The sequence below is a fragment of the Mus musculus genome, chromosome 5 (assembly GCF_000001635.26).
Source record: "Mus musculus strain C57BL/6J chromosome 5, GRCm38.p6 C57BL/6J".
NCBI lineage: Eukaryota > Metazoa > Chordata > Mammalia > Rodentia > Muridae > Mus > Mus musculus.
In genome coordinates, this window is record NC_000071.6 from 140,444,939 (window position 1) to 140,515,302 (window position 70,364).

The window sequence follows — 70,364 nt, forward strand, 5'->3', positions numbered from 1 at the left end:
TGCTGAACCATCTCTCCCCCTAAGCCTGGCTCTTAGTAGCTCCTGCCACCCAAGGTACTTGAATGGCACTGCGTGTGCAGTCTTCTTGGCTGGGCTGGCACGGTCACAAAGCAGGGCTGTCCCCCAGGGACCCTGTGGAGGAAGTAAATCTACCAGATCTACCCTAAATCCCACTCTGGGTGGACAAATGGCTGGAAATGCCACCAGGCACTTGGTTATCTATGAAAGACCCTGGCAAGGTCACTGATGGCTGAAGTTGTCTCCTTTGGCTTCAGCTGTTGCTGTTTAGTTCCCTCGAGTGAGAAGCCACAAGCACATTGACCTGCTGTTCTGAGGTGGCCCCTGGGTGGGTGATCATTGCTCTTGGACTCCACACTGCAGGGTTCTGTAGGGTAGGTTCAGCTCTAGACCAAAGGGAGCTTAGCTTAGAGACACGCTGAACAGTTCTTGTTGACTCCCGGTCATGATGGCATCTCTGAGATCTGCCTGACTACTCAAACCACAAGGGCTGTGTCCTGGCCAGAGACTGGTAGGGGTGACACCAGGTTAGTAGATGAGCTGAATGCTGGCCCAGCCCCACCTCTGGGGACCCAGCTGATGTCATCAGAGCGAGCCTGGGGAACAAGGCGGGGCTGAGCTGGGAGCATCTCCTTGCCTCCCGGATTCAGCTTGGTTAGCTGGAGCCCCTCTAGTTCTGACTTGGAGGATGCCCTCCCAACAGACCACAGACCACTCTCCTGCCCAGGGCAGCCCAACCCTGAGGGAGATGGAACCCAAGGACCAGCAGCTCATGGTGAGTCCCTTCTCTCATGGCCTCTGCTAACTCCATCCTCTATGCCTGGGTAGAAACCCCAGACCCTATGCTCATAGATCAGGTCTTCTTAGCCTTTAAGGAACAGTGTTGTAGTTCTGGTTTCCATTTTCCTCTCCTGGGATCCAGTCAAACTAAAATACTTTCTCACTGTGGGTCTCTAGACACCTGTAGCCCCTTTCTGAACCTCTGTCGTTAGCCCAGGGTCTGAACTACAACCCCAGCCCTGGGGTAGGCTTCATTCAGGCTACCTGAACCCTCAGCTCATTTGGCCTTGGGGTGAACTTCACATAGAGCTTGCTGGCCACCTGTGACTGGTAAAGAGCTAAGTGGCCTTCTGTGGTACCATCAAAGAGGATACACATAGGCTGGCAGAACTGAGGGACATGCAAAATGCAGGCTCCCTCTCCTGAATACTCAGAGAGGGCAGCTTGCGTTTCTGATTATAGCTAACACTGGCACTTAAGTGACCTTGGGCAAGTTGTTCCTCGTCCCTGTATTCCACGGGAGTGATGTCACCACTGGGTCCTCAGAGCCTCTCTAGGAAGCATGAACAGCTCCATGCAAGTAGAGTCTAGGGGTGAATGGAGGGGAGGTGCTCACTGCCTCACTGAGCACAGGCAGATGGGATGTGGGCGTCTAGCTGAGGGTCTTGGTGCTGCCCTGTCCACAGGTGGCGCTTCGGATCCGCCCACTCAACAGTACAGAACTGGAGGAAGGAGCCACTGTCATCGCCCACAAAGTGGGGGACCAGGTGAGGCTAGAGGACACTAGAGACATTCTTTCTCTCTTAACAGGCACCTGGTGGCTGGGCTCTGTTCTGGGGCAGAGCTGAGCTGACAAGTGCATTTCATACACAGCATTTCAGTGTGTGTGTGTGAGAGAGAGAGAGAGAGAGAGAGAGAGAGAGAGAGAGAGAGAGAGAGAGAGAGAAAGTATGTGTGTGTGAGAAAGTATGTGTATGTATGTGAGTGTGTGTGTGAGAGAGAGAGAGTATGTGAGTGTGTGTGTGAGTATGTGAGTGTTTGTCTGTGTGTTTCTTGGATTTGACAGCAGATAATTTTACCCACTGCTGAGCCATCTCACCAGTCCTGTTCAGTATTTGATAGATTTTCCCTGGGACCTGGGACACACTGGTGAGGTTGGGCTGGATAGACAGTTAGGGTTTTCTTGCTTCTGCTTCCCAAGCAGTGGGACTACAAGTGTGTGCCGCCATGCCCAGCCCTTTGGGTGGGTTCGAACTCATGTCCTCAAGCTTGAATGGCAAGCACTTTACTAACTCTGCTTCTCTTTTTCTTTTTTCTTTCTTTTTTTAATTTATTTATTTTTTTTATTAGGTATTTTCCTCATTTACATTTTCAATGCTATCCCAAAGGTCCCCCATACCCACCCCCCCAATCCCCTACCCACCCTCTTTTTCTCTTTTTTTTTCTGTTTTTCTTTTGAATTTCCCTAGATAGATATAGATAGATAGATAGATAGATAGATAGATAGATAGATAGATAGATGTGTGTGTGTGTGTGTGTGTGTGTGTGTGTGTGTGTGTGTATCTCCCCCAGGTTCACCTAGTACTTTACTATGTATCCCAGGCTAACTAGTCTTGCAGTTACAGCAATCCTCCTGCTTCAGCCTCCCAAATTCTCTTTGTTAACAGAAAATGCATTAGAGGGAGTTCTTTGGGAGCTGTCAGCTCCAACAAAGGTCTCTGCTGGGACGCCAAAGTGAGGGCATGGGGCAGTGGCAGGAGGCTTGGTGGGCAGGGTTAGCATGCCAGGTCTGATTTCAGGAACGAGGTGATTGCTGGCTGCCATTGCCAAGGACTCTCTTTCAAAGAAAGACTTAATACTCAGCTGCCCACACCTCAGAAGCTTTTGTCGTCTTGTGAGATTCTGTCACTTAGAATCTCAAGCCAGGCTCTGTGAGACACACACAGTGTCCCTGTTGGTCACCAGGGAGGTTACTGAGTTGCTTCATAAGACAATGCTCAGGCAGAGTGTTTGTACTTGAACTGACAACCCAAATGGTGGATAGATAAAGATCCCTGCCAAAGGCTGCCCGGTGGGGCTCAGGGCACCCAGGGGAGGGGCACATTGGCAGCGCTGCCTACCATGGGGTGAGTCAGCACTGAGGTCATGGACTGCTAAACAGCGCACACCTGGGCCCAGGGTTCAGGCACAACAATAAGGACACAAGTCAGGTGGAAACGAGGGCTGAGGGCTGAGGGCTGCGTCGGGAAGGCAGTGCCTCCTAAGTGTGGATGTGTGACTGAGCACAGTAGAGAAGACAGTGTGTGGAGCTGGAGAGACAGCTCAGGAGTAAGAGCTCCGGCTGCTCTTCCGGAGAAGCACCCGTGTGGTGTCTCAGCCATCTGTAAACTTGAGTACCGGGTGACTGGACAGCCTCTTAGAGCTTCTGTAGGCAGTAGACATGCATGCGGTGCAAATGCATGCATGCATGCAGGCAAGACTCTCATAAAGTCTTCAAAAGACAGCCCGTGTTAAGACGTCCAGGCAAAGGGCTCTAGGGACAGCTTGGTTAATGTTTGATGTGCATGCAATGAAGACCTGAACTATAAGCCCAGCTCATGGGAAAAGCTGGGTGTGGTGGCAATCTTAGCACTCCGGTAGTGGGGACAGGAGCATCCTTGAGGTTCCATGGTTAGCTAATCTAGTCAAATTCCCAGGAGCCCAAGAATCAGTGAGAAAGCATGTTTTAAAAAAAAAAGGTGAAGCTGGGCGTGGTGGCGCACGCCTTTAATCCCAGCACTCGGGGAGGCAGAGGCAGGCGGATTTCTGAGTTCGAGGCCAGCCTGGTCTACAGAGTGAGTTCCAGGACAGCCAGGGCTATACAGAGAAACCCTGTCTCGAAAAAACCAAAAAAAAAAAAAAAAAAAAAAAAAAGAAAAAAAAAAAAAGGTGGAGGGACTGGGTGTGCCTGGGTGAGATCTTTAGTAATCCAAGCACTCAGGAGGCAGAGACGGGCAGATTTCTAGGCCAGCCTGGATCTACAGAGGGAGTTCCAGGACAGCCAGGGCTATACAGGGAAGCCCTGTCTCAAAAAACCAAACAACAAAAAAAGATGGAGAACAGCTGAGAAGATACCAACCTCTGGTCTTTCTATGCATGTGTGCAGACACACATGAGTGCATACCCAACTATGCACACACAAAATATTAAGGTGAAAACACACCACAGAATTTTTTTTTCTTCTTCTTCTTGAGACAGTGACTCCCCATGTAACCAAGGCTAGTTTTGAACTCCTCCGGCCTCAGCTCCTAAGTGCTTCCATGACAGAGGTATACCACTTCCTGGTTCAAATTTCACCTTTTTCTGTATGTGGGTTTATTATTATTATTTACTTACTCACTTTACATCCCACTCACTGCCCTCCCACAATCCTTTCCCCCACCCCCTTCTCTTCTGAGCAGGTAGGGGCGTCCTTGGATATCCCCCCCACCCTGGCACATCAAGTCTCTGTGAAGCTAGGCTCATCCTCTGCCACTAAGTCCAGACAAGGCAGCCCAGCTACAAGAACATATCCCATGGACAGGCAAAAGCTTTAGGGACAGCCCCCAGTACAGTTGCTTGGGACCCACACGAAAACCAAGCTGCACATCTGCCACATATGAGCAGAGAAGCCTAGGTCCAGCACTTGTATGTTGTTTGGTTGGTGGTTCTGACTCAGAGCCCCAAGGGTTCAGGTTAGTTGACTCTGTTGGTCTTCCTGTGGAGTTCCTGTCCCCTTAGGGGCCGCAATCCTTCCGCCTGTTCTTCCATTAGAGTCCCCAAGCTCCATCCCTGTTTGGCTGTGCGTATCTGCATCTGTCTGAGTCAGCAGCTGGATGGAGCCTCTCAGAGAACAGCCATGCTAGTCTCCTGTGTGCAAGCATAACAGATGATTAATGTATCAGGGATTGGCGCTTGCCCATGGGATAGCCATGAGAGTTGATGGAAATATGAAACTGATGGGGCTGGGGAGGTGGGGAAGTGGGGGGGGGGGCATCTCCAGGAAGAGACAGAGACCAGGTATAAGGGAAGCACTGAAGAATCAGTGGGGATGTCCTTAACTGTGACACAGTATCGGGATATGGAACCTGAAGAGGCCAGCTTTTATAGCCAGGCAGGATCCCCAATAGAGTGATAGGGACACCAACCCACCCACAAAACTTCTGACCTAAAATTATTCCTTGTCTATAAGAATTGCAGGGACAGGGTACATGGAACAGAGACTGAGGGAATGGCCAACCAATAACTGGCCCAACTCACTGTTTGTTTTTTTCCTTAATTAAAATATAATTACATCACTTCCCCCTTCCCATTTCTTCTCTCAAACTCCTGTCATGTTCCCCTAACTCCTCCTTTTCAAGCAAACAATTGAAGGGTATTTAGTCCTTTCACAGCTATACAATCAGCATATATATCCAGAGTTTTTTTTTCTCCCCATGGAAGGCACCCCCACTCCTGTCAGCTGCTACCCCACTTTTGAGTCTGGTTTCTGGGCATTTCATATGTGATTGTCTATGTGTGGCTCAGTGTTTTTCAGGTTCATCTGTGCTGTGGTAAGTTCAATTCTCTTCTTCCTTCTTCCCATCTTCCTCCCCTTCTGCCTCAGGCTGACTGTATACAGATCAGGCTGGCCTCAGACTCAGAGACATCCACTTGTTCCCAAGCGCTGGGATTCAAGGTGTGCCCCACCAAGCCCAGTTACTATTCTTTTAATTCTGAAATAATCTCAAACCAACCAAGAGGTGATAGGGGTACCAGGAAGCTGGGGTGCCAGGAAGCCAGGGTTCCCCCGACTCACATATGTGCCTCACTCTGCCCTCTCCCCTGAGCGCTGACTCCTTCTCTCTGGAGCACTTGGAGTCAATTGGGACACAACACCCCTCCCCACCCAAACCTTCCATCATATACCTCTTTAAAAAAAATGGTGGCGCACGCCTTTAATCCCAGCACTCGGGAGGCAGAGGCAGGCGGATTTCTGAGTTCGAGGCCAGCCTGGTCTACAATGTGAGTTCCAGGACAGCCAGAGCTATACAGAGAAACCCTGTCTCAAAAAAAAACCAAAAAAAAAAAAAAAAAAAAAAAAAAACCTTCCCTTCCGGGTGTGGTAGCTCGTGCCTGTAATTCTGTCACTGGCTGGCCAAGGCAAGGCAAGCCAGCCTGGGCTACATAGCTGGACCCTTTCTCAAACAAACAAACAAACAAACAAAACAAGGGCTAGGGAGACTGTCAGAGAGTCTTGGTTGGAACCCCCAGCACCCGTACTGGCACATCTGTAACCCAAGTGCTGTAGGTAGGGACAGGTTTGCTGGGACCGCTGGTAAACCCAGGGTTAGACAGGGAGAGACCCTGTCTCAAGGGAATAGGGCAGACAAAGCAGGGCACCTGAGGTCCTTATCTATGGGCTCACACTGTACATTAAAAAAATGGTGGTGCACGTCTTTAATCCCACCTAGGAAGCAGAGGCAGGCGGGTCTGTGAGTTCCAGGCCAGCCTGATCTACAGAGTTCCAAGACAGCTAGGGCTACACAGAGAAACCCTGTCTCTGGAAACAAAACAAAACAAAACAAAACAACCAACTAGGACACTGGGGGGATGAAAAAAGACAAACACAGAAGAGCTCTTGGATGCAGAAGCCTACGGGCCTCAGAGCTCAGAGTGCTCATTTTGTGGGGCAGAGCAGGGAGGTGGGGTTACTGCATACCAATAAAGAAGGGAGCCGGAGGAGCAGTCTCTGTAGGAGAAGTCTTCAGGCCATGAGTATCCAGGCAGAGAAACCTATGATAGGTTTGTCTGCCAGCCTTTGAAGGCTAGGCATTGGCTGCACACACTGCCAGCATTTATATTTGGACCAGAGGAAGGCTTTATAATCGCTCTGAGCCTCACCCAGAAGCCTTTGCCACTCCCAAGGACTTGCTGGGGTCCTTGACCTGGCAGTGTCCAAGTCAACAAGACACATTCACTCAGGACTTCGCTTGCTCCCGACACATTCTGGCATCTGGAAGAGCAGCCAGTGCTCTTGACCGCTGTGCCATCTCCCCAGTCCTGGTTTTAGCTTCTTGAGAAACCTCCACTCTGGTTACCAGAACGCCCCTTCCGGTGTGTGTTCCCACCAACAGCGAATAAACATTACTGTTGGTTCATGGTAGCCATTTGACAGGCGTGAGGTGGCATCTTGAAGTAGATTTAATTTGCATTTCTACCATGGCTAAGGATGTTGAACACTTTTTAAAAAAACAGGTATGAGTGTTTTGCCTGCATGTATGTCTGTGCACCACATTCATGCCAGCTGCCCATAGAAGCCAGAAGATGGCATTGAATCCCCTGGAACTGGAGTCACAAGTGGTCTTGAGCTACCCAACATGGGTGATGGGGACCAAATTCAGGTCCTTTGCAAGAGCAACTATTGGGAGGCAGAGGCAGGCAGATCTCTGAGTTTAAGGCCAGTCTGGTCTACAAAATTCCAGGACAGGCAGGGTTACACAGAGAAACATTGTCTCAAAAATTGAATGAATGACGTATGTGTCTAACTTTGTGCCAGTGCAGAGCCATTGGGCTTATGATGTCTCTGTGGTACATGGCCATCCCCCAGTAGTACTCTCTGTACTCAGGTTGGCTTTGACTATCAAAGGTCTTTTTTTTTTTTCTAAGTGAATTTTCAGATTGTTTCTTCTGTGAAGAAGTGTTAGCATTTTGATGGGGATTGCATTGGATCTGTAGACTGCTTTCTGTAAGAGGGCCATTTTCAGTCTTCATGGATGTGGTCTGAGAGTATAGGAGATTGGTCGATCTTCTAGAGTCTTCAGTTTCTCTCAAGGGTTTTAAAGTTCTTGTTATAGAGACCATTCACTCCTTGGTTAGGTCTATTGAAAGCTGTTTTTTTTTTCCCCCTGAAGCAGTTGTGAACGGGAGCACATGTAATTTCTTCCTTAGGTGTTTGTTATTGGTATATAAGAGTGGTCCTCAGCCTTCCTAATGCTGCAACCCTTTAATACAGTTCCCCATGTGGTGACCTCCAGCTGTAAAATTATTTTTGTTGCTTCCTCATAACTATAATTTTGCTACTGCTGTTAATAGTAACATAAATATATGATACTTCTGATGGCCTTAGGCAACCGAAATTCCCTATGAAAGGTTCGTTCAACCCAGACGGTTGCGACCCACAGGTTGAAAAACACTGGTAAATGAAAAGGCTACTTATTGGGCTGGAGAGATGACTCAGCCGTTATGAGCCCTGGTTGTTCTTCCAGAGGTCCTGTGTTCAATTGCCAGCAACCACATGGTGGCCCACAACCATCTATAAAGGGATCCGATGCCCTCTTCTGACATGTGGATGTATATGCAGCAGGGTACTCATATAATAAATAAAGTTTTTAAAAATGGGTACTTATTTATTATTGTTATTTTATTTTTTTTACAAGAATACAAATCCACTTCTTCTTCTTTTTGTCTTTTGTTTTGTTTTGTTTGTTTGTTTCTCAAGACAGGGTTTCTCTGTATAGCCCTGGCTGTCCTGGAACTCACTTTGTAGACCAACCTAGCCTCGAACTCAGAAATCTGCCTGCCTCTGCCTCCCGAGTTCTGGGATTAAAGGCATGTGCCACCATGTCCACCACGTCCGGCTACAAATCCACTTTTTAGAATTTACTTTCCATTAGTTTAAATCCAGGTTGCTTCAGAATTTGGCATGAACCATGATGCTGTTTCCATGGGCCCAAGTTGCTTTACCCCAGTTCCCTCTGGTTTTGTTTGGTTTGCCTCCAGGAATGACCGTATTGTTTTTTGATATATACACATAAGCACATCTCTTACCTAACTAGAACACAGTTTCATCTTGGGCATAAACATCTTCAATTTTTTCAAAAGACATATTTATTTATTGTATGTATATGAGTACGCTGTAGCTGTCTTAAGACACACCAGAAGAGGCATTGGATTCCATTACAGATGGTTGTGAGCCTCCATGTGGTTGCTGGGAATTGAACTCAGGACCTCTGGAAGAGCAGTCAGTGCTCTTAAATGCTGAGCCATCGCTCCAGCCCCAAATACCTACAATTTTAAGACCTGTATGCTCTCTTTTGTTCTGGGAACCTTGCTTGTAGCCAGCAAAACTCATCTTGCACCACAGCCTTCTAAACATACTTGCTGCTTTTAGAAGTTCTGTTCCCAGCAGGCCTCCGCAGGTGCCAAGATGGCAGAAAGACATTATTATTATTATTATTATTATTATTATTATTATTATTATTATTATTATTGGTGGGTGGTTTTGTGTGTGTGTGTGTGTGTGTGTGTGTGTGATATATAGGTTTGCATGCCACAGCACAGAAGTGGACAAGTCTGTGGACTCAGTTCTCTCCTTATATCTTTACAAGTAGCATCAGTTACTTGTCTGCTGCTACCATGACCAAGGCAACTTGAAAAGTTTACTTGGGCTTATGATTCTAAAGAGATAAGAGTCTGTCTGGGTCAGGGTTACGATTGCTGTGATAAAACATGGTCAAAAGCGAGTTGGGGAGGAAAGGGCTTATTTTGCTTACACTTCCACAGCATTGTTCATCACTAAAGGAAGTCGGTACAGGAACTCAAATTGGAGGCAGGAGCTGATGCAGAGGCTATGGAGGGTGCTGCTTACTGTTTTGCTCAGCCTGCTTTCTTACATCCCCCAGGATCACTAACCCAGGGGCTGGCACTGCCCACAACAGGCTGGGCCCTCCTCACTCGATCACTAGTTAAAAAAATGTCCTACTAGCTTGCTTACAGCCTGATCTTATGGAGACATTTTTTTTTTTTCCAATTGAGATTCCCTCCTCTCAGATGACTTTAGCTTGAGTCAAGTTGACATAAAACTAGCCAGGACAGAGTGCATGTGACAGAGTGGAGTTATGACAATGGAGCTGGAAGCTGAGAGCTCATATCTTAAACTGCAAACAGGAAGCAGAGAGAATACATTGGCACTGGTGCATGGCTTTGAAACTTCCAAGCCAGCCCTCCAGGACATACTTCCTCCAGCAAGGCCACACCTCCTAATCCTATTCAAATATCTGAGCCTATGCAGGACATTTCACTCACACAACCACCCATGGGTCCTGGGAATGACACTCAGGCCTGCAAACTTGCATGGTAAGCTCCTTCACCTGCTGAGCCATTCCATTGACCCATTGACCTCAGCTACTATACATATGCAATATATAATATGCAGTATATATTTATACTACACATATGTAATATATAATATGCAGCATATATTTATACTAAACATATATAATATATAATATGCAGTATATATTTATACTATACATATGTAATATATAATATGCAGTATATATTTATATTATATATGTAATATATAACATGCAGCATATATTTATATTATACATATGTAATATATAACATGCAGCATATATTTATATTATACACATGTAATATATAACATGCAGCATATATTTATATTATACATATGCAATATATAATATGCAGCATATATTTATATTATATATTGTATATATATGTATTTATATATATAAATATTCTCTCTGTGTGTAATGTTCACTAATGTTCATTATAACAACAAAATATTTTGCTGAGGCCAACAAGATAGCCTCAGAGAGGCTGTAAGGAGAGGTGCTTTTGGGTCAGCCTGATGATCTAACTTGAGATCTCAAGCTCCCATGGGAGTGCAGGAGGGCCCCAACTCCCAAAAGTTGTCCACACCATGGCATGCACACCCTTACCCTTGAACATCAGTGACTCACAACTCTAAAGTCCCCTCTCAGGCCCTGTTGTTCAGAGGGTCCCAGCTGGAGACCCATCTAAGTCCTCCTGCAGGCCTGTCCTGGCCGCTGTGACACAGGCATCCCCCAGGAGGAAAGAAAGCAAAGAGATTCAGCTTATGTCACAGAGCAAGTACTGGCCAGAAGCCAGGAGAAGCCCTGGCAGAGCCTGGCCTCCCAGAACTGCAGTTTCCAAAGCTAAGAACACAGGAGGGGCAAATAGTGGTCATGTGACAGGACCCCAGAACCACCCAGCTCGCTCCCCACTTCTCAGTTCCTCTCTGATGCTGAGCCTCATGTTGCTATCAGTCAGGTTACAGTTGGCCTCTACCCATTTCCCTGCTCCCTGTTGTCCCTGGGGCAGACTCCTTTAATCCCTTTGCCCCTAAGGATCTTAACTGGCTTGCCTGATAATAATGTTTATAGGGACTGAGGGGCTCTGGGGACTGCCAGGCTCTCAGAGAATGGAGCATGTGGGTGGAGGTTTTGGGATAGACGCTTTACCTTCCCTGTCCTGTGAGGTGAACGCAGTAGTAAAGTGGCCTGTCCAGCACTCTACAGTTTCCACAGCCTCCTGCCTTCTCTAAGGCATTAGTCTATAAGACGGCCCATCAGTATGGGGCCAGAGTGGGTGGGCGGAGGTGTGGTGTGTAGGGTAGGGTTGTTGAAGCATGGCAGGCTGCTTTCCCTTGCCTTGGGGTTGTCTGGGGCCATTTATGTGACTATGGAGCCCACTGGCTGAGGCGGGGTTGTATGGTCATGCCTTGGGTGAGTGACGTCAGGTGACACTGTCCCCCAGTGAGTGAGTGAGACAGGGTAAGGTACTCACTAAGGAGGCACAAGGACCTGAGGTCGGATCTCCAGAACCCACACAAAGGCCAGATGCAGCCGTGTGAGCCTATAACTCTAGACCTAGAGAACAGAGACAGGAAGACCCCAGGAGCTGACAGTCCAGCCAGTCGAGCTGAAATGGCAAACTGCAGGCTCAATGAAGCCCTGCCTCGAAAAAATGGAGACGCAAATGAGAAAGACAACCGGAGGCCTGCAGAGGCAGTGCACATCTTAAACCAGGCACTCGGGAGGCAGAGGCAGGCAGATCTCTGAGTTTGAGGTCAGCCTGGTCTACACAGTGAGCTCCAGGTTAGCCAGAGCTACAGAGTTAGACCCTGTCTGAAAAAAAAAAAAAAGACATTCTAACCTTAGCCTCTGTATACGAACACACATGAAGAGAGGGAGAGAAGGGAAGAGAGGGAGAAAAAAGACTGTACAGACTTACAGCCATTTCTGGCCCTGGTCCTTGCTTCTGGGTGAAGCCACAGGTCTGGGATGCTTACCAGGGTCTGACTGGCCCTCCCCTCACCCCTCTGTCTTACTGTGTCCAGGTGGTTGTGCTCATGGACCCAGGCGAAGACCCGGAGGACACTCTGCGAGCACATCGGTCTCGGGAGCGGACCTTTATATTTGACACCGTGTTCGACCAGCATGCATCTCAGGTGCATACCACGCCCCCTGCCTCTAATCCCAGGAGTGCCCTGCGTCCAGGCGCTGGGATGTCTCATCTCTGTCTTCCTCAGGCTTCCCTGAGAACAAAGGAGGTCGTGGGGAGAAAAACCATCCCAGGGACCAAGCGAATGTGGTCTGCCTGTGGACACAGGGGTCCTGCTGCCTGCTCTGGGGGCTTCTCCTAAGTTTGTTCATCTGTTCCTTCCCTGCACATGCTGTAGGGACACACTGATGTTGGTCAGGGGAAACTGAGCACGGGTGTACTGCTCATTGCAACACGGATGGCCAGCAGGGCCCTCTCCAAGGAGGGACATAGAGGCAGTACATAGAGGCTGGGACCTGTCATGAAGATGGGCAGGGGTCTAGCGAGAGGAGTCCATAGCATGTGCATCTCACAGACAGGGAGTGACAAGGAGCTCACCCAGCAAGGCCATGGTCTCTTCTTTCTCATGCATCGTGTATGTCACTGCCACCGTCTGGAAGGACAGAGGTGGTAACCACACACAACCTAACCAACCTCACAGAGGGGAGCTGGGGCTCATCAGGGGTAGCAATGAAGGCAGGATTTGAAGAAAGGACCCAGAAATCCAATGTCACAGCCACAGGCTAGCAGCATCTGGGGGAGATTTTGGACCCAAGTTCAAGGTGGGATGCCTTGCATCCCTGTCCGTCTGTGAGAGGAAGGCCAGCTGCCCTGTGCTCAACATCAGAGTTCTCACGTCTTTGTTTTTTTAAGATTTAAAAAATTATGTACGTATGTATGTATGCATGCATGCATTCATTCATTCATTCATTCATTCGTTTGTTTGTTTAGGTTTTTCAAGACAAGATTTCTCTGTGTAGCCCTGGCTGTCTGGGAACTTGCTTGGTAGACCAAGCTGGTCTCAAACTCAGAGATCCACCTGTCTCTGCATCCCAAGTGCTGGCATTAAAGACATGCGCCAACATGCCACAATATTTTTCCAAGTGCTTTATTTATTTATTTTTTTTTTTTTTTTGAGACAGGCCTTCTCTGTGTAGCTAAGAACTCACTCTGTAGACCAGGCTGGCCTCAAACTCAGAGATGCACCTGCCTTTTTTTTTTTTTTTAATATTTTTTTTAATTAAAAAAATTTCTTATGTGCATAAATGTTTGCTTGCATGTATACATATGTACTGTGTATATGCCCTGGTACTTACAGAGGCTAAAAGACGGTATCAGCTTCTCTGGAAGTGGAGTTACAGACAGTTGTGAGTCACCAGATAGGTGCTGAGTATTGAACTCAGATCCTCTGTAAGAGCAACCAGTGCTCTTAACCATTGAGCCACCCACCCTGTTCCCCACTTCCTTCTCTCTCTCTCTCTCTCTCCTCTCTCTCTCTCTCTTTCTCTTTCTCTCCCCAACAGAGTCTCATTATGTAGCCCAGGCTAGCTTTGAATTCACTCTGTAGACCAGGTTGGCACAAACTCACATTGTAGCTTAGAATGGTCTTAAACTTCCCTCTCTTGACTTTTATTTTATTTATTTGGTTTTTCGAGACAGGGTTTCTCTGTGTAGCCCTGGCTGTCCTGGAACTCACTTTGCAGACCAGGCTAGCCTCAAACTCAGAAATCTGCCTGCCTCTGCCTCCCAAGTGCTGGGATTAAAGGTGTGTGCCACCACGCCCGGCCCCTCTCTTGGCTTTCACATCCCACAGCCTGATTACAGGTGTGCCACTGCAGATGTGCACCACCCACCCTGCCTAGAAGTCCTTTTGCTTCTAAGAGGCCTGTCCCCAGATGTGTGAACTATCTCCTAGCTTCCAGCTGCTGCAGGACACCACTCCTGTACCAAGTGGCTACACTGCCACTGTCCATGGCTCTGTGAGGGGCACTCATATTAAGATTAGACACTCGAGGGGCTGTGGTTATCGGAGATTCTGTTGATCTGCATGTCCCTGGTTGTGCCGCCTTGTCCCTGCCTGGTCCTCATTGGATTCTGACAGTGGCTTGAGGCTCTGCTGGAGCCGCCAGCTGGGCCTTCTCCCTAGGACACTGGCTTCATTCAGCATGCAATCCTCAGAGCTTCAGCAGGGTCCATGGGAGCCCCTGGGCTAACAAAACCTGGCAAACAGCGGGCACAGCCCCATGCTTCTGTGCTGGCTGTTTAAACAGGACTCCGAGGCTGATTCGCGTTAGGGGTAGGGAGTGCATCCAGCACCTTAGTTAAGTAGCTAAGTGTCCAGGGTCATCCTCCGGAAGCTGTACTTATGCTAGGCTGCGTCCTATGTCTGCCACAGGAGACAATGGGATGGGGACAGCATCTCAATGAGGCTGCTTAACCCAGAATGGCCTGCTGGGGATGGATGCTGGCTATTTATTTATTTATTTATTTATTTATTTATTTATTTATATTTTTGTAGACAGGGTCTGACTATGTATTCTTAGCTGCCCTGGAACTTTATATGTAGACCCAGCTGGTCTTGAACTCACAGAGATCTGCCTGCCTCCCAAGTGCTGGGATTAAAGGCCTATGCTACCAGGCCCATCTGGCCACATTTGGCAGTGCCGCAATCGCCCTCAGTTCAGGACTAAGCCATCACTGTAAAGCAGAGTGGCTTCCCAGATACCTTGAGCAGAGGTCGTGACGGCATTCCACAGAGGGACCTGGTTACTGACAGCCATCAGCGAGCTACTTCATGCCGACTGCCACACTCAGAGCTCCAATGTCCCTCCCAAGCTTCATGGCATCCTTATAGAATGCTCAGAAATATTTCCTCCCCCTAGCTGGGTGTGAAGACACGTACCTGTGACAGCCAGCCATCAAGAGGTAGAGGCAGCCGGGCGTGGTGGCGCACGCCTTTAATCCCAGCACTCGGGAGGCAGAGGCAGGTAGATTTCTGAGTTCGAGGCCAGCCTGGTCTACAGAGTGAGTTCCAGGACAGCCAGGGCTACACAGAGAAACCCTGTCTCCAAAAAAAAAAAAAAAAAAAAAAGAGGTAGAGGCAAGAGGATAAGGAGTTTAAAGTCATCCTTAGCTACATTGCAAGTTTGGCTAGCCTGGACTACATGGAACCCTGTTTACACACACACACTTCCTTGTTCTACATGTGAGGCATTTGTCTGAGGTCACACATCATACAGAAGAGCCCAAATTCAGACTATCCTGTGCCTTTATGTAGCCACAGTGAAAAGACAGGTTGGGTTTGGTGGCTTTCAGCCCAGCTTGAGGAAGCCATTTGTGGTCCGGGCTGCACCAGAGTGGACACTCAGGGGGTGCTGGTGGTCCAGACAGATGAGCCTGTGCCTGACTCACCAGCGCCGAGTGTCTCTCCTTGGGCTTTCATGTGCATATCCCTTGCTGGACATTGCTGCCATTCTTTTACAAGGCTCTGCTCCTTGCCCAGCTTCATACCATGAAAAGGGGTCCTGATGATGTTGTGGGATTCTAAGCCCATCCTCAATCTCTCAGTTCCTGCAGATGCCTCAGGAATGGCTAGGTCCTAGCATGTGTCAGGCCTCCGTCCAAATGCTTGTTTGCTTAATTATGATATGTACTCTCACTTTATAGCCCTTGCTGTCCTGGAACTGGCTGTGTAGACCAGGCTGGCCACAAACTTATAGAGATCCACCTGCCTCTGCCTCCCAAGGGCTGTTCCCTGTCTTCTCTATTTTTGCTGGTTCTTTTTGTTTTTTTCAAGAAAGGGTTCCTCTAATGTAGCTCTGGCTGACCAGGAACTCACTATATAAACCAAGCTGACCTTGGACTCACAGAGCTCCAACTGCCTCTGTCTCCTGGGTGCTGTCATTTCTAAGCAATAGGTCCTCTAACTAGGGCTGGACTGTCCTCTAACTGTCTGTCATCCTGTCTGTCTGCAGGAAACTGTATACTGTGCCACCATCCAGCATTTAGTGGAAGGCGTCATCTCTGGATACAACACGACCATTTTTGCCTATGGCCCCTCAGGTACTGGGTTGGGCATTGTCCCCAGGAGGGTATGTGCAAGGTGCCAGCAGAGACCCCCTGCCCCACTTTTAGAGATAAGGTCGCAGGTACCCCAGGCTGGCCTTAAACTCACTATGTAGTCAAGGATGACCTTGAACTCCTGGCCCTTCTGCTTCCACTTCCCAAGTGCCAGGGTTATTATAAGTGTGTGCCGCTATGCCTGGTTTATGCTGAGCTAGAGATGGAACCCAGGGATCTGTGTATGCTAGGTGAGCATGCTACCAACTCATTTGCAACCCCCCACCACACACACACACACACACACACACACACATTAAAGATTTATTTATCTTATTTATATGAGTACATCATTGCTTTCTTCAGACACCAGAAGAGGGCATCAGATCCCATTACTGATGGTTGTGAGCCACCATGTGGTTGCTGGGAATTGAACTCAGGACCTCTGGAAAAGCAGCTGGTGCTCTTAACTGCTGAACCATCTCTCTAGCCCTATATTTATATATTTTTGGTAGCATTGGGGATCAAACCCAGGGCCTCGTGCACTCTAGCACTGAGCTACACCCCCAGCCTCCTTAGAGACACCAGGGACCTATTCACTGGGCTTTGTCATCCACAGAGCCCTGAAATGTGAGAGTGATTCCCCAGCCACAGAAAAGAGTCCTGGGAATGAGACAGCTGCCCCAGACCACAAAGCCATCAGGGGTGATTCAACCCCTGTGTTTCCTGCTCGGGGGGTGGGGAGCACAGATTCCTTCTCAGAGGCTCTGAATAAAACTCAGTCAGTGGTGGCAAACAGGTGGCGTGGTGCAGCCTTGTCTGTCACCCCAGTTCTTTGAGAAACTAAGGCAGGAAACTTACAAGTTCCAGGCCAGCCTTGGCTATATAACAAGACTTTGTCTCAAAATAAGTAAGAATAAAAAAGGAAAGTGGGGGGCAGGGATCTAGCTGAGAAATAATTGCTTGCCTCATCCTGGGTCTACAGAGTGAAGCCAGTTCTCTTCTCCTTGTGTGGGGACTGGAGCCCTGTCTGTGTGCGGGGACAGGGCTGCTTCATTCAGTCACCCGTCAGTGATGTGATGGGCTTAAGGGAAAGGATGAGCCCCTGTTCTCCTTCTTGGGGGCAAATGGGGATGGGACCTATGAAATGCCCTTATAGAGAGTACCCCCAAACCCTGCAGTGTGTCATGCCTCTTCTTGCACTGCACACTTGCGCCCTGCCCTCCACAGGTGCTGGGAAGACTCACACCATGCTGGGCGTGGATGCGGAGCCTGGCATCTACCTGCAGACCCTCACCGACCTCTTCCAGGCCATCGAGGAGACCCAGGACAACATGGAGTATAGTGTGTCTATGTCTTACCTGGAGGTGAGCCAGCTCTCCTGCCTCAGTTGCATCAACTGCAGAATGGGTACAACACCTATTACCTGTGTAGAACTTATTCTCAGGGTGTGAGTTCTCCAGCAGCTGAGGCTTCTAATTGGTTCTTTCAACTATATTTTAGAGGAATGGAGAGATGGCTCAGCAGTTAGGAGCTTTGGCTGCTTTTCCGGAGGACCTAGGTTCAATTCCCAGCACCCACATGGCAGCTCACAACTGTAACTCCAGTTCTAGGGGATTTGACGCCCTCTTCTGGCCTATGAAGGCACTACGTGCAAGTGATGCACGCACACACACATACACACACACACACACACACACACACACAGAGATGCAGGCAAAGCACCAATACTAATAAAATCATTTAAAAATTATTTAAGCCAGGCATAGTGCTTTTACATAGAAGCTTTTATAGCACTCAGGAGGCAGAGGCAGGAGGATCTTTGAGTTTGAGTCCATCCTGGTCTACTGGGTGAGTTCCAAGACAGATAGGGCTACACAGAGAAACCATGTCTCAAAAAAAAAAAAAGAAAGAAAAAATTTTATTTTATGCATATAGGTATTGAAAGACCTCAGTGGGGAGACCCCCACTCACAAGTCTTGAGATGGTGCGCACACCCAAGGAATCACGAGAGACTGTCTTGATGTAAACACATGCGGTAGTTTAATGACGGAGCTCCTGGCTGACATGTATCTCATGCAGGAGACAGAGGAGTTGACCATGAGGCTCAGAAGCTAGGGGTTAATATATAAAAAAGTTGGGGGCAGGGGAAGGATTGGCGTGGTTACACACAATTGGACAGTTTAAACATCAGCAAATTGTACATGCAGAGTGAGGTAGCAGCAATTCTGAGGGGCAGGTGCTTAACTTGGCTGAGATAGTCTGGACACCCTGCTGAGATAGTCCAGATGTCTCTGTATGCCTCTATCTTTATGGCTAGCCAGTTCCTAGAATGACTTAACAGCAACAGCCTTTGTTCTTTGCCCTTGGCCCAAAAAGCCCTCCTAACTAGCAAGCCGCATGAGTCATGGACCTTGAATTTAATTTTCTGTCATTATGTTTTGCCCTGCACTTGTGTCTGTGAACCGTATGCATGACTGGTAGGCAGCCACAGAGGCCAGAAGAGGGTGATGGAGCCTCTGGAATAGAGTTACAGATTGTTATAATCCACTATGTGGGGTCTTTTGCAAGAGTAGCCAGTGCTCTTAACCTCTGAGCCATCTCTGTGGTCCTTTCTTTGTGATTCTTTGTTACTTTGTCCCAACCTTTCTGTTCTGCTCAGATCTATAACGAAGTGATCCGTGACCTCCTAAATCCATCCTCTGGGTTTCTGGAGCTGAGAGAAGATTCTAGAGGCAGCATCCAGATCGCAGGCATCACGGAAGTATCCACCTCAAATGCTCAAGAGGTGAGAGGCCCAGCGAAGCCCACAAAACCATTCTTGTTCAAGTTTGTGGAACAGAGAGCTGCAGGTAGGTCCAAGCTGACCTGTTTGCCAGCATCTGGACTTGATCTAGGATCTTGAGTCTCGGCAGTCAGCTCTGCCTCCTTGCCAGTGATCCAGGCAGACATCACCTATCGATTCCACATGCTGCCCTTAGCCTCCAGGGACAAACTCGGGCCCTTCTCAGCACAGTCCACTCAGTGAGCCATAGCCCCCCACCCCCACCCGGAGCTGGCTAGGCTTCACATCCACTGGCCAACCTGATGATTGCTCCTCTCAAGGGTAGGCAGCACACGTCCCTGCCCTGTCTCCTCTCCTCTCCTCTCCTCTCCTCTCCTCTCCTCTCCTCTCCTCTCCTCTCCTCTCCTCTCCTCTCCTCTCCTCTCCTCTCCTCTCCTCTCCTCTCCTCTCCTCTCCCCTTCCCACACCCTGTCCTTATCTTTCTTTTTTTTTGAGATAGCATCTCTTTATGTAGTCCTAGCTGGCTTGGAATTTGCTATTAGAACAGGTTGGCCTTGAATTCACGACCTCTGCCGCCCAAAGGAGTTCACCATCACATGGTTTTGTTTTGAGACAGGGTTTCTCTGTCCAGAAGCTCACTCTGTAGATCAGGCGGCTGCAGAATTCAGAGATCCACCTGCCTCTGTCTCCTGAGTGCTAGGATTAAAGGTGTGCGCTACCACCACCTGGCGCTTTCTCCCCTTTAAAGACAGGGTCTCATTTGTAGCCCTTGCTGGTCTAAAAATCAATATATAGACCAAGCTAGTTTTAAAGTTACAGATCTATGCCTGTCTGTACCTCTCGAATGCTGGAATTTAAGGTGTGTATCACTTTCTTTTTAAAAATTTTTATTATTTATAGTGTGTGTGTCAGAGGACAATTTCTTTAAAAAGATTTGTTTTTATTTTGTGTGTATGGGTGTTTTACCTGCATGGATGTCTATGTACCATGTGCATGACCTACAGAGCCTGGAGGAGAGCATATCAGCTCTCCCGCACCTGGAGTTGTAGATAGCTATGAGCTGTCTCGGTTCCCGGCACTGGGATTACAAACGCGTGCCTCTATGTCCGCTTGGATTCTGGGCATCTGGACTCAGGCTGTGCAGTAAGCCCTTTACTGGCTGAGCCGTTTCTCTAGCCCTGGATTTCGTTTTTGTGACAAGATCTCACACTGTAGCTTGCATCAGCCTGCCATTCACTATGTAGTCCAGGCTGGGCTTATACTTAGAGCAATCCCTCTGCCTCAGCCTCTCAAATGTCAGGATGACAGATAAGCATTGTCATGGTCTGAATGGCAGTGAGCATCTGTCTCCTGCCTCATACACACTGTGCTTCCCAGCCTGGGTCTCTACACAGCAGGTGCTCCACAGAGCCTTGCTGCTGCAGATTTGTGGCTGTTCCCATGGCAGCGGAGTTCACGCCCACTGCTAACCCCAACACACCTACAGCTGCCTGGAGCTGTGACCTGGAAAGCATCAGGGGCTGCTCTAGGCTCTGTGGGAAAGGGGTGAGCTGGCCTGGTGGCAAATGTAGCTCAGTTGGTAGAGTGCTTGCCTATCATGCATGAGTCCATAGGTTCCAGTCCCCAGTACCCCAGTACTGCATAAACTGGGCATGGTGGCACACATTTAAAATCCCAGCATTTGGGAGTTGTAGGCAGGAGGATCAGAAATTCAAGGTTATCCTTGGTTACATAGTGAGTTTGCGTTAGCCTGGATGATGTAAGATTTTGTCATTAAAAAGAGATAGGGGCTGGTATGGCACATGCCTTTAATCCTAGCACTCAAGAGGCAGAGGCAGGCCAGTCTTAGTGAGTTCAAGGGCAGCATGGTCTACAAAGCGAGTTCCAGGACATGCAGGACTACACAAGCAAACCTTATCTCAAAAAAGAAAGAAAGAGGGCTGGTGAGATGGCTCAGTTGGTAAGAGCACCCGACTGCTCATCCAAAGGTCTGAAGTTCAAATCCCAGCAACCACATGGTGGCTCACAACCATCCGTAATGAGATCTGACTCCCTCTTCTGGAGTGTTTGAAGACAGCTACAGTGTACTTACATATAATAAAAATAAATAAATCTTTAAAAAAAAAAAAAAAAGAAAGAAAGAAAGAGCCGGGCATGGTGGCACACGCCTTTAATCCCAGCACTTGGGAGGCAGAGACAGGTGGATTTCTGAGTTTGAGGCCAGCCTGGTCTACAAAGTGAGTTCCAGGACAGCCAGAGCTATACAGAGAAACCCTGTCTCAAAAAAACAAAAAAAAAAAGACCTTCCCTTCCGGGTGTGGTGGCTCATGCCTGTAATTCTGTCACTGGCTGGCCAAGGCAAGGCAAGCCAGCCTGGGCTACATAGCTAGACCCTTTCTAAAAAAAAAAAAAAAAAAAAACGAGGGCTAGGGAGACTGTCAGAGAGTCTTGGTTGGAACCCCCAGCACCCATGTAGAAAGGTGGGCATTTCCAGGACTGCCAGGGCTACACAGAGAAACCCTGTCTCGAAAAACAAACAAACAAACAAACAAACAAACAAACAAACAAACAGAAAGAAAAAAGGAAAGGAAAGGAAAGGAAAGGAAAGGAAAGGAAAGGAAAGGAAAGGAAAGGAAAGGAAAGGAAAGGAAAGGAAAGGAAAGGAAAGGAAAAGAGAGATAGGTAATTTGTTAGTAATGTCTGTCAAGGTAGGGAAGGGCAGATGGGTTACACATCAAGAATCTTCAGTTCCACTAGTTGATTAACTAATTACTTTCTGTCCCAAACCAGAAATTGGAAGTTGCTGCTCTGAGTCTGTGTCCCAGAGCTTCCCCTCTCCTTTTCCTTGGATCTTTCCAGAATGGATGTGTGGCCACTCTGGTCTGTGACTTGCCTTCCTCTCGCTCTGTCCTCAGATCATGCAGCTGCTCACCAAAGGCAACCGGCAGCGCACGCAGGAGCCCACAGCTACCAACAAGACCTCATCCCGCTCCCACGCAGTGCTGCAGGTCACTGTGCACCAGAGAAGCCGAGGCGGAGACCTGGCAGAGGAGGTGCGCCTCGGAAGGCTCTTCATGGTGGACCTGGCAGGCTCAGAGCGCGCAGCCCAGGTACTGGCCTCCCTGAAGTGCACCCATTTTCAGGTGTTACTACTACCTTTCACTTGGAAAGTGAAAGTTATCCTGAGTCTGACTGGGGCCTCATCTGGCCTTATTTAGTTGTGCTTCAAAAACCAGAAAAGGTGACTGAGGTAATCTTGCAAGCATTTATAGTAAGGAGGGCAGGGAGCCAACGCTTTCAGAGGCATCCCCTTGTGGCAGGAGGATCATTCTGTACCTACTGAAGGTGTCTGCTTGCTGCCTGGGCTCATCCTGGGCCTTAGATAGTTCTACATATTAAGATGGCATATGTAATTAGATAGCAGTGCCCAGGGAGGCTGGTGCCTTCAGAGTCTACAGAGGCTGTGGCAGGAGTCTTACTGTGGGCAGGTAGGTGGGTGCCTGGGGACCATAGCAGAAAGGCTGCATTGCTAGGGCCCTGTCCCACTTGTGACTTCCTTGCTTTTGTTGCTGTGATCCTGGGATGCCCCCTGTGGCCCACGTAGCCCTTCAGACCAGGAACCTGGCTCAGGGTTGAACTATGGAAGGAGTTGATTTAGACCTTGTCAGACCCAGTGTTACAAGTAAAGGACATTGCCCTGCCCCGCTAGCATACACACCAGGCAGTGAAATGGGTAGTCTCCATAGCCCATAGCTGTCCATGGCCAGTTCAAGCTTGGTACTGTGTCTGCTTTACAATACAGACTTGGAGCCTGGTGTAGTGGTGAGCACCTGTCATCCCAGCACTTGAAACGCAGGAGGGCCATGAAGTTCAGGCTGGCAAGACTCCATTTGGAAACAAAAGGAGGAGCTAGGGAATATAGCTTAGTTGGTAAAGCATTTACCTAGCACACATGAAGCCTTGGGTTCTGTCTTCATCACTATATAGAAGAAGAATGGTACTATATATGTATAGTCCCAGCACTCTGGAGGTGGAGGTGGGAGAATCAGAAGTTCGAAGCCATCCTCAGCCACATCGTAAGCCAGCAATGTTAGATCCAATCTGAACTTTAAACCCAGGAGGTCTGGCTCTAAACTCTGTTCTCCCTGCCGTGTGGTCTGTCTTCTGGTTTGGCTAGTGCTCACAGTTATTTGCTCTTGTTCATTTGCTTATCCGTCTGGGCCTGGCCCTGCCCTTGGAGCACAAACTGCTAAAGCCAGCAGAGCCTGTTCAGTCAGACCATTCTATTTTGTTTTATGTATATAAGGTTTTTTGTTTTTAAGATTTATTTATTTATTTATTACATGTTGTCTTCAGACACACCAGAAGAGTCACAGACCCCATTACAGATGGTTGTGAGCCACCATGTGGTTGCTGGGATTTGAACTCAGGACCTTCAGCAGAGTAGTCAGTGCCCTTAACTGCTGAGCCATCTCTCCAGCCCGTATATAGGTGTTTTACCTGCATCTATGTTCTTGCACCAGTTGCATGCCTGGTGCTGTGGAGGCCAGAAGAGGATGTCTGATGCTCTGGAACTAGAATTTCAGATGGTTGTGAGCCACTACATGGATGCTGGGCTCAGATGTGTTTGCTGGCTTCTGCACACATTTTCACTAGCCTGTTTAGCTCCTGTCATTGAGCACTCGCTGTGGCCAGCTGCCTGCAGGTGTCTAGACTCATGGCCTGCAGTGACAGGTGTGACTTTCCAGAGCTTGCATCCATCCCATGGGGCAGCAACCAAACAAGCCTGGTCACGTGTGGAGGCAGGTGACTGCCTGAGAGTCTGTGAGTTAGAGGAAATACTTGGGGTGGCATTGGGGGGAACAGGTGCAGTGACTGTTGATTCTGAGAGAGCCATCAGGGGGACCTGTAAGATATATGGTAAGTCTCAGGGTAGCGGCGGGGTACTTCCTAGGCAAAACCCGCTCGCTCCCTTACATTTTGTTATAAGCAGTGTGATCTGTTTATTTCAGTTACTCGTTCCCATGTCATTCAGCTCTATATCCCCCAAGGATGGTCGCTTAATATTCTACTAGTGATGTTCTGTCGGGGGTGGGGGGTGGGGGGGGGCAGCTTCCTTCAGTTCTTAGGACTTAGGACCTCGGGTATCAGGGCGGGCAGGGCAATTCCCCGCCACTCTGGACTTCAGTCTCCTCCCTGGGAGTGGGGAAGGGAGGGTATCGGTGGGAAGGGGCTCCAGCTCTGCTCAGCCCGGCCTCTCCCTGCTCAGACCCAGAACCGGGGCAAGAGGATGAAGGAGGGTGCGCACATCAACCGCTCACTGCTGGCCCTGGGCAACTGCATCAACGCACTCAGCGAGAAGGGTGGAAGCCGCGCTCAATATGTGAACTTCCGGGACAGCAAGCTCACGCGCCTGCTGAAGGTAGGACCCCAGCTGGAACTGGGAAGGGCTACCACAGCTGGCGATATCACCGAGGAATTAACTGTCAGCACAGAGCCTCAGGGCCCTGAAGGCATTAGTTTGTAGCAGCTGTATGTGGCCACTGCCTGACTCCCTGTCACCCTTCTGGGTACAGTCCATCCTCACCTTCATGTCCCTAGTAACAGGGAGCTAGCTACTTCCCAAGGATGCCAATCCTGTCATGGGTAGCTGTGACCTGTGAGAACTCTTCTTTATGCTGAACTGAATGCTGCTGAAAAAGCAGTAAGCAAATATCCCTCCATCTGATCTCATCAAAGCAACAGTAAGGAGGAGGCTGGAGTAGATTGCACTGTACCCTGAGTGTCCCCTTCTCAGGTACCAACCCCACTCTGGTTCCTACTATCATCTACCCTTCCCGGACCTCTGGTGGTGCTGGGGGAGGGGCTGGGGCCACGTGGCTCCCGTCAACACAATTCCATGGCTCTCACTGAGCAGGATGCCCTGGGAGGCAACAGCCGCACAGTGATGATCGCCCACATCAGCCCGGCCAGCACCAGCTTTGAGGAGTCCAGAACCACGCTGCTGTACGCCTACAGGGCGAAGAACATCAAGACGAGGGTAAGTGAGCAGGAGGAGGTCGGAGTGTTCCCCAGACCCACATCCGTTAAAAAAGCCAGGTGTGGCGATGTGCATCTGGGACACTTGCGCTGGATAGAAGGACACAGACAGATCCCTGAGGCCGGCTGGTCAGCCACCTGAGCCATTGAGAGACCCCACCTCAGAAGGACAGGCTGAGCTGGGCCTCATGGTGTAGGCAGAGGCAAGTGGATCTCTGTGAGCTCAAGGCTGGACTGATCTACATTGAGGAGATTCAGGCCAGCCAGGGATACATGGCGAGACCCCGCCTCAAAATTAATTAATTAATTAACTAATTAATTAATTGAAATGTAAAAACAAGGCAGATGGAGCCTGAAGAAAGGCACCAGAAGCTGATTTCTGATCTCTAGATGCACGAGAACGTACAAGTACAACCATATGAACATGGCTCTCTCCCTCACACACAATCAATGGGAGTGATAGTTACTGGTGGGAAGATTTATTTTAAAAAATCTGATAAATTATTTTGAAATATTTTATTATGGTAAGATATACATGGGATGGGGCTGGAGAGATAGCTCAGTGGTTAAGGGGTCTTGAGTTCGATTCCCAGCACCCACATGGTGACTGACTACCATCTGTAATGGGATCTGATGCCATCTTCTGTTTGATGCTTTCTTCTGTCAAGCAGGCAAACATGCAAACAGAGCGCTCATATCTATACACCTTTAAAAAGATATACATGGAACCAAACTTTTCATTTAGTAATTCCTTTATTCCATCTTCATGTACTGTATGCACATGTGTGCATAGATGCATGTCACAGCAAACACATGGCTGTCAGAGAACAACATGTGGGAGTCAGCTCTTCTTCCACCAGCAGTTCTGGGTCAACAGGTTTGGTGGCAATCACCTTTACCCACAGAGCCATCCCTTTGGCCACCCAAATTCCATTTTAATCACCGAGAGTCCGCAGCATAGTAGCCTTGGTATAGCTACTGTGTGTGGCTATCAGAACCACTGCTCACCGGCAGAACTTACATGCCTCACCAAACCCAAACTCTGTCTCCATTAAATACCGACTCCCTGCCTCTCGCCAGGCCCTGCCTCTACCACTCTGGTTTTTTACTTCTAAGAATCTGACTCTCCTGGAGGCTGCATAGAGACCAATGACACAGGATATTTCTTTTGTGTCACATTGGATGCACTGAGCCTCATGTTCTCAAAGCTCCCCTATGCTGTGGCAGGTATCAGAATACCCTTCCTTTCTTGAGGATGGATAGTGCTGGCATGTGTCTAACCTGCCCCCTCCCCCACCATGGGCCACACACACATACCAGGATGTGGCCTAACACATTCCGGAGACAGCAATGACACCTGGTGCCCCATCCCTGTGTTCTCATTTCATTTCTGTTGCTGTGATGAAATACCCTGACACAAGCATTTTAGAGGAAAAGGGGGCTCATCTTCACTCACAGTTCCAAGTCAGCATCCATCATTGCGGGAAGAGCAAGGCAAAGAGAGAAATAAATGCATGCATCCTCATTTGCTGGCTTGCTATGCTCAGCTCAGTTTCCCATCCTTATATAGTTCAGTCCCCCTCCCCAACCTAGGGAATGGTGCCGCCCACTCTGGGTACCATCAGTTAATTAAGACAATCCCCCACAGACATACCCATAGCCCAGCCCAGTGTACACAATCCCTCTTTGAGACTGTCTTCCCAGGGTGATTATAAGTTGTGTCCAGTTGACAAAGCTAATGACCCCTGATAGTCTTGAAGTACCATATCATCCCTCAAGTCTGTCCTTCAGGACACTTCTTGCCACACCTGACCTTGGGCCCATGTCCTCACCATCAGGTCAAGCGCAACCTGCTGAACGTCTCCTACCGCATCGCACAGTACACTGATGTCATTTCTGACCTGCGCAGGGAAATTGGGCACCTCAAGTCAAAGATTGAGAAGCAGGATAAGGAGAAGAAAAGTGACCCTGGTGTCCTGGATATCCAAGGTAGCTAAGTGCAGGCCCAGGCCTGTAACTTGAGCAATGTCTTGATGTCTCAGTACCCTCTCCTCCCTAGAACTCCATGTCTGACATCCAGGTTCCATGGGCCCATTGCTTCTCCTGGCCCAAGGGCCTGGCCTTGGCCACTCTGATTATCTACATTCACAGTGAATGCGTGGCCCTGCCAAGGACTTTGTTCTTGTTTCCCTAGGGGCCTCAAGCTGACTCCAGTTACTTGGCTACAAGATATGGAAACTATACTAGTTGTTCTTGTTGTTGTTGTTGTTGTTGTTGTTGAGACAGGGATTCACTCTGTGATTTTGGGTGGTCCAGAATTCACTGTGTAGACCAGGCTGGCTTTGAACTCACAGAAATCCTCCTGCTTCTGCCTCCTGAGTGCTGGAATTAAAGGTGTGTGCCCCCCCCCATCTCTCTCTCTCTCTCTCTCTCTCTCTCTCTCTCTCTCTCTCTCTCTCTCTCTCTCTCTCTCTGGTTTTTTTGTTTTTTTGTTTTTTTTTGGGGGGTTTTTTTTGAGACAGGGTTTCTCTGTGTAGCCCTGGCTGTCCTGGAACTCACTCTGTAGACCAGGCTGGCCTTGATCTCAGAAATCCACCTGCCTCTGCCTCCTAAATGCTGGGATTAAAGTCATGCACCACCACTGCCTGGCTTGTCTCTTATTTTTCAATTGACCTTAATTTTTAAAAATGTATTTTATGTATATGGTATTCTGTCTGCATGTATGTCTGTGCCCCACATGTGTGCAATACCTGAGGTGGCCAGAAGAGGGTGACAGATACCTAGGACCGGAGTGACTGTTGTGAGCCACCTGGAGTGCTGGAAGTCAAATCTGATTCGCTCTGAAGAAGAGCCAGAGATCTTAAACATTGAAACCTCTCTCCTGTCCCCAGACTGCTTTTTTGAGACGGGGTCTCATTCTAGACTTGGAATTTAGCAACAGGGCTATGCTGGCTGGCCAGTGTGCCCTAGGGAGTCACCTGTCCTTGCCCCTCCCATGTTCCAGTGCTAGGATTATGGATTGAGCACTACCATACCCTCACTTTTATGTGGTTTCTAGGGACTAAATTCAGGTTATAGAGAGCTTAAGACCAGCCAAGGAGGAATGACTCTCTCCCCTCCCTCCCTCCCTCCCTCTCTCAAAAAGAAATAAAGAAAAAGAAAGATAAAACTTGCAAAAATCGATGCTAGGGATATCTGTGTGAAGCTGGGAGGTGACCCAGTCACTGCTCACCATGAAGACATGAGGGCCTCTTAGGATCCTCAATGCTCACATAAAAGCCAGGCACAGCAGGGCAGTCATGGTGGCTCATAACTTTAATCCCAGCACTTGGGAGGCAGAGGCAGGCAGATCTCTGTGTGTTCGAGGCCAGCCTGGTCTACAGAGTGAGTTCCAGGAAAGCCAGGGGGTACACAGAGAAACCTTGTCTTATAAAACAAAACAAAACACTGGGTGTCTCTAACCCCAGCTCTGGGTAAAGGAAGAGTCTGGAGGGTTCCTGGGGCGTGACAGCCATCTAGTCTCCAGTTGATGAGCTGCAGGATCAGTAAGAGACACTGTCTCAAATCAAGGTGGGAGAGACTAGGAAAGACACCTAACATTGACCTCTGGCCTCCACAAACGTGGGCACATGTGGCTGCATGCATGCACACACAGACCCACAGCAACATGTACACAGACCATACACCCATAACCTTCCACCCCCAAGGGACCTAAGTCCCAAAGTCAAGTCCGTTAGACATGCACACACATACCACACACACACTCTTGATTTATGAAGATAAGTTTTGCCATAATTTACAAAGGACTTCTAAAAATCAATAAAAATAAGCAAGCAGCCCAATGATGAAGAGTGGGCAAGATGCTTAATAGACAGTTACAGAAGAATTGATTGTATGTTCATCTTATTTTGTTATTGGTGTGTGTGTGTGTGTGTGTGTGTGTGTGTGTGTGTGTAGGTCATAGGACAAGTTGTAGGAATTAGTTTACTCCTTCCGTCATAGGCTCTGGGGAGGGAACTCAGGATATGAGGCTTAGCCGCAGGCACCTTTACCCACTGAGCCATCCTGTCAGTTGTACAGAATTCTTAGTGATGCTAAAGAGATGAGAAATCTCTAAGACTTTAGGAAACATGGATGTAAGCTGAAATTGCTTTCCCTTCTTGGACTAACTAAAAGGATAACGCTGAGGGGTTTGAGATCTGTATTAAGTGGGTAACATATCAGTTGGACAAAAAAAAAATGAAGCCTTTTCAAGGAGAAGTGAGACCATTACATATACCCATCTCTGTATTCCATGTACTCATCTATATATCACCCATCCAACTACTCACCCGTATGCCTTCTCTCCATCCACCTACCCATACCTATCCATCCATCTATTCACTCTCATATACATCCGTCATCTATTTATCCACTCACAATCCATTTATCCACCCACCTATCTCCCATCCATCCATCTGCCCAAATACATATTCATCCACCCACCCATCTCCTCATTTATTCATCCCTCTGCCCACTTATCCATCCATCCATCCATCCATCCATCCATCCATCCATCCATCCATCTGTCCATGCAATCATCCACCCATATATGTATCCATCCATCCATGCATCCACCTATCCATCCATCCATCCACACATCCATCCATCCATCCATCCATCCATCCATCCATCCATCCATCCACACATCCATCCATCCATCCATCCATCCATCCATCCATCTGTCCATGCAATCATCCACCCATATATGCATCCATCCATCCATCCATCCACCTATCCATCCATGCATCCACCTATCCATCCATGCATCCACCTATCCATCCATCCATCCATCCATCCATCCATCCATCCATCCACACATCCACTTCTCCTCACAAAAGTTCATCCATTTATCAATCTATACACCAACACTTACCTATCTATCCATCCACCCCTCTATTCATCCTCTCAACCAGACACCCACCCTTCCCACCCTCCATCCATCCTTCACACATGCCATGGCCCCATGGCCCAATTTGCTGGGTGAGCATGGAGTTCATGCCTGCATGACTGGTAATGCTCCTAGTCGAGCCATCCCTCTTCCCACCTGCAGTCACAATCCCCCATGATGCAGAGGAGGACAGTCGCCTACAGATGAACAGGATCCGGGCACAGCTTATCGGGGCTTTCAAGGAGCAGATGGAGATGCGGCGCAGCCTGGTGGAGCTGGAGAATACCAACATTGAGCTGCACATAGACATGTCTCGCCACCTACTGACCATTGCAGAGTGAGTGTCATGCCGCAGGGCACAGCACAGCCCGGAAGGGAAGCTAAGAAACAGAGTGGCCACTGGTTGCTACCATCTGCCCATCCCCAAGAAGGCAGGTCCACTGTCCATGCCTCTCCTGCCATGACCCTATTGGTAAGCTGGGCCAAGTGTGAGACACTTCTAGATTCTTTGGACTGCTTATGAACAGAGTCCAGAGCCAGCCCATGGGCTCAGTAAATATGAACACAATTTCTCTCCCACTGTGCACTTACCCATAATGCCCCTGCTCTGAAGGCAGAGTGACCCCATGCAGGGAATAGCTGGGGTGCACCTAGAGGTGAAAGGGGGCACTGGCAATTATTATACTAGGGCAGCAGGTGTCCTCTGAAGTCCTGGAAAAACCTGGACACAGGCCATTCACTTAGGGGTGACTTCAGACAGCACTGTCACTTAGATCCTGGCTTTCCCTCACCCTTTCCCTTGCTTCTCCCTCAATTCCTCTCTTCCCCTCCTCCCATTCCCTCCTCTTCTTGTGTTGTCCCCTTCTCCCTTCCCCCTTCCCTCTCTTTGCTTGGAAGAGTCTTGCTATATAACTCAGGCTAGCTAGCCTCGCACTTGCGATCTTCCTGCTTCAGCCTCCTGAGTGCTGGGATGACAAGAGTTCATCACTGCACTTTATCATCGTCACTCTCATCTCCTTTCTCCCCCTTCCTGACTCTGGCAGGGAAATATATGTGGGAAGAGCATGAAGGAGACTCGACTCTCCTCTTTCATTATTTTGTGCCTGTGGGGAGGCTTGTAGGCCTGTAGTGCTCTAGGTGCGACGTGTAGGACTCCCAGCTCACGTACAATTGAGCTCTGAAACCTGTGTCCTGGCTGCAGCTGGGAGCGGGAGAAGACCCACCAGCACGTGGACGTGGACAGTGGTGAGAGGGACAAGGAGCCTGTGGATGCTGATGGAGAGGAAGTCGGGGCTTCTGAGCCCCCGGAGGTAGCTCTGGCCAGAGAGGAGGTGAACTTGCTCTTGGCTGAACAGCAGAAAACAGCAGCCCTCAAGGTGAGGGAGAGGGGGGGTGCTCAGCGCGCAGTCACGGGAATGGCGCTTATGATCTGAGCCAACCCTTGAGAGGACCTGGACTCAGAGACATTGTCCAGGGCTGAGACGAAGCTCAGTTGATAGAGGTTTTCTTAGCAAACACGAGGTGCAGGGTTCCATCCCCAGCCACAGGTGTGGTGCCAGACACTTGGGAAGTAGAGGCAGGAGGGTCAAAAGTTCAAGGTCACTCTTGGTCAGCCTAGATGCACGCGGCACTGTTTTTGGGGCGGGAGGGGGGAACTGGATCTTTATATGAAGCTGTTTATACAACAGCTGGATAGTGAGTAAACTCATTTTAGGAAACTTACAAAACTCTTAGTTGAGGAGGCTTTGGGGGAAGGGCAGTGATGGAGGAACTGGGCAGCTCCTTAGCGGGAGAAGTGTCCCGCAATGTCAGGTTGTTAAAAGCAGGTGCTGAGGTCTCTTAAAGTCTATGTAACCAAAGTAAGCGGCCCTTCATGGTGTCACATCTGCCCACAGCAGTCGGGGGCAGGGGAGCTACAGTCATGGGAACAGATGTAAGTGGGCAGAGGAGGCAGTAGGGAGGGGAATGGAAGAGTGCCTCAGGGGAGTCCAGACAGTTGGGGAGGGCTGAGGGGAGGCTGGATAAAGGGGAGTTAGGAAGGACTTCAGGGGTTGCTAGATGTCAGTGGAGCAGGGAGGACCTGAGGGAGGCCTGAGGGAGGGGAGATGGAGAGGACTTTAGGGAGGATGCCTGGAGAGGGGCTGGGAAGAAGGGAGTGGAATCCATCCCAGATCATAGGAATGGTGGCAGAAAACATTTTTTTTTTTTTGAGACAGGGTTTCTCTGTGTAGCTCTGGCTATCCTGGAACTCACTCTGTAGACCAGGCTAGCCTCGAACTCAGAAATCCGCCTGCCTCTGTCTCCCAAGTGCTGGGATTAAAGGCAAGCGCCACCACGCCCGGCTAGCTTGCATTTCTGGAGAGATATGAACTTAACAGTTGTCTCCAAACTGGAGCAGCCCTGAGAGCTCATGACTCATTCAGGGGCTGCAGATGTGGCTCACTTGGTAGAGCTCTGGTCTAGTCGGCACAAGGCCCTAGGTTCCATCTCCAGCAGTGTATCAACTACAATTTTGGTGGTGCACACCTGTAATCCCAGCACTCGGGAGGCAGGAGAATTGGAGGTTCAAGGCTATCCTCAGCTATACAGTGAGTTTAAGCCTAGCCTAGGCTATGTGAGACTCTGGGTAAAAAGAAGGGGAGAGGAGGAGAAAGACTCGTCTAAGTTCAGCTTGAGCAGTGAAGAGTTTATTCGGGGTTCCTCAGGATGGGGTATGCTACTCAGAGGAGCATATTTTCTATAAAGTTGCCAGCACCCTGCCTACCAAGCTCCTAGTTTATTTTCTTTAGAAAATACTTATTTTTATTTATATGTCTATATGTATGTGTGTGTGTGAGGGTGCATATGCATGTGAGTGCCAGTTTCTGAGGAGACCAGCAGAGGGCATCAGATCCCCTAGAGCTAGAGTTACAGGTGAGTCAGTGGGTATGGGTAAGGAGGACAGAACTTACATCCTCTGTAAGGGCAGTATGTGCTCTTAGCTGCTGGCCCATCTCTCCAGCCCCAGATCTCCTGTATCATATGGCTCTGAGATTATAGCAGAATTCCTGTACATTTGGTTCTTGGCCAAAGCAGCAGAGGTGACCATAGGTTCCGACAGCACACTGCACAGACACGTCAGCTCTAGGAAGGTTCCATGCTTGTATGTACTCTGCCCTTGCCCTTGCTTTTACCAGGGATTCTGCTGGTCTACAGGAAATACTGGCCATCCACAGGAAGGGTGGCTTGTCTTGCTATAGGTTGGTACAAAGAACAGCTAGGCATCTGGTTGTTGCAGGATGGGGCTACAGACTAGGATCCAGAGTACATTCATTGTTCTGTTTGGCACTGTGAGTTCTGGTGCCCCAGCGCTGTTCTTGGATGCCCGGCACTAGCTCAGGGCGATTAGGGCACTGAGTGGTAGCTATGAGTTGTGGGCTCTGCCCCTGAGGAGTGGGCTCTGCACAGATGAGTTTGCACTTTGAAGAACAAGCTCTCGGGCGAGTTGCTTACCGTATCTAGAAGCTGGCTTGGTACCTCCAGTGTATATAGATAGGTTAAAATAGCAGGATTTTGAAGACAGAGGATGTGGTCCTGGGGATGGAGCTAAGTTACTGTTCTTGTGGCTGGGATAAAATGCCTGACAAAGCAACTTCAAGGGTTTGTTTTTGCTCACAGTCTGAGGGTGCGCAATCTATCAAGACGGGGAAGGCATGGCAGAAGGAGCGGGAGATCGCTGGTTACATTGTATCCACAGTCAGGAAGCAGAGAGAGATGGATGCTGGGACTCAGCTCACTTTCTCTTTTTCATTCAGTACAGAACCCCAGTGGGGGTGTGGTGTGGCCCATGTGTAAGGTGGGTTTTCCCACCTCCAATAACCTAATCAATATAATCCCTCATGAGCATGGCCAGAGGGTACCTAGTTTGCATTATTGCTCACGTGTGTCTTCTAGATAATTCTAGGTCCTGTCAAACGGACCTCATCAGTATTAGGCTTATCGCTAGGGCTGATTGCCCCACGTCCCATGAGGATGACTAACTGGCGTCAGTGACGGCCCCGAGCTCTCCTTGTCTTCCCCAGGCTGGGCTAGAGCAGCGCCTGGCCCATGCTAAGCAGAAGGCCTCACAGATGGAAAAGCTGCTACCCAGGCAGGTGACCAGTGAGGAACAGCGGGAGGTCCTGCAGCTGCTGTGCAGGGCTCACGAGCTGGAGGTGGAGAACACGGAGCTTCAAGCTGACAACCTATTCCGCAAGAACTTGCTGTGCCAGAAGGACTTCGTGATCCAGCGCTATCACCAGCACCGGCTGCTGTGTGAACAGGTCATCCAGGGGCAGCGGCAGCTGATGCAGGGTGAGGCCAGCTCGGCGTGTAGGGTCAAGTGATTCTGCAGTCGAGGAAGAGAAACCACAGGGAAATCACAGGCTGGGGAGACAGCTCAGACAGCAAAGTGTTTATTATACAAGTGTGGGGACCCAAGTTCTAGCCCCAGAACTCATTAAAAAGCTGAATGTGGTGGCACATGCTTGTAGTCCCATTGATGGCCAGGTGGGAAGTGGGGACAGGTGGATCCATGGAGCTACTTGGCCATCTAGCTTAGCTTACAGGGCAAAGTCTCAGGCTAATGGGAGCCCTTGTCTTATTTTATGATTTATGTATTTATTTTATGTATATGAATACATTGTAGCTGTACAGATGGTTGTGAGCCATCATGTGGTTGCTGGGAATTGAACTCAGGACCTCTGCTCACTCTGGTCCTACTCACTTCGGCCCAAAGATCTATTGTTATACGTAAGTACATTGTAGCTGTCTTCAGACACACCAGAAGAGGGCGTCAGATCCCATTACAGATGGTTGTGAGCCATCATGTGGTTGCTAGGAATTGAACTCAGGACCTCCAGAAGAGCAGACAGCATTCTTAACTGCTGAGCCATCTCTCCAGCCCCAGGAGCCGGAGCCCTTGTCTTAAACAAAAGGTAGATGGTGCCTGAGGAATGATGCCTGAGGCTGTCCTCTGATTGCTAAGCACATGTAGGCACACACACACACACACACACACACACACACACACACACACACACAGAAGAGACAGAAGAGACAAGGCCTTGGGGGCACAGCTCACTGTTAGAGAGCATACTTAGTGAACATAAAGCCCAGAATTCAGTTCCCAGCACAATAGAGAGACCAATACTTGGTCTGAAAACAGGACAGTCCCTAAGTCCCCAAGCACAAACACTAGCCTGCCACCAGCCAGCTTACTGTGGCTGGCACCCTGCACCCATTCAATCCCTTCCTCCCCTCCCCTCCCCCCACCTCCCCAACCCTCCATCTCTTCTTTAATCTTCCCTTCCTTCCCAGGATGCATTATTTAGCTCAGGCTGTCTTCAAACTCTCCTGTTTTAGTCCCCTTAGGGTCCAGTCCTGGACTTTTTGTTTGTTTCTTTAGTTGTTTTGAGACAGAGTCTCACTATGTAGACCAGGCTGACCTGGGACTCATGTAAACCAGGCTGGCTTTTTGTTTGTCTGTTTGTTTAAAATATTTATTTATTTTATGTGTGTGAGTATACTGTCACTGTCTTCAGACACACCAGAAAAGGGCATCAGATCACATTACAGATGGTTGTGAGCCACCATGTGGTTTCTGGGAATTGAACTCAGGACCTCTGGAAGAGCAGTCAGTGCTCTTAACCACTAAAACATCTCTCCAGGCCCCAGGCTGGCTTTAAAGACACAGAGAAAGAACTGCCTGTGTCTTTTCTCCTGAATGCTGGCATTAAAGGTTTGTGCCACCTTGCACAGCCCTGTCTTCAGTTCTTAGACATATTTTATTTATTTTGCACGTGTGCATATATGTGTGTGTATGTGTTTGTATGTGTTCACATGTGTATATGGGTGCGTGTGTGGAGGTGAGAGGTCTACACTCAGGTGCCTTCTTGTACCACAGACTGCCTTGTTTTTGAGACAGGATCTCACACTGAACCAGGAGCTCACTAAGTAAGTGAGGCTGGCTGGCCAGCAAGCCCCAGGGACCCTCCTGTCTCTGTCTGTCCCTTGCTGGATTTAAGGCCACACACCGCCGCCATGTTCTTCTCTTTTATGTGGGTCCTAGGGACCCAACTGAAGTCCTCAGGCTTGGGCAGCAAGCACTTTACCCACACAAGCATCTTTCCAGCCCTTTCTTTCTCTCTGAGACTGGGTCTCATTATGTAACTCAGGCTGTCCTGACACACCATCCTCCAGCCTCAGGTCCCTCTCTAGAGCAGGGGAGCCAGCCCAGTCATCTTCCTGACTGTGGTAGTACCTGTGTGGGATGGCTCCTGGGAACACAACATACACTACATGACCTTCGCTGGTGACTTCCTTCACTTAGCATAACACCTTTTAGACTCACTCATGACATAGCAGACACAATGTCAATGTCATCCGTTTTGTAGCTGAGTCATATTCCATCCCATGGGCAGCCTGTGTCTATAAGCTCATCTGCTGGTGGTGTTGCCACCTGGGAATGGTATGAATAACACTTTGGAAAACATTCGTGCTTAATTTTTTTTTCCTTCCTTCCTTCCTTCCTTCCTTCCTTCCTTCCTTCCTTCCTTCCTCCCTCCCTCTCTCCCTCTGTCCCTCCCTCTCTCTCTCTCTCTTTCTCTCTCACTTTCTTCCTTTTGGTTTCTCTGTGTTGTCCTAGCTATTCTAGAACTTGCTCTGTAGACCAGGCTAGCCTCAAACTCAGAGACCTGTCTTCCTCTGCCTCCTGAATCCTGGGACTAAAGCTATGCACTACCACCACCTGGGCTATATTCAGTTCTGTGCACTACACTTTTTTTTTTTTCAGTTCTTTTGGGCATACATTCCAGAAGTTGGCCGTTTACTTTTAGCTAAAATTGTATTTGTACTTTAGAATCATTCTCCGCCTTCTCTCCCTCCCTTCCCTTCCTTTCCTGTTTTGGTGATGCTGGAGGCAGAAACCAGGGCATCACCAGTGCCAGGCAAGCGCTCTCCATGGCCAGCCCAATACTATTCTGGTAGGACTGAAAGTGGCATGTCAGCACAGTAGAAAAACATTTTTAAACTTCAGCTGAGGTGTGGCTTGCTCAGTGGTAGAGTGTTGGCTTAGCATGTTCGACATTCTGACTTACCAAGTGTCACCCTGATCTACATAGTAAGTTCTGAGCCAGCTGAGGCTTCTCAGAGAGACTCTACCCACCCATTCCCCAAAGACCCTGAACCCCACCTTTAATATCACACACACACAAATATTATAGTAAATTAAAATAGGGCTTGGGAATTCCAGGACAGCCAGGGCTACACAGAGAAACCCTGTCTCAGAAAACCAAATACATATATACATACATTCACATGTACACATATATACTGTAGGGCTGGGGATGCAACCCAGTTTTTTAGTACAGTGTTTGACTAGCGTTCATCAGACTCTGGGCTCCATTCCCAGCACTGCATAAACCAAGTACGGTGGCTCACATCCGTAATCCCAGCACTTGGCAGGTACACATAGGAAGGTCAGAGGTTCAAGGTTATCCTCAGCTACATAGTAAGTTCGAGACTAGCCTGAACAACATGACACCCTGACTTAGAATATAAGTTTAAATGGGTGGAAATTTAAAAGACAGTTTACTGGAGAAGCAAAGGTCTGCCTAGGAAGTCTCTCCCCTTTAAACATTTCAGACTGGGAGTTGCCCTTCTGGCACATGGTAGTGGTTTTCATGTGCCTGAGGTGGTGTGTTCTAGCGAATTCTGATGGCTGCTCTCTTTGCTTCCGCAGACAATGGCATCTCAGCCCCGGAGCCTCTGGAGCAGCAGTACCGACTCTACTCCCGGGAGCTGGGCGAGGGCACGTTGGACCGACTGCTGCTGCAGCTCTCAGTGATGTCCAGCTCACTCCAAGTGAGTCTCACTTCCCCCACCTCTGGCTAATGCCATGGTCAACAACATCCCAGCATGCTCTGCTCTAGGCCAGCCTGTGTTGGACTGTGCCGGGCACCGAGGGAATGGAGAAGGAAAACAAGACATCCTCGAATCTTGTACACCGGTCAGTTGCACGTGGAGTGCGTGATAAGCCTCAGGCTGCACAGACAGACTGGGTCCAGGACCAGGGGATGAGCTGGGGAGATGGCTCAGCTGGTAAAGTGCTCACTGTGCCACTGTAAGGACCCAGTCCCTGGACGCACTGACAAAAGCTGAGCGAGGCAGGATGTATCTGTCTGTCATCCCAGGCAGGATGGTCTGTCTGTCATTCCAGGCAGGATGTGTCTGTCTGGCATTCCAGGCAGGATGTGTCTGTCTGTCATTCCAGGCAGGATGTGTATGTCTGTCATTCCAGGCAGGATGTGTCTGTCTGGCATCCCAGCGCTGGAGAGGCAGAAATAGGCGGGTCCCTGGGGCTTAGTGAGCAGCCATCCTTTCTGAATCAATGAGTTCCAGGTTCAGTGAGAGACCCTGTCTCAACACAAAACAAAGCACCCAAAGTCTACTTCTGATCTCTACATAGACTGTTCTCCCACATGTGCATGTATACGGGACAAAATTCATAGTGCACACATGTACACACACACACACACACACACACACACACACACACACACACACACTCTAACACTCTAACTAGAGGAGTCTGGCAGGTCTAAAGACCACAGCCTGTCCAGTGAGCAGGGTCCACTGGGGTTCTGAGTGGGTGTGGGTGCTGCTCCCTTAGGTGAGGCCACCACTGCTCCCTCTCCTGTCATGACTCAAGTCCTTGGATATTCCTGAAGAGTCGGAGGTGGGTCAAAGCTGGTGAAGGGAATCCTGGGCATTGGCAGGTCTCTGGGATGCATCCTCCGGGAACTTAGAGAAACACTTGGATTTCTGTCCCCTCCTCTAGGGTCTTTGTGGGTCCTGTTGGGAGGAATGATTTCAAGTTTCATTTTGCTTTTTTAAGTAAAATATTTTTGGGAAAGGGCATTGCAATAGGGTCTTGTTACGTAGCCCAGGCTGCTGTGAGCCGTGATGCCTGGGTCTGATGTTTTACAGCAGTTTTGAACTCATACCATATCAGAGTTTCCAATGACCCCTTCCTCAGTCTATGACTCCTCCATTGCCAACATCCCTCTCCAGAGAGGGTCTGTTTGCTGCGGCCAGTGAGCCTGTATTAGCCCATTGTGTCCCCTTAGGACACAGTTTCACTTCACCTTGATTCCTAATTCTGTGGGTTTGCATCAACTGAGAAGACAAGAATTCACTGTTGTAGAACCACACGAGGCAGCGTACCTGCCCGAAGCATCCCGATGCTCGGCTGGGTTTCCTTGTTGTTTTTGTTGCTTTGCGATGCTGGAAATGAAACCCAGGGCCTTGTGAATGCTAGATAAGCACCCTACGACTGAGCCATGTTCCCAGCCCCTCCCTGGGGGATTCTAGGCAGGGGCTCTACCACTGAGCCACGCCCCCAGCCCCTCACTGGGGGATTCTAGGCAGGGGCTCTACCACTGAGCCACGCCCCCAGCCCCTCACTGGGGGATTCTAGGCAGGGGCTCTACCACTGAGCCACGCCCCCAGCCCCTCACTGGGGGATTCTAGGCAGGGGCTCTACCACTGAGCCACGCCCCCAGCCCCTCACTGGGGGATTCTAGGCAGGGGCTCTACCACTGAGCCACACCCCCAGCCCCTCACTGGGGGATTCTAGGCAGGGGCTCTACCACTGAGCCACACCCCAGCCCCTCACTGGGGGATTCTAGGCAGGTACTTTGTCATGGACCTAATGCCCAGTGATTTTTTGTTGTTGATATTGTTGTTGTTTAGATTGTGTGTATGTATGTATGTATGTATGTATGTATGTATGTATGCCCCTGGCACCAGAGTTACAGGGGATTGTGACCTTCCAGACATAGCTGCTGTGAACCAGACTTGGTCCTCTGTAAGAACAACTAGTGCTCCCAACCTACAAGCCATCTCTACAGCTTTAACCCTCCTGGCCCACATATCTGGGTTTTTTGTTTGTTTGTTTGTTTGGGTTTTGTTTGTTTGTTTGTTTTTTGAGACAGGGTTTCTCTGTATAGCCCTGGCTGTCCTGGAACTCACTCTGTAGACCAGGCTGGCCTCGAACTCAGAAATCCACCTGCCTCTGCCTCCCGAGTGCTGGGATTAAAGGTGTGCGCCACCACCCCTCATATATCTGGTTTTTGTACCCATGTCTTTTTCCAATTTGCAGTCTGGCATGAAATCTGTGTTTCTTTAGCCATCACATCTCCTCAATCTTTTCCATCTGGAAGGGTCTGTAACTTCTCTGTCTCCCGGCCTAACACTTGAGGGTGCTACTGGGCTACTCTGCAGAATGGCCCTTACTTGGGGCTAGCCTGGCATCTCAATGATGAGCTCAATGAGCCCGTTGTCAGGGTTACACATGATGGGAAGAGAGAACACGGAGCCTGAGGAACAAAAGTGTATCCTGTTAACCTTGACGTCTGGTTTACCGTGGTGCTTGATGCTCTCTCTCTCTCTGAGTTTCTGTGTGTGTGTGTGTGTGTGTGTGTGCGTGTGTGTGTGTTCGTGTGTGAGATACGCACGCACGCATATGTGCATGCGTATCTCAGGATGCCAAGGATGAAACTCAGAGCCTTGTAGGTGGCTCTACCATTGAGCCCTGCCCTCAGCCGTACTGTTCTTTTGAAAGAACCATCTTTGGCACATGGAGACCACACAAACATTTGGCTTCTGTGAAAATCTTTGCTCAGCAAGCCCCAGCTGGGGCTCTGGTTCTCAGCAGGGTCCCCTCACACCCCTGGGCATCTCTAGTGTCAGCTTCTTCGAGCAGATGCTCAGCTCAGGAGCAGCCTCTGGAGTTCTCCCCAGTGTGGCTAAGTGGACCTGAGAGGAGACCATTTGTTACACTCATTAGAGTGAACCGTTCCTCCACTCTCTGGTGACATCACATACTTTGACCTTTCTGGTGACAGGTGTGTTGTCAGCGTCTGGGGGTGTCAGTGTCATATCTCCTGAATTACTCAAGGCTCACAGGCAGGCTAAGCCGCCAGCTGCACCTGCAGAGTTCTTCTTTCCATTTTAGTTGGAATGCGAATACCAGAGGGCAGCCTTATAGGCATGATTCCTCAGGTGCTGTCTACCATATACATAGTCACAGGCAGAGAGGGAGCGCTTCCTGGCACTCAGCTCACATGTCCCCTTTTCACAGTCCAGGGCCCAAACCGAGAAACAGTGCTGCCCACTTTGAGGCTGGGTCTTCCCACATCGATGAATTGTAATCACGAAAACCCCACAGACATGCCCACAGGAGCCCCCCCCCCCTCATCTGGACAGTCCCTCATCGATACTCTCTGCCCAGATGATTCTAAATTGTGTCACAAATTGAATTGTCACAATTCAAAGCAACCACCACAGTAACTTCCTTCTGTCTCTTCTTTTTTTTGGGGGGGGGGCCGGGGTGGGGAGACCATGCATAAATTTTATCATTGTTTTTGAGACAGGGCAGTACTGAGGGGTGAACTCGGAGCCTTGAATACTCTTGGCAAGTATTCTACTACCCTTCTGACTATTCTTATTTTATGTACTTTGGTCTGTTTTGAGCCAGGGTGTCACTATATAGCCCTAGCTCCCCTGAAACTCACCTTGTAAACCAGGCTGGCCTTGAACTTACAGAGATCTGCCTGCCTCTGGCTCCTGAGGGCTGGGAGTCAAGGTGTGTGTTACTAGGACTTCCATGCCACCAAACATCACAGCAGTGGGAGGCCTTTTCCATCTTCTAGAACCTTCTCTTCTTCCCAAATCAGAACTTACTCTTACTGAACACCAGCTCCTCTTCCCTCCCCAGCCCCAGGACATTGTCATACAGTGGTGTGTAGCTTGAGTGTTCTAGAATCCTCCTGTGAATGAGAAGAGGGCTTCCCCTGCTCCTTTGATGGAAACAGGTTAAGTAGCCCCCGCCGGGGCTCCCTGGCGCATGGCTTCTTCTGAGCCTCAGTGGAGAGAGTGCACCAGCTTTTCCATGGTCCCTCAGAGACCTTCTGCTTGGTGACAATCTCCAGTGCTGCCACACCCTGACTCTGTCCCTTCCCTTCCAGGATGGCCCCATTATGAACGTGTCACCCCCACCGACTGAGGAGAGCAGCGGAGAGCCTCTGGGTGACAGAAGAGATCTCCCGTGGGGTGCCACGTTTGAGCTGCCTCAGATGCTTCTAGAGAGAGACAGGTGGGCATGGCTCCGACGCTAGAGCCATGGGACAGGTCCCAGGCGGGGCTGACACACGTCCATCCGGGGGCTCGCCTCAGAGCCCAGATCCCTGCTCCAGGGCCCTGACTCAGTTTCCTCCTGAGCTTGTCTCAAATGAAGGAGCTACTGAGGAGATAGCTTACTCAGTGGGGAAAGCGCATGCCTTGTGAGTGCAGTGGTCTGAGTTCAGTCAGTAGAACCTGCATAAGATAAGTGGCAGGGCAGCATATGCGTATGATCATCCTGCTGCCAAGGAGGTGGAGGTGGGCAGTAGTCTTGGAGCTTGCTGGCCCAGACAGCCCCATCTGCTTGGCAAGTTCTGAGCTCCATTTCAAAAAGGCAAGGTGCACAGTACATGGAGGACAGTGGAGCTTGTCCTGAGCATCACATGCCAGAGCACACACATGTTCCTCTGCCCCGTGCATGTGCACAGACATGTGCACACATATATACATCATTAAAGATTAATAAACCTACCACAGGAGGTTCCCCGCTGCTTGGAATAGAGGTGAGGCTCAGGAGTTTGAAGAGTCTGAAGCTGGAGCTCCCTCCTCCCCCTCTTCCCCTCTCCTTCTTTCCCTTCTCTTCCTCCTCTCCCTCCTCCCCTCTCTCCCTCCTCTCCCTCTTCCCCCTCTCCCTCCTCCCCTCTTCTCTCTCCCCCCTCCTCTCCCTTTCCCTTCTCTCCCCCTCCCTCCTCCCCTCCTCCCCCTTCTCCCCCTCCTCTCCTGCTCCCCCTTCTCTCCCTCCTCCCCTCCTGTCTCTCTTCACCTTTTCTTCCTTCTCCTCCTCCTCCCATCCTCTGTCTTCCCCCTCCCCTTCCTCTCCCTCCTCTTCTACCTCTTCCTCCTCCTCTTCTTCTCCCTCTTCCTGCCTCCTCTCTTTCTTCCCCCCTCCTCCTCTTCTTCTGTTCTTTTTCAGCAGCACTTTCCAACAGCCATCAGCAATGTAAATGTCCATAGGCTCTGTCTGTAGATTGTTAACAGTTCCCATCTGACTGATCTACGTGAGTGTCCTGTCGCTCAGGTTGTCATAATGAGTGCCATCTTCTGGGTTAAAAGTTCTCAGCCTAAACAACACGAACTGTCTCACAGTTGTGGAGGCTGGAGGTTCAAGGTCAGCCTGCTAGAGCTGTGTAAGGGCTCCTGCCTGGCCAAGAGATGGCTGCCTTCTTGCTGTGTCCATAAGTGCTGGGCAGGAAAGGGAGACAGACAGATCAGGGAGTCATCATCATCTTTATTCTTTCCTTTCCTTTCCTTTCCTTTCCTTTCCTTTCCTTTCCTTTCCTTTCCTTTCCTTTCCTTTCCTTTCCTTTCCTTTCTCCTTTCCTTTCCTTTCTCCTTTCCTTTCCTTTCCTTTCCTTTCCTTTCCTTTCCTTTCCTTTCCTTTCCTTTCCTTTCCTTCCCTTCCCTTCCCTTTCCTTCTCTCTCTCTCTCTCTCTCTCTCTCTCTCTCTCTCTCTCTCTCTCTTTCTTTCTTTCTTTCTTTCTGAGACAGGGTTTCTCTGTATATCCCTGGCTGCCCTGGAACTCACTCTGTAGACTATTCTGGCTTCAAACTCATGGAGATCCACCTGCCTCTGCCTCCCTAGTGCTGGGATTAAAGGCTTGTGCTATCTTGCCTGTCCTTCAACATCTTTTTTACATTTGTTTTTGTCTATTGACTTCTTTTTTGAGACAGCTCTCATGTAGCCTAGGCTGGCCTTCAGCTCACGTGTGGTTGAGGATAACCTTGAACTTGGAACCCTTCTGCGCCTCCCCAGTGCTAAGATCATAAGCATGTACCTTCATGTTCGGTTTATGCCTATGGAGCCCAGGGCTTTGTGCATGCTGGGCAAGCACTATACTAAGTGGGCTACAGCCCGTGCCTTTCTTCCCTTGCAGTAATTAGGGGCTCTAGTGTTACACTGGAGGACTCCCGACAAGTGCCATGGCATTGAGCCATGGCCCAGTCCCTCACTGGGGGATTCTAGGCAGGTCTTCCTGCCGAGGCCCAGTTTGAGGGTATATTCCCTCAAGACAGAAAAGACATGACTTCTGCCATTAAGGAGCAGAGAACACTGGGTGCTGATAATCAGCTTATGTCCTCCTTTTTATTTAGTCCAGACCCCCGTGGAATGATATCACTCAGACTAGGAGGGTCTCCCTATCTCAGTTTACCCAGTCTAGATAACCCATAACAGATATGCCTAGACATTCATTTGCATGGTCACTCTGCATCCTATTATCTAGACCTCCAAGACTGAAGAGCTTAGCTGCATATATATCCATCTTAATAGAGGGCAGAGCCCAGCACACCAGGACCCTGGTTACCCATAGCAGGTGACCAGCATGGGTGAGCCAGCTTGGCCCCAGCCCCAGCCACATAACATCTTGCCCAGTAATGCGTGGACCACAGTGCTCTGGGCTGAAACAGCAGCTGAGGCTGGATCCTAGCTGGCCAAGCTATGTCAAAGGAGCCAGGCTCTAGAATGTCTCCCGTTTTATCTACAGTGATGGGAACAGGTCCTCAAAAAGCACTCCCTTGCGGAGGCTTGGAAAGCAAGACTCTCTTCTCCCTCCGCCAGCCCTCCGCATCTTGCTGACACCCCCTATGCTTGAGGTTGGTATACAGGGTGCTAGCAACATGGGAGGCCCCATCCCAGCTAGACTGCACGAGGAGGGACTGCTTCTGGGGTCCCGTCGTGGCTGAGGGTAGCCTCTGCTCTTCTTTCACAGAAACCAAATGCCCCAGGCGCCAAGAGCCTGATCTCTAGGCTGCAGCCCACGGCTGCCTTGGAGCTGAGGACCCAACAGCCAGCAGGAGAGATGAGCCCTCTGCTGAGTGCACAGGCCCTCAAGGAGATGGCCCTGGGTACCAAGAGCATCGCTCTCATAGCAGCCAGCCGGCGCTGCAAGGTGTACGACAGGGAGGGCGGCTGTCTGGACTCCAGGGACCCCAGCCCTGCAGACTGGAGGTGGCCTCATGCCAGCCCCAGCAGGGACCGCTCTCTGGACAGGAAGGCAGGGAGGAAGCGGTCACCCTCGTTCACCTGGAGTCTGCAACAAGTACGTAGCTGTCTGTCTGTCTGCTGGGGTATGCCTGGGACAGCAGCAGAAGGCAGGGAGGGCAGATGGCCACTCACATGCCACATGTGGTCAGGATCCCTGCAGTTGAGATAGAAGAAAAGTATATTCACCTCAAATCAATCCTTCACAATGCCTGAGCCCGTTACATGACCCAGACCCACAGTGCCAACTTGTGTTTTGTGCAGTTCTGTGGCCAATCATATCTCCCTTCCCTTCTTTCTTCCTTTTATGATACTCATGATCAAACCCAGGACCTTGCAGGAATTAGGCAAGAACCCTGCTTCTGAGCCCCAGCCCCAGCCCCAGCCCCAGCCCCAACCCCAGCCCCAGCCCCAGCCCCAGCCCCATCCCCTTACTGGGGGATTCTAGGCAGGGGCTCTACCACTGAAAGGAGCCTCCAGACCCTCACTGGGGGATTCTAGGCAGGGGCTCTACCACTGAAAGGAGCCTCCAGACCCTCACTGGGGGATTCTAGGCAGAGGCTCTACAACTAAGTCCTGTCCCCAGTCAGTACTTACATTTTAACTTAAGGAAAGGGTCAATGGTTGGCTTCAGAGCAAGTACCCTAAGTAGCATGTGAGAGTTAATTCATTGTGTCTACCACTACCATCTGTTTCTGTGCTTCTAGTGTTTGGTGTTAGCTAGTAACCGAGGACCTGGCCAGCCTCTATCCTGCCTCTGGTGGCCAAAGCCCCAGCCTCTGCTGAGTGCTGGGTATTTACTGGCTTGAGAGTAATATGAAGGCTGGACATTGTAATACCAGGCCTCTAATACCAGCATTTAGAAAGCTGTGGCTGGAGGATTGTGAGTTCAAGACCAGCCTGGACTACATATTGGGATACTGTACAACTGGACAACTCTTATGAAGGAAAGCATGTAGTTGGGCTGGCTTACAGTTCAGAGGGTCAGGCCATTTTCACCATGGTGGGAAGCACGGCAGCATGCGGGCACATATGATACTGCAGAAGCTACTGCGACCTCAACATCTTGATCTGCAGCCAGCAGAAGGAGACCGTGTGCCACACTAGGCCCAGCTGGAGCATAGGAGACCTCAAAGCCCTCCACCACAGTGACACACTTCCTCCAATAAGGCCACACCTACCCCAACAAGGCCATTCCCCACGAGCCAAGCATTCAAACACCCGAGTCTATGGGAGCCCCACCTGTTCAAGCCATTATTGCCCTCCATAAGGGAAAGGGGGGAGTCAGACTCTTGAGCCATTTGCTCTTTTTCTCAGGCCTGTTCAGTGCTTCTGTTACTCTGGCACACAGTAGGTGTCTAATGAGACTGTCCTCAGCATCCTCATGCTCTGCTTTTCTGTGTTGCAGACGCTAGAGAAACATCAGCCATCTGTGGACCATCCCTCTGAGAGCCAGCTGTCCCCGGCACTCCTCCAGCCACCAAAGCCGGCAGGGAAGGGCCTCTTCCCTGCTGTCCCTGTGGCCTCCAAGACGAAACCCAGCCTCAGTGCTCACACGGGTAATGGGTCAAAGAAAGAGGAGTAATATTTCCTTCTCTCAGGCCAGGCAAACCAAAGGCTGGCGACAGTAACCACCTGCTGTCTGTGGGTTTTGGTTTGAGTTTTGGCTTTTGTTTTTCCTAGTTTGCTTAATTGATTGTTGGGTGGATGGACCGGTGGGCAGGAAAGTTAAGGTCCCTCTGGCCAGCTCCTCAAACCTGGATGCCGAGTTTACATCTGTCTAGATAGAAGCCAGTTGGGAAGGATTTGAACTGGCAGAATGTCTGCCTAGCATGTGTGGTTCCATCCCCAGCACCACGGAGGTGTGTGGTGGTGTGTGCCTGTGATCCCAGCACTTGGGAAGTAGAGACAGATCAGAGGTTCAAGGTTATCTTCAGCTATATGGTGAATTTGAAGCTAGCCTGGGCTATGTGAGACCCTGACTTAAATAAAACAGAGAAACTTTTTTTTGTTTGAGACAGGTATAACCTAGCTGTGAGATACTGTGTAACCCTAGCTGGTCTGGAACATGCTTTGTAGACCAGGTTGGACTTGAACTCACAGAGACCCACTAGCCTCTGCCTCCTGAGTGCTGGAACTAAAGCATGCACTACCATGCCCAGCCCAAAACTCTTTTTCTTTTTCTTTTTTTCCTTCTCTTCCTCCTCTTCCTCCTCCTCCTCCTCCTCTTCCTCCTCCTCCTCCTTCTTCTTCATTTGTTTTGATAAACATTTTGGCATGTAGCCTAGACTCTTCTTCCAATTGGCATCCTCCTGTCTCAGCTTTCTGAGGTCTGGGATCACAGGCAGCATGGTTGTGTTTATAGATGTGGGTTTCTACAATCACAATTAAGTCTGTAAAGTTTCACATAACCTTGGGCAACCGCAGAGAAGCCTAGCACTGTAGTGTGCATCTGCTGCCCCAGTCATGGGGCAGAGACACAAAGCTTCTAGCCAAAGCCATTACTGCTAGGTTCGCTGAGAGACCTGAAAGTGACACCTAATATCAACCTCTGACCTCTGCACCCATGCAAACCCGCATGCACACACAGGACAAAGCACATTAGCACTGGGTAGTCCTTCAGGGATTAAACTCTAAGCCTGTGATCCCAGCACTCAGGAGGCTCACAGGCTAGGATCGGGAGTGGCAGGCTAGCCTGGGCTACATACTGAGACCCTGTCTCCCCAGCAAGCAATCACTGTATGCCTGTACTGCCAACTCTTGGAAGGCTGAGGTGGGAAGATTGAGAATTTGAAGCCAACCCAGACTTCTTAGCAAAATACTTTCTCTAAATAAACCTCATCCTCCTCCCACCTTTTTGGCCTCTTCATCACTCCCTGTTCCTCCCCCTCCCCTCCCCTCCCCTCTCTCCTTCTCAGCCTCCTGTGGAGTCATAGGGAGGGAGGAGCCTCATCTCTTTCCCCAGCCTTGGTTTGATCTCTCAGCCTGGTAGGTAAATAACACCTCCCATTGTCTCCTTCAGATGAAAACACGCTCCAAGTGCCAGAGGTCAGCTTCACCTTCCCCAGCGCCATGTGGCAGAGCAACGCAGCAGCCCCAAGCCGGCCTCCCCTCCTGCCCCGTGACATCCGAGGTCAGTGTCTGACCTCCTGTCCTCCTGTCCCCACTCCACTGTCATCTTGGACACCTGGTCCTCTCTGTGGGAGACTCAGTGGAGGGCCAGCAGCCTCCCACTCTCCAGGACTCTGCCGCTTGTGAACTATGAACTTAGCCCATTTGGGGACGACAATGCTCTCGGAAGTCGGGGTGGGGGACGACCTGGGCAGTGAGTGGACAGCCAGGACTTGACAGAGAGCCCCCTTTCTTCCTCACCCAGCTTGTTCTGGTTGGGAGGAGACATTGAGGAGCAGGTGACTTTCCAAGCTGTCCTTGTCCCAGCAGAGGCTCCCTGACACTCCCTATGGAACACTCCACTTCCCTCTCAAACATTTTAATGTCCCTTAACTTTGACTGAGATGTCTGGTCCAGAGTGGCTGGCTGGAAGCTGAGGGTCAAGGGTCAAGGTGGGCAGGTGAGGGCTGGATAAGGCTGGGAGGAGGAAGGTCAGCAGGCTTCAAGGTTATAGGAGCTGGAGCTGGGGGTGGGATTCTGATAGAACGGGCACCCAGCTCAGTGGAGTCAGTGCGGGTGGGTGGGGGAGCAGGGGGCCGGGGTCAGGATGAGGAGAATGGGGTCTCGGGGCTCTGTCCTGGGGAGGTGGCACCAGGGGACTAATGACAGGGATTAGGTGTCTGGTGGACAGATGGGCACCTAGGTGAGTCCATTCCCTACCCTCTGTGTATGGATCGCCCAAATTCTTTTTTAAAACTGTTCTCACAGGGCTGGGCGTGTACTTAGCTCAGTACCTGCTTGCTTTGCACCTGACACAGACCCTGAAATCCAATCAAAGAAACCCAGCGTAGTGTCCTGTGCATCACTGAATCCCCAGCTATGAGGCTAGCCATGTTAGTGAGCGTGCTTGTGCTATCTTCATCTCACGTGGAGAAACCAGAACTGCCCCAAACCCTTCCTGGGGACAGCAAGCTCCCTCTGGCATCCTTAGGACAATCTTGTCACCCAATGAACCACCTGACCACCAAGCCATTGAAGTCAAGCATCCTTGGGCTGTCCAACTATCAGGATTTTGAGGGGTAGGGAGCAAGTGGGAGGTCCTTCCTGCTGTCTGACCTCAGTTCCTGCTGCTGCATCTTACCTTTCCCCATGCTGCTGTTCTGGGGGAAAAGATTAAAGGGCTCTGCGGGGGAAGGGGTCTTCCAGGTGCTGATTGGTCAGCTAAGCATGTTGAATGATAGCCTATTAATACTGTATCTTTGAGTATGAGGAATAGGGAAGGGGCCATACAGGTGTCCATTTTTGTTGCATTTGGCCAGAGGTGCTGGGCATGTTATCAAACAGAGGGTTCTGAGAGACCTGGGAGCATAAGAGACCAAATCAGCCTGAAGGTTGAGGAGGAAAAGCCATTGGATGAAGCATCCCTGGTCACACATGCTAGCTGGAGGAGAATGTTGGTATTGGTGAAGTCCTGTCCCAAATGTGTGTGTGTTTGTGTGTGTGTGTATGTGCCTGTGTGAGTGTGTGTGTGTATGTGTGTATGTATGTGTATATATATATATTTGTGTGCGTGCATATGTGTATGTGTGTGTATATATATATGCTATATGTGTGTGTGTGTGTGTATATATATATATATATATATATATATATAATATGTGTGGTGTATGTGTATATGTGTGTTGTTTGTGTGTGTATGTGTATATATATATATATATTATATATATATATATATATATTATATGTGTGGTGTATGTATATATGTGTGTTGTTTGTGTGTGTATGTGTATATATATATATATATATGTTATATGTGTGTGTTTGTGTGTATGTGTGTGTGTGTGTAGGGGGAGTTTAGGCTCTGTGAGTGTTGAGCTATGTGGCCACAGATGGAGCTAAAGTCACAGTGTCTGGTGAGTGAGTGCTGTCTCTTCTTGAGTTGACTTGGCCACAAACTAAAGTCTCCCATTCACCCCAGGGTCTACAGACAGCAGAGGCCGGCGACAAAGCCCACTGCCCCCCAACAATCCCTCCAAGCTCCAGGGTGGCAGTGCCAAGAGGCCAAGGCGTCCGAAGTAGATGGCAGCAGAAGACAGCCACCTGGAAGACTGAGAGTCCAGTGAACCCCAACACCCGATGAGAGATGGAGAAGTCACCTCACATGGCTGAGGACCTGTCCAAGACTCCATATTGGGCCTTTCCTGGGTCATTACGGTTGCTGAGGATGCTCCTGGGATGGCTCCACATCTCTGGATTCCGATGATTGACAGCCCATGGCTCACACTCCAGTTGTAGAGGTCCCTGAGGTCTGAGCAGCCTCAGAAAGGGTGGGAGAACGTGTCCCCATTGCCACTAACCTCTGAACAGTCTGCAAGTGGTCATCTGGGGAAGCCAGCACTGGGGGAGGCACGATTGCTCTTTTCCCCGATATCCGTCTCCCCCTACAAGCTTCTACAAGCTTCCCAAGCCCCCAGCCATGCTGATGAGAGGCGGGAGGAACCAGCCAGACCAGTGAGAAATGTGTGCTTGGCTTTCACTGGGACCTACATGGGGAGGACTCAGGGACTTAGTAATTTGGGTTTATTTATTTATTTATTTGTTTATTTATTTATTTGACACAGGGTCTCATGTAGCTCAGGCTGGCCTTGAACTTGCAATGGAGCTGAGGATGACCTTAAACTCTTAATCCTACTACCTTCCTCTCTTAACTTCTGAGATTATAGGCACGGGCCACCACACCTGTCATGTGGTGCTGGGGATGGAAGTCAGGGCCTGAGGCATGCTAGGCCAGCACCCTAACACCTGCCACATTCCCAAGGCCCTTTGTCCCTTCTTTTCCTGTTTCCTCAAGACAGGGTCTCTCTGTGTAGCTCTGGCTGTCCTGAAACTCACTGTATAGATCAGGCTGGCCTCGAATTTACAGAGATCTGCTTGCCCCTGCCTCCTGAGTGCTGGGATTAAAGGCGTGCCCTACTACCACCAGGGTTTTTCTTCTTTTTTTTTTTAAACTGAGGGGTGTGGGGAAAGAGGACACAAAATTGAGTTCTGTGTTCAGCACAACATTGCCTTGTCTGTTTTTTGTGTTTGATTTCTGGGATAGGGGTATGAGGGGTAAGGACTGGGGGCAGGTAAGGACAAGCTGAACAAGGCACTGAGTAGTTTTCCTCCATGGCTCCTGCCTCAGCTCCTGCTTGAGTTCCTGCCCTGGCTTCCTTCAGCGACGGACTGACAGTGAGAAGCTGAAATAAACTGTCTCCTCTCTAAGCTGCTTTTTCCATGGTGTTTATCCCAGCTCCGGAAAGCAGAGTAGGGCATCTCCCTTTATGTTTTGGGAACTGGGAACTGTCAGGGAGACAGGCTGGGTGGATTGTGGCTTTGCCTCCTTAGGTTTGAGACAGGGAGATGGGTGGCAGCCCTTTCACTGACGAGGGAGTAGGTCTTGGACCCATGTGCACCCGGCCTAGAAACATTGGGCAGGAGCTATAATCAGACTCTGGGGTCACCCCCTCCCCTGATCTGTGCTGTGAAACATACTGCCAGGGAGGCCAGCTCAGGGCTTCCTTGAAGCCATTGCCCATTGGACTTCACAAGGTGCCTGAGTGGTAGTTTCTATACCTGAGGGCTTTGCTGTGACTTCTGTGAGCTCTGTTGATGTTTACCTCGATGGTGGTGAGGTGGCTGGAGGTATGTGGTCTTTGAAGTCATCTGGAATTTCTAGCTCCTCGGGCCCCAAGTGCTACACTAAGAACCCTTTACACAGAGTGTAAGATGACTTTAGAACTTTATGGTCATGAGAAAACTATTTTGTTTGTTTGTTTGTTTGAGACAGGGTTTCTCAGTGTAGCCCTGAGTGTCCTAGAACTCTGTAGACCAGGCTGGTCTTGAACTCAGAGATCCACCTGCCTCTGCCTCCCAAGTGCTGGGATTAAAGGTGTGTGCCACCACCGCCTAGCTCCAGCATACTTTTTGTTTGTGAAGATCTTTCCTAATGTGCAATAGGAACTATGTCCCTAGCCCATAGGAGGCTTGGGCTCATCAGTCATGGCTGAACTCCAAAGGACCATGGCGGGGAGATACGGCTCAGTGTGTAAAGTGCTTGCCGTTCAAATGTGAGGACCTGAGTTCAGATTCCCCAGAGCACATGTAAAAGCTGGTAACATGAGATAACGTATGTCCATGATCTCAGTGCTCCAACTACAAGGCTACAAGGTGGAGACAGAATTTCTGGAAATTGTAGGCCAGTTGGCTGGCATACACAAAAGCGAACCAGAAACCCTGCTTCAAACAAAGTAAAAAGCAAGGACTGACACTGGAAAGTTGACCTCTGACCTCCACATGTGCTGCGGCACATGTGTATCTACACTATACACGCATGAAGCTAAAAAACAATAAATGGTCCGGCATGATGGTGCACACCTTTGATCCTAGTATTCAGGAGGCAGAGGCAGGTGGACCCTTGAGTTGCAGGCCAGCCTGGGCTACACAGAGAAACGCTGTCTCAAAATACCAAAATGATAGTAATAGTAATAATAGTAATAGTAGTAGTAGTAGTAGAAAAAGGTATGGGAATGTTGGCTCAGCTGGTAGAGCAGCATCTCCAAATAAGAACAATGACAGTGGGCCTGGAGAGATGCCTCAGTGGTTCAGAGCACTGACTGCTCTTCCAGAGGACTGCGATTCCATCCCTAGTAACTACATTGTAGGCATAAAATTTTCAGCAATCTACTTTTTTTTCCCCTAAGACAGGGTTTCTCTGTGTAGCCCTGGCTGTCCTGGAACTCACTCTGTAGACCAGGCTGACCTTGAACTCAGAAATCTGCCTTCTTCTGCTTCCCAAGTGCTGGGATTAAAGGCGTGCACCACCACTGCCCGGCAGCAATCTACTTTTGTTTTTTTTTTGTGTGTGTGTGTTTTTTGGTTTTTCGAGACAGAGTTTCTCTGTGTAGCCCTGGCTGTCCTGGCACTCACTTTGTAGACCAGGCTGGCCTTGAACTCAGAAATCTGCCTGCTTCTGCCTCCTGAGTGCTGGGATTAAAGGCGTGCACCACCACGCCCGGCAGCAATCTACTTTTAATAAGGGCTCAGCCTCTCCTTAGTCCACCACCCAGCAGAGGTAGTGGGAGAGAATATGGATATGGGGGGAGTGCACCTGTTCAGCAGTAGTTCTTTGGGGGGCGAGCTCCGTCTTCATTGTCAGCACTTCAGTCCTGTAGCAAACACCAAATGTGACTCAGCAGCTGCAGACCAGTTCTGTAGGCAGGCAGACCCCAGGCTTGAACCAGCTTCAATTCTGAAGGAACTCTTAGGCTCAACAACAACTCTCCTGAGGCGAGCGAGGCCACTGAAGTGGCAAGCTGCCACAGGAACCTCACAAGCGGTTCATAGGCAAACTTCCCTCAATGGCTGCATTACACAAGTTGAGCTCAACAAGGTTATGTAAGGTGAACCAATACATGTGTGTCCTTAGCAAAGAATAGTGAGGCAGAGCAAGGCAAACCCGTGCTCAGTGCTCGCCTCCCGCTGTCTGTGGGGTCATATCTATACTCCTTCATCAAGCATCTTTCATGGCTCTATTTTAGCAAGACATCCTTTCACCTGTGTGCCCCAGCAAAACATCATTTGATATAACTGACTTTCCAAGGAACGAGAAGTTTCCACTTCATACGTGGTAGCTCACAGCTGTCTCTAACTCCATTATCTGATGCCCTCACACAGACATGCATGCAGGCAAGACACCAATGCATATAAATATAAATATAAATATAAATATAAATATAAATATAAATATAAATAAAAAGATAAAGATGGTGGGCAGTTCCGGGAGGCTGCGGAGAAGAGGTCAGGGCTGAGATGCAGATGCGTTCCCATGAGACTTGTGTCTGGGTTGCAGACACTCAGGACTTTTTATTGTGGAAGGAGGGTTTGAGAGTCTGTTTATGAGGGCACTGATATCATTCACAAGGGCTGCACTCTCATGACCTCATCACCTCCCAGAGCAATAAACAAGGGAACCGCTTTAAGCTTACCCCTGACTAGCTTACAGATAAATGGGAGTCAGACTATGGTTATTTTATTTGGCTTTGACAATTACTGGGGGGTAACCCCTAATCTCTTCTACCTGCTGGCCAGGCTACCTCCCCAGCGGTGTACCCCAGATACTTGCTGTTTCTCCTGGCCACGTGCTCATGGTCCATCTCCCTCCTCTTCCTCCTGGTCTCTCCTCACTCCTCGGTCTTCTCCACCCCCAACCAGGTAACTCAAAACCCACCTACCTCTAATCCCTCCAGTTACCAATTTTATTTAACCAATACTTTAGAAAGACATTACTTTTATTTATATGAGTACACTGTCGCTGTCTTCAGACACACCAGAAGAAGGCATCAGATCCCATTACAGATGGTTGTGAGCCACCATGTGGTTGCCGGGATTTGAACTCAGGACCTCTGCAAGAGCAGTCAGTACTTTTAACTTCTGAGCCTTCTCTTCAGGCCTTAGTCAAGAGTTTTCAATCAAGAAACAAGGTTTGCATAACAAAAGCGTGTAACTGTGAGAATTCACTCATAGGTTTAGACCTTCAGGTACAGAATTTAGCATTACTGTACAGAGCAACAGACCAAACCTCACCAGTCCTCCTTCCCCCAGTTCTCCTCAGCATTTGTTGCCAGTTCCTTTCTTTAAGATTTAATTTAATTTAATTCATGGGCATTGGGCTTGGCAGTTAAGAACACTGACTGTACTTCCAGAGGACCTGGGATCAATTCCTAGCAACCACGTGGTGGCTCACAACCCTCTGTACCTCCATTCCTTGGGGATCTAGTGTCCTCTTCTGGCCTCCAAAGGCTCTGCGCATACCTAATTCATAGACATACATGCAGGCAAAACACCTGTACACATAAAATTAAAAAAAATAAAATTTCCAAAACAAATTTATGAGCATTTTGCCTGCATGTATGCCTATGTACCATGTGAGCATGTGGTGCCCACAGAGGCCAGACAAAGGTTTCAGATCTGTTGAAACTGAGAGTGTATGCTGCTATTAGGGTTCCAGGGACCAAGTCTGGATCTTCTGCAAGAGCAGCCAGTGCTCTTAACTCCTGAGCCATCTTTCTAGGACCATGTTATCAGATTTCCCCTCTTCTTCCTCCTCCGTTTTCAGATTGGCGGGGGTGGGGGTGGGTGGGTGGGGGGAGCTCTGTGTATCTCTGGCTGTCCTGGAAGTTGTTCTGTAGACCAGGCTGGCCTCGAACTCACAGAGATTCACCTGTCTCTGCCTCCCGGGTGCTAGGATTAAAGGTTTGTGCTACCATACCTGGCCCCAGTTCAGATTTCTTAATGACAGCCATTCTGACTAGAGTGAGTCGGTTAATTAGTAGTTCCAGGAGTGGAAAGCATGTAGAGCCATTTTAAAAATAGTTACTAATTATTTATGTTTTTCTCTTGAACACTTCCTCTTCATTAGACTATGTCCTAATAGGCAGTTGTATTTCCTTACTACTTAATCTCTGCAGTTCTGTGTAATTTTTAGTGATTAGACCCCTGTGTGAGGCATAGCTGCAGATCTCCCATTATTTGTGTGTTCTGCTGTTCTTTAGCTGTGCAGAAACTTTAATTTGGCATGATCCCATCTATTGATAGTTCATTTTCTTTCTTTTTAATACTTATGTATTTACCTGTTTTCTATTAAGACAGGGTTTCTCTGTGTAGCTTTGACTGGAAGTCATTCTGTAGACCAGGCTGCCCTTGAACATACGATAGTCTGCCTACCTTTGTCTTCCAAGAGCTGGGATTAAAGATGTATACCACCACTGAGCCACCTGACGGTTTATTTCTTGTTCTCTCGATCTTCATAGTACCCAAGGTGTGTCAGAACCTCCCAGTGGCCTCTTTGCTGCCAACTGATATTGACTCGTTCACTCTTGCAAGACCCACAGTTACTTATGTTTATCTTCTGTTGCAACCCTGATTATGAAACCAGAGGGCACATGTCCTCTGTCTAAGACGCACTCTAGGTCCTAGGGCGCTCAAAGCCCTTGAGTGAGGCCAGCAGAAGAATAGGCTGGGAGGCCCACCTATGAGAAGGAGCTTAGAGTCTAGGAAACATCATGACATGGGGCTAGGGTCATGACCTGGTGATAGAGCCCCTGCCCAGAATCCCCCAGTGAGGGGCTGGGGCGTGGCTCAGTGGTAGAGCCCCTGCCCAGAATCCCCCAGTGAGGGAATGGAGCATGGCTCAGTGGTAGAGCCCCTGCCTAGAATCCCCCAGAGAGGGGCTGGGGGTGTGGTTCAGTGGTAGAGCCCCTGCCCAGAATCCCCCAGTGAGGGACTGGAGCGTGGCTCAGTAGTAGAGACCCTGCCTAGAATCACCCAGTGAGGGGCTGGGGGTGTGGCTCAGTGGTAGAGCCCCTACCTAGAATCCCCCAGTGAGGGACTGGAGCGTGGCTCAGTAGTAGAGACCCTGCCTAGAATCACCCAGTGAGGGGCTGGGGGTGTGGCTCAGTGGTAGAGCCCCTACCTAGAATCCCCCAGTGAGGGGCTGGGGCATTTTTCAGTGGTAGAGCCCCTGCTCAGAATCCCCCAGGGAGGGGTTGGGGGCGTGGCTCAGTGGCAGAGCATTTACTAGCTATGTCTTAACCCAGAACCATTCATCCATATCACTGACATTAAATACCTCCCACCCAGCACAAACACACAAAACATGTAAAAAAGGCAACCTGTATCATGTTTTCGTGACCCAGGGCACAGCCAGCCCCTTCTGTATCAAGAAACCACCGGACAGTTATGTAGCTCATGCTCTGGAGCCCAGAGTTTGGATTGGGATAAAATTCTGTCACTTACAGGACTGTGTGCCTTCCTTTAGCTAGTCACATTCTGACTGCTGCTGCTTTATCTGTAAATGGCTGGATACTATGTGGCTGTTTCACAGAGAAAGAATGTTGCTTCATGTTGTTACTATAGGAAACAGAGGAGAAATGAACAGAATATGAGCTAAGTATTTCAGGAGCCACGAAGATGGCTTGCAGTTAAAGGCACTGGCTGCCGAGTCTGAGGACCTCAGTTCCATGCCCAGACCCCACATTGTGGACAAGCCAGCTCCAGCAAATTGTCCTCTGTCCTCCATATGCACAACACACACACACACACACACACACACACACACACGCATACATTTTCAAAGGAACAGATCATTCTGGTTGTTTTCTGTTTGAGTCACCTTTGTGTTAGACAAGTATGGTCATTAGACCATGAGGACTGGCTTTGGGTATCCAATGAAAAAAGCATGAGGGTGCTAATTTAGACTCAGGCAGGAAATGGTTCATAGGATCATCAGGAAGGTGTGTGTGTGTGTGTGTGTGTGTGTGTGTGTGTGTGTGTGTGTGACATACTCTAAGACACACTTGGGAAAAGGGAACCTGAACTGAGAGATTGGCCTGTGACAATATAGGGGGGGGGGGGGAGTGGGCATTGTCTTGATGGACAGGCTTGGGAGGGTCCAGCCTGTTGTGGGCGGCGTCACCACTGGCTCAGTCAGTTAGTTCCTCTCTTGTTCTGCTTCAGTTCCCGCCTTCAAGCTGCTGCTTTGATCTCCCTGTACCCAACGCTGACTGTAACCTGTACGCTGAAACACTCTCCTCCTCTGCCGCCAGACCGCTTTTGGTCATTGTTTATCCCAGCAACAGAAAGCAAGCTAGCACAGCACCTGTGTGCTGTGCAGAAGTGCACGTGGCCGGCCATTCCTACACAGGCAAGGGCCTGGAGTGTCACACTCTGCTCTGTCACACTCTGTCTAAGTCCTTTGAGAAAGGGCTCTCCATCTGAAGCTGGAATCCGGCTGATGGCCAGCGAGCTGCATCAGGCCTCCCCTGTCTGCCTCTTCCCGATCTGTTGCGGCCGGCCAGCAGCTCGCAACGTGAACGGTTCGACTGAGATGGCCACTCGAGCTAAGTGAGGAACTAGATGGGGAGAAAGAAGAAACGGAGCCAAGACAAGTTCATCCTGTTCAAAGCTCAATTTTACTAGTTCTGACATTCAGTTATAAAGGAAGAGGGAGGGAACCCGATTCCCGCCAACTGGTCTCGGGGTCCAGTAGCAGGGTGAACACGTGTGTGGCTCCAAGCAGCAAAGCGGCACGGTCCAGCAGTGGGCGTGGCAGAAGGAATGAGCAGGAAACTCCACCCCTGAGCCAGCAGGTTCCAGGCTGGGGGTGGGGAGGCTACACCGATCCTCAGCAGTGATGACATAGGCATGCACGGGGCTGGACCCAGCCTTTTACATGGTCGCTGAGGGTAGGGAGGGTTCAGTCTCAGGTCCTGATGCTTTCTCAGCAAGCATTCTTCCCCACTGGGCCATCTGCCCAGCCCAGGAAAGGGCATGTTTTATATGGCATGTCAGGTGGCTTCTTAAGGAGGCAGCACGACACTGCTGCAGTTCCACCTGCAATGGAGACCACCCGGTTGCTCGGAAGCTTCAGTCGACTTTGGTGTTGTCAGTGATTACATAGGCCTGAGCCATCCCAGCAGGTATGTAACAGAGAATAACATCTAGCTAGCCCAGGATGCCCTCAGACTTGCAATCCTGCCTCCCCTGCCCAAGTTACCAGTGAGCACCACACCTGCCTAAACAAAATGCAATAGGGTTTACTGGCCAGGCATAGTGGTGCATGCCTTTAACCCCAACACTTGGGAGGCAGAGGCAGGCAGAGGCCATGGTGGAGGCAGAGGCAGGTGGATCTCCGTAAATTCTAGGACAGCCCCAGCTATATAGAGAGACCTTGTCTAAAAAAATGTAGTATATAACATTTATGCTTTGTTTGTTCATTTGTTTTGTTGGAGACATTGTCTCATGTAGCCCAGGCTATCTTCAAGCTCACTGTACATCCACAGATGATTTTGTTTTTTGTTTTTTGTTTTTTCGAGACAGGGTTTCTCTGTATAGCCCTTGCTGTCCTGGAGCTCACTTTGTAGACCAGGCTGGCCTCGAACTCAGAAATCCGCCTGCCTCTGCCTCCCGAGTGCTGGGATTAAAGGTGTGCACCGCCACGCCTGGCTCACAGATGATTTTGAACTTCTGATCCTACTGCCTACAATTCCTGAATGCTGGGGTTGCAGATGTGTGGCATCATGCCTTGTTTATACATTGATAGAGATGGAGCCCAGGGCAGAGCAAGCATTCTACCCCCCCTGAACCACACCTGAGCCCTCGAACTTACAGTTATAGATTGAATTGTGTTCTATCTTCCAGCCCCAAAAGGAAAGAGATGTTGGTGCTCTAGCTCCTAGTGCCTTAGAGATGACCTTATTTGGAGACTGAGCCAGGAGAATGGTAATGAAATGAGGTCATGGGATAGTCCTGATCTTGTCTGGCTGTGCCCTTATGAAAATGGAAATCTGGGCTGAAGTACGCAAAAGGGAGGTAAAGAGAAGGGCTGGAAGATGCTCCTGCAGGGCTCTCTGCAAGAACCAGCCTGCTTGCTACCTCAACTCCTGGCATCTGGCCTGCAGAACCCTAGGAAAAGAGCTGTCCATAGTTGAGGCTGGGTCTGTGTTACAGTTAGAGCAGCCTGAGCAGGTCACACGCACACATGGCAACCCAGGGGACTCAGCTGTAGGTTTTGAATCCTAGTTAGTAAGATGGGATCATCTGCCACCAGAATATAATAAATCTTCCTAGGTTCTGTCCTCTGCCATTCTGTGTCATACTGCTACAGAAAGAGGCTTCTAACCCTAGGCACTGGGAGAGCCCGTTGGCTCGGAACCAGTCCCCTGCTTTGGGAAGGCAGCTCAGTGCTGGGATGTTAAGTGTGCGTCACCACGCTAGCTTTCTTTTGCAGGTGCATGTGTGCACCTCATGTGTGATATGTGGGACTCAGAGGACAACCTCAGGCACCTTCCAACTTCTGTTTGAGACAGAGCTTCTCTTTTGTCTGAAACTTCACCATATAGAGAGGGCTAGGGAGCCAGCAAGCTCCAGACTCTCTCTCTGCCTCCCGGTCTTGCCATACAGGCAAGCACCACGGAGCCTGGCTCACGAGCATGGGCTGTTCACAGGTTCTGTGGATCTGACCACAGTTTCTCACCTTTGTGAGGCGAGCACCTCATTTACCCACTGAATCCTCTCCCCATACCTTGTTTGTTTGTTTGTTTGTTTGTTTTTGAGACAGGCTCTCATTAAGTACGGCTAACCTGGAACTTCCTATCCTACTGCCTCAGCCCCTCCCGTTCCTCCCTCCCCCCTGCCAAGTAGCTGCGGTGACAGCTTGCACCATGCCTGGCTCTCACTAAGAGCTTTACCTGCATGGTCTCTCTTAAGCCCCATAAACTCTGACAGGATTGTCAGCTTGCACAGCCCACGTTGCAAGTTCAAACTGCGAGACAGGCAACGCCCCTTGAGATCAGCCACGCCCCCACTCCGGATTGGTTGCTGCAAAAGGGGCGGGACGCTCAGGGATGGTGGGTGGGACCAATCTCTGGCCGTAAATAAGGTGCCACATGGCACTGGCTGGCGAGGGCAGGAACGGGGAGAAGTGCGCAAGCGCATCCAGAACGGGCGTAGTCCCGCTCGTTAGCTCTCGCGAGAGGATGGAGGGAGGTCTGCCTGGGGGCGGAGCCGCGCCTCGGGCGGGGCTGCTAGCGGGAGGAGGCGATTTCGGCTGCAGAATCAGCATCACCAGCAACAGCAGCAGCGGCGGTGACTGTGGCGGGCGCTAGGTGAGGAGCGCAGGCTCGAGCAGAGCGAGGGGTGCGTAGGAGTCCCGAGTCCTAGGGTGGGGCGATGGTCCATGGTTTGGCGATGCAGATTGGTACCTCCTTCTGCCTGGCTTAGGCAGCTCCCACGTGGTCCCGGGTTCGAATCCCAGTTCTGTCCAGCTGGCTGTGTAACCTTAGCCAAGCGTGCACCTTCTCTGAGCCATCTTCTTGTGCAGCCCTGCAGAATGCGTGGAGGAAGGTGTGGCCACTTGGCCGACCTCCTTTGCAGTAGTAGCGGCTGGCTCGGAGGTTGGGAAAACACCTTCCCAGTTTTGCCTCTGGCTGTTTGGGTGTCCAGGCGAGAAAGCAATTGTTCAGAGACTGTTGTGCTGCAGTGTCCCGGCCAGACCTTGCAGGAGGCTGTCTCCGAAGCCAGGTTTTGTACCGAGCAAGCACTGGCCCCACATCTCACCCCAGTCTACTGAGCATCCTCCTGCCCTGTGCATTGCTGCGGGTGCCCCCAGCAGCAGCCTCATGCCTGGTGGGCCACAGGAAGCCGCGCATTAGTGGCTAACAGTAGGACCTATCTTCTCTTTGGGCTTCTGGCCACGAAGACATCGCTGGCAGACCTTGGGTTCCTTCCGCACATCCGCCTAGCTGTCGCACAGAGAGCTGTAATGTTTGCACCCTTCTTAAATTATTTATTTTATAATCCCACGCTGCGCTGGGAGCCCCGGAATTGAGTGGGAATGTCACCCTCGGGGGAGAACGGGGCTGTGAGCCTTCCATTGCTGGGACAGCACCGTGTGGCTCCAGCCTAGGTAACATGAGTTAGGGCCCTGTTTCCGGGTGTGAAGGAGAGAAAAAAGATTGTTGGGAAACTGCTATGTGCTGGGTATGATACTGCAACTTCGCGAGTTGCCTAAGGTGGAGCGAGTTGCCTAAGGTGGAGCGTGGTGCCAGTTCTTGTGAGCTTAGGCAAGAAGATTGCTGTGAGTTTGAGGGCAGCCTGGGCCGCATAGTGAGGTTCAGGCCAGCCTGGGCTACAGGGTAAGACTCAGACTTAAAACAAAACAACACAAAAATTACAAAAGGGCCTGCCTGTACCTTCATGTTTAATTTCCTTGCTAGGATCTGGGGCTGAGCTTGCTTGTACCCGTATTGTCATGTCGCTTTCGTGGGTCTGCATCTTCAGTTTCCTGCTGTAAGGGCAAACCACCATATTGGGTGGAATGCTGGGAACCATGGGCCCTGGGTAGCTCAGGTCGTCCTGGTTCAGGGCCACTTGAGTGCCAAGTGTATGAAAGACGTTTGCGGTATGCAAAGAGAATGCCAGGAAAGGTGGCACGTACCTGTAATCCCCAAGAGGTGAAGGCAGGAGGGTCTACAGTTGAAGTCTAGCCTGGGCTACATAAAACCCTGTCTCAAAGAAACCAAACAAAAGAAACCCTTAGCATTGAAGACTGGAAGCAGCTAATTCAGGAGACGTTGAGTTGCTGTGCTCATGAGGGGTGGGGCCTGTGGGGGAAAGACTAGTTTCTGGAGGGGCGGGCAAGGAGTTGTGTGCATGTCCATGTGTGTATGCAGGTGCATTGGAGGTCAGAGAATAACGTTGGGTGTCGTCCTCAGGAATGCCATGTCCTTGCTCTTAAACAGACTGGCCTAGAGCTCACCAATTGGCAAGGCTGGCTGGCCTAGGGTTTCAGGCACACAGCACTTAATTGGTTCTGGGGATCTGGACTGAGGTCCGTGTGCTTGCGTGGCAAGCACTGTACCGACTCGGCCATTCTCCCAGCTCTGGGAGGACGGATTTCTGCTTGAGAAGAGCCTTATGCCCTGCTGGAGACCAGGTTCCATTGCTGGAGATTGCAGTTGAGGTGTGATGGGAACCAGGACCAGGTCTGTCAGAGGTAAACTCGTGATGCTAGAGGGAAGGGCAGGGAAGCTTGGGGTGTAGGGAGATGCAGTGCATGACATTGTGGGTGTGGCTCAGTGGTTAGGGGAGGTGGTGCAGAGCCAGAGTTCCCCCAGGGCTTCTCTGGGCAGTGAGGCTCTCTGTACGATTCAGTAAGAACTGGGCAGAAGAAAGAAGCAATGCAAGTCTGGGAGCAGCAGCCAGGTTCCTGCTGGTCCCCACCCCCACTGCACTGGGTGGTGGAGGAGACGTGGGAAAGTGTGTGGTTTGTAGACGCTAAGAATCTGTGACATTGAGGACCTCCAGCACAAGGCACGCGTGCTTGGGCTCAGAGTCTGGGAAAACCCGAGAGAAGAGAAGAGAAGAGGGGCAGGCAGAAGGGATGCTCACACTTAGATGCCTGTGGACTCAGTTCATGATCAGTACCACATGATCACCGGAGCTGGGTGGGGCGGTGATTGTGTTCTAGGAAGGCCAGGCCAGAAAGTACTGTGAGGGAAAACAGCCTGGTTACTCATAAGACTGAAATAAATCAGGTGGGAAAACACCACGCACGCACGCACGCACACATCCATATACACACATACACATTCACATGCACACACACACATACACATTCATACACACATGCACACACACATTCACACTTACACACTCACACACATTTTTGTTTGGCTGTCTAGGAGCTTGCTCTATAGTCCAAGCTGGCTTTGAATTCAGAGATCAGCCTGTCTCTGCTTCCCAAGTGCTGGGATTGAAGATGTGCACCACCATGCCTGGACCACTATATAGTTTTTAAAACAGGGTCTCATGTAACCCAGGCTGGCCTCATTTTCCTCTGTAGCTGAGTTGACCCTGCCCTCCTTCCTGATTCTACTGCCTGTGCCTCCCAAGTCCGGGGGTTACTGGCACGAGCCGCTCTGTACCTGGTTTATGTGTGCTAGAGGTAGAACCCAGCATGTGCTAGGTGAGCCAGCTGAGCCGTGCCCTCAGCCCTGGACTACCATTTTCAGCCGCTTAGGTCTTCACTTCACTTAGTAGCCAGAACATGGTGTGTGCCTATAATCCCTGTACTGGAGAGGTGGAGGCAGGAGGAGCTAGAGGAGGAGAAAGAGATGGAAGAGCTGAAGGAGGAGGAGGAGGAGGAGGAGGTAGAAGGAGGAGCTGGAGAAGGAGGAACTGGAGCCGAGGGGCTAGCTGTGAGTTTCACACCCCTTTAGTGTGTAAGCCCCTGCTGATGGCTGTCGCTGGCCCACAGATGTGGCTGGAAATAGCCCGCCCTCTCACATAATACTTCCTGCTGTTAGCCAGTGACGTTGCAAAAACTATTTAGAAACTCTGAAGCAACAGCAGACCCAGTGCCAGTGGGGGAAGGGCTGCCCTCGAGCCTCGAGCTCCCCAGCCTGAGCAGCCCACCCATACTGCTGCCGGCCTTTCCCTTTGGCCAAGAGGATGCATGGCCTTCTCAGAGCTGGAGTAGCCGGAGAGAAAAGACCCACCAGTCACAGTGGCTGGTCCCCAGTTGAAACACTCAATTGGCGAGTTTCTAAAGAAACTCATAAATGAGGCAGGCAGTGGTGACACTCAGGAGGCAGAGGCAGGGGGATCGCTCTGAGTTTGAGGCCAGTCCGGTCTACAGAGTAAGTTCCAGAAGAGCCAGGGCAACACAGAGAAACCCTGTCTTAAAACAAACCAAAAACAAACCTCATAAATAATTAATAACCCTTTACAGGATGAGGTGGGGGCGTGGTGGCACAAGCTGTCTTCTGAGGGAGGAGGCAGGACGTGAGAGCCAGCCTCTGTTACATCCCTGTCTCAATAAACGTCAGTTTGACAGACCCTGGTGGCTCACGCACGTGATCCCGACACCGGGCCGGCTGATTGGTGAGAGGGGAGTGTGAATTTAGGAGGACCTACATGAATATAGGAGTGTGAATAGAGGAAAACCAGAAGCTCAGGGTCATCTGCTTCCTATCAAGTAGTTTGGGGTTAACCTGAGCTACATGAGAACCTGTCTCAAAAAAGAAAAACTCAACGAAAGATTTAGTGGATAGCTCAGTGACTAAGAGGCTGTGCAAGCATGGGGACTTGAGTTTGCACCCACATAAAGCCAAGCGTGGCCACGCATCCCTCCAGGCCCAGTGCTGGCGGAAAGAGGGAATAAGACCAGGAGGGTCCTGGGGCTCACTGGCCAGCCACTCTGACAGAATCAGTGAGAAATTGTCTCAAAAAATACAGCGTCACATGCCAAAACAAAAGTAAATGCGTAAATAGAAAATTCCCGAGGGAAACCCTTGTCCCCCTTGAACTCCATCCTCAGGCAAGAGAGCATAGGCTCGACACTTAATATGCTGCCCAAATTTATCTCTCCTGGACGTGAGGGTGACTGGCCAGCTTGTGTCCCTATATAAGGTGTTGAGCCTGAAAAAAGAAAGACAGTTGCGGGGGGTGGGGGGTGGGGGTGGGGCAACGGGACAGGGTGGGCCCTGGAGATGGGCGAGAAGAGCTGTGCAGGCAGAGGGGGCCAGGGGAAGGGCAGGGACCATGGCCACAGGTGCTCCTGACCTCAGCAGCGCCCAGGGCTATGGGAGGGGATGGACTCACAGCCGATGCGCTGGAACAGCTGCAGGGGACTTGACACAGTTGGCAGAGCTGAGGCTGGGTTAGTTCTAAGAACACAGAAAACAAAGCAAACGAAAACACGAGACTGTTATTAGTTCCCGCGAAAATAAACTGCTGTGCGGGAGGGGAGAGGAAAAATAATTACGGCGTCCTGGTAGTCCCAGCTGCGAAGAGTCTCTCCATTGCGTGGCAGTGTCTGTAAACACGGGCTGCTGCTCTAATTGGAGTCGTGACATGCCTGAGAGGGGTGGCAGGGGAGGGGACACACTGCGATGTCACCTGCTGAGCCGGGTATCAGAGCTAAAGCCAAGGACCCAGTGGCAGCTACTGAGTGCCAGCAGGTGCAACAGAAAGAACCGGCAATCAAAGCCGAATACGAGGCAACACTCAGGAGGTGAATGGATTTCTGAGTTCAAGGCCAGCCTGGGCTACATAGTGAGACCCTATCTGCAGGGTGGGGGGAAGAAAACTGAGGCAGAAGCAGCTGTGAGGATGGGAAAGAGGGAAGGGATACTGGTTGCTAAGGAACTTGGTGGGCTCCGTTCTCATTATAGACAGAAGCAGTCTCCGTTGGCATCGATGTCTTGGGCAAGAGACTTCTCCTACTTGGCTGGCTTGTGTGCAGTGCTTTGGGTTTCCTAAACCCATTTACCCTTATTATGCCTATTGTTTTTTGTATCCTCTCTCAGCTCTGGTCACTGGGTCCTTTGTCAAAGACTCCACGCTGCCCCTTAGAGCCATCTTTGTTTCTTTTTGTTTCTGTCTGTTAGCATGTATTTTTATCCGTGTGTGTGTGTGTGTGTGTGTGTGGTGTGTGGTGTGTGTGGTGTGTGTGTGTGTGTGTGTCCAAGTGCTCACAGAAGTCGGAAGGGGCCATTGCACGGCCTGAGCCTGGAGCTACAGGCGATTGTACGCTACTTCATGTGGGTGCTGAGTATGGACCCCAGGTCCTCTGGAAGAGCCCCCACCCCCACCCGCACCCCCACCTAATTTAACTGCTGGGCCATCTCTCCAGCCCTCACAACCCTGTTTTCTGAGGCAGACAGAGTCTTGCTGGAGCTTGCTGTTTGGGCTTGGCTGGCCAGCAAGGCCTCAGACCCTCTTGTCTCCCACTCACCCCAAGAGCTGAGGGTACAGGTACATGTGTAGACACGTCCAGCTTTTTATACGGATGTGAGGATTCTGATTCACACCCTCATGCAGCAAGGGCTCTTACCCACTGAGCCCTCTCAGTTCCTGCAAAGGGGTTTCTAAAAGTATTTACAAGTGGAGAGAGCAGCAGTGACCCTTCCCCACCTTCAGAATTAAGATGGCAGAGAATGGTGGTAGTCTTCCTGATGCCTACCTCACGTGGGCTGGTGCCCTGAGCCTTGAGGACATGCTGTGGCAAATAAGATGGATCCTCCTTCCCAGCGTTGCTTAGTGCAAGTTCTGCCAGTCTCCACAGTGATGGGTCTGAGATGCAACAGGTCCCGTAGAGAAAAGGTCGAATATGGCCGGTGCTTGCCTAGTGAGCAGAGACAGAGTTGGGGAGCCACGTAGCTGTGGGATTGTGGGTCCCAGCATGATCAGGATGGCCTTAGCACAGAATGAGCTGTGGAGTGCCCCTGTTAATGGACCAGCAGAGGGACGTCGGTAAAGCAAGAGCCTGCCCCACCGGGCCACTGATGAATGACAGGGAACCTCTTTGGCTATACTGAAGTGACCAAGAGGAGAGATGAACGGGCCTGGTCACTACCACGGAAAGGGTTAGAATTAGAAGCCGGAGGACACCATGGATCAAAGGACTAGGGACAGAGATGTGTCCTGATTGGCTTTCGCCACAGCAATGTGGCAGAAAGGGAGGAGGGTAGAAGTGAGAAGAGGGGTCAGGGCATTGAGGAATGCAGTGAGAGCTGAGAGAGGCCTGGATGGGTACAGGAGCCTGGAGCAGGGCGTATGGAGAGACCTCGCAAATAAAGTTGGCATGGTCTACTGTTGTTTTCTGTTCTGGAGATAGAACCTTGACTCTCAAACATATTCTACCATTAAGCTACACCCTAAGACCCTCACTGGGGGATTCTAGGCAGGGGCTCTACCACTGAGCCACGCCCCCAGCCCCTCACTGGGGGATTCTAGGCAGGGGCTCTACCACTGAGCCACGCCCCCAGTCCCTCACTGGGGGATTCTAGGCAAGTTCACTACCACTGAGCCACACCCCCAGCTCCTCACTGGGGGATTCTAGGCAGGGGCTCTACCACTGAGCCACGCTCCCAGCCCCTCTCTGGGGGATTCTAGGCAGGTGCTCTACCACTGAGCCACACCCCAGCCCCTCACTGTGGGATTCTAGGCAAGTGCTCTACCACTGAGCCACACCCCAGCCCCTCACTTGGGGATTCTAGGCAGGGGCTCTACTAAGCTACATTTCTGGCCCTCCTTTCTTGGAGATATGGACTTACTTTGTAATCTTGGTTGGCCTGGAACTGGCTATGTAGACTACTCTGTCCTTGAACTCGTAGAGATCGTTCTGCCTCTGCTGAGATTAAAGGTATGCACTACTGTGCCCTGGCTCCCAACCCCCCTTTTAACTTTTTATTTTGAGACAAAATAAAAACTTGGCCAAGTTATTCAGGCTGTTCTTGAACTCAGGCTGCATTCATGTCCTGTGTATTTGAAAGCTGTAGACTGAGGACTCAGGAGAGAGAAAGATAATGAGGGCTCATAGCCCATGCACCCGAGGCCCAGCTCTGCAGAAGCCTTTTGAGGTCAAAGACTGGATCAGAGCTTAATGTACACACTCCCCCATGTGTGTGTGTGCATGCATGCAAGTGTGTGCATGTGTGCAAGTATGTATGTGTGTGTATACATGCATGTGTGTGTACATGCATGCATGTGTGTGTGCACACGTGTGTGCATGTGCGAGCACCTGAGGGACAACAAGATGACAATCTCAGATATCTCTCCTTAGGTGCTGTCCTCCTTGTTTTTGCTACAGGTCATTTTCTGTATCACTAGCCTGAGGTCATGGATTCAGATAGGCTGGCTGTCATAGAGCCCCTGGTTCTCCTGGTTCAGCTTTCCCGCGATGGGACTACAAACCGTCACCACCACACCTCCTAGCCTTTTATATGTTACTCAGGCTGTTCTTGAACTAGAAGGTTACAACCAAGGCTACATAGTAAGTCCATAGCTCCAAAAAAGGAGGGCCAGAAATGTAGCTTAGTTGAGCCCCTGCCTAGAATCCTCCAGTGAGGGGCTGGGGGCATAAGAGTAGCCTTTTATATGGATGTTAAGGCTCGGACTGGGGTCTGCATGCATGCTGTCCGTTAAGGCTTTTCCTCAGTCTGCCCCATCTCTTTTGAGGTGGACTCTGTAACCCAGGCTGCCTTTGAATTCCTGATGCCCCTGCCTCAGCCTTAGTGTTGTGAGCACCCAATTTGCTCTCCATTGGCAGCATAAACTAATTATCAATGTGAATGTTTGTTGCATAATTTTATTCGCCCATGCTGTCTGACTTAGTGTGGGGGATTAACTGAAAACGAAGGTGTTATGCGTTCACATGGATTCATGTGAGCACGGCTTTGGGGGCCCTAGCAGTGATGTCAAGATTAGAAGATAGTGTTGCATGTCTCTCCTCTCCTTATACCTTAAATTTTTTTTTTAAATTTATGTGTATGGGTGTTTTGCCTGCATTCATGTCTAGGCACCACATCTGTGCACATAGTGCCCAGGGAGGCCAGAATAGTGTTTGACCCCCTGATACTGGAGTTACAGATGCTTGTGAGCTGCCATGTGGGCTCTGGGAACTGAACCTGGGTCCTCTGAAGGAGCTGCCAGCGCTCTACTGAGCTGGCTCTAGACCCAGCCTTCCGACAGTTTTAAGCAGGGTGTCATCATGGTTGCGGTCTGTAAGGTGGCTGACCTTTGACCTCCGGTTGCCTCCTCTTCTCACTTCCTATTTATCTGAGGAGGGCTGGGTTAGAGACTTGTGCTACTGTGTCTGGCGCTGCATGTGTTCTCCTCAGGCCCCCATGCTCCTGTGGCAAGTCCTCGGCCCGCTGAGCCATCTCCGCATCCTCCTAAAGGAAGGATTTTGCTAAATCAGTGAGCCCAAGCCCTGCTGTTTCCAGGTGGCTCCCCTCACAGTGGGACTTGTAGTGCAGCTGTGGTATTAACAGCAGAGCTGAACAGCTTGCTGCCTGCAGAGGGCCCATGCCAACACCACTAATAAAAGGCACTGAAGAGGTGGCTCAGCGGTTAAGAGCATTGACTGCTATTCCATAGGACCAGGGTTCAAGTCCCAGCACCCACATGGCAGCTCACAACTGCCTGTAACTGCAGGCTCTGACACCCTCAAACAGACATACATGACATTCACGCAGGCAGAGGAGCATCAATGCACATAGAAACAAACCAACCTCAGAACCATTTTACCAAGAGAAGCCTACAACAAGGCCTCTGTACTGTATGACTCCATCTGCCATCTAAAAAACGGTGCAGCTCGCCATGGCTGCGCATCAGAGGGTGAGTGTTGGAAGCATCTTATGGTTTTTAAGGCAGGGTCTCGTGTAACGCAAGCTCCTCCTGCTGCCCCCAGCTTCCTAGCGCTGGGAGGACAGACATGTAGCACCACACCCAGCTGGAAATATTAATTGTAGTATACATGTGCCAAACCCCATTCAATTACATATTGAGCTACACATTAAACAAGAAGAGGGTGTTTTATTGCCTGTCAGTCACTTCTCTGTATGCCTGTTACGAAAGCTCAGAGGAGCTGGAGTGACTCAGTTGGGAAGGAATTCCTTCCCGCAGGGCTTCTGTAGCCCCAGGGGCTGCGAGAGAGGACTGTCTTCTGACATACCTGTGTCAGACAGTGGCTGGTTGGGCCTCCTTCCGTCCTTCCTTCTCTCCCTCCCCCCCCTCCCTCCCTCCCTCCCTCCCTCCCTCCCTCCCAGCAAAGCACATTGCTGTCTGTCCCTTCACACTTCCTATGCATTTCCCTTGAAGTTTCTGACTGTATGATTAGACAAAGGAGCAAACCCCCCAGTCCACGTGACAAGGCAAATGCTGGTGGTTAGGTAGCATTCTGCGGACAAACAGCCTGTGCAAGG

The 70,364-nt window shown here is 50.1% G+C and overlaps 2 protein-coding genes and 1 long non-coding RNA gene across 7 annotated transcripts in view; 2 read left to right on the forward strand and 1 right to left on the reverse strand.

Annotated features, from left to right (window-relative positions):
- Positions 1-512: 512 nt before the first annotated feature.
- Gm4869 (predicted gene 4869) lies at positions 513-51,318 on the forward strand. Of its 4 annotated transcripts, NM_001378679.1 has the most exons (20): positions 513-793; positions 1,485-1,565; positions 11,966-12,076; positions 15,924-16,011; positions 17,239-17,375; positions 18,671-18,796; positions 21,709-21,903; positions 24,063-24,215; positions 24,711-24,833; positions 26,671-26,821; positions 29,925-30,099; positions 30,964-31,138; positions 33,824-34,094; positions 37,522-37,643; positions 41,810-41,937; positions 44,447-44,555; positions 44,672-45,001; positions 46,352-46,502; positions 47,966-48,076; positions 50,033-51,318. In NM_001378679.1, the coding sequence occupies exons 1-20, from the start codon at positions 707-709 to the stop codon at positions 50,131-50,133; spliced, it is 2,925 nt and encodes a 974-aa protein (NP_001365608.1). In that variant the 5' UTR covers positions 513-706; the 3' UTR covers positions 50,134-51,318. The 4 variants fall into 4 exon arrangements, with proteins under 4 accessions (NP_001365608.1, XP_017176730.1, XP_017176731.1 ...); XM_017321241.1 differs by lacking the exons at positions 513-793; positions 1,485-1,565 and having other exon boundaries at positions 11,963-12,076; positions 50,033-50,946; XM_017321242.1 differs by lacking the exons at positions 513-793; positions 1,485-1,565; positions 11,966-12,076; ... (1 more) ...; positions 17,239-17,375; positions 18,671-18,796 and adding an exon at positions 19,558-19,652 and having other exon boundaries at positions 50,033-50,946.
- A 6,830-nt stretch (positions 51,319-58,148) lies between these two features.
- Gm38728 overlaps positions 58,149-70,364 on the reverse strand; it is a 14,993-nt gene continuing 2,777 nt past the window's right edge. The window contains exons 2-5 of the long non-coding RNA XR_001785006.2: positions 66,620-66,781; positions 65,257-65,321; positions 63,043-63,141; positions 58,149-58,485 (exon numbers count right to left, since the gene is read on the reverse strand). This is a non-coding gene — a long non-coding RNA (predicted gene, 38728). The remainder of the gene's footprint in view (positions 58,486-63,042; positions 63,142-65,256; positions 65,322-66,619; positions 66,782-70,364) is intronic.
- The window catches only part of Chst12 (carbohydrate sulfotransferase 12), a 19,670-nt gene continuing 9,936 nt past the window's right edge, over positions 60,631-70,364 (forward strand). The window contains exon 1 of one of the 2 annotated variants that reach the window (XM_006504725.3): positions 60,631-60,789. The gene's annotated coding sequence lies outside the window, so the exon portion shown is untranslated. The remainder of the gene's footprint in view (positions 60,790-70,364) is intronic. The other variant, NM_021528.3, reaches the window with a different exon arrangement.

Excerpts from the sequence above, each read along its gene's own strand:
- Gm4869 (NM_001378679.1), top strand. The coding sequence starts at position 707 with ATGCCCTCCCAACAGACCACAGACCACTCTCCTGCCCAGGGCAGCCCA. Across the intron at positions 16,012-17,238 it reads TTTTGCCTATGGCCCCTCAG|GTGCTGGGAAGACTCACACC; the intron begins GTACTGGGTTGG and ends TGCCCTCCACAG. Across the intron at positions 21,904-24,062 it reads GCTCAGAGCGCGCAGCCCAG|ACCCAGAACCGGGGCAAGAG; the intron begins GTACTGGCCTCC and ends CTCCCTGCTCAG.